Below are 68,288 nucleotides of genomic sequence, written 5' to 3' on the forward strand. Positions count from 1 at the left end.
GAGAGGCAGCTTGCCGAGCCCGGATATCGAACCCACAACCCTGTCATCAATAGCCTGAAGCTCTGACCGCTGAGCCCCCACTGCCCAAAAAGCTCTGCTGTGACCTGGATTAGAAGAACACACCCTATTAAGGGGGGCAGACTGCATTTGGGGTAAAATGCTGTAGAAATTATATTAGAACGAACAGTAATTTTCTTCAAATCTGATGGAGAAGACATTTTTGTAATGCACACACACTCACACACACCTCTGTGAGATATCTCTTTACATAAGGGAGGAGGGGGGGTCGTAATATCTAGTGTTTCACAGCCGCAGCCGTGGCTGTAGCGCCTTTCAGTGTCTAGTTTCCGTGACAAATTCGCTCATGTAATGGAACCATTAGTGCCTGAGAGGGAGGTTCCCTACAAACACACACACACACACACATATATATATATTTTTTTTTTTCTTCATTTATTTATTTATTTTTTGAGCATATATGTGTGTGTGTGTGTGTGTGTGTGTAAAGAGTCGGTTTCAGATCATGACCAGGGCTTAAAGGCATTAAGGAGCCCATGTCCTACATTTCCTTGTGGTTTCCCCCCTGAGGTCCACTTATAACAACCATTCGTGTGGTTTTATGAACCAAAACCAGTCATAGTCCATTTCTACATGACCATTTCCCAAACCGGGTCTTTAACACTGACGTCCAGCGGCTTTCCATAGTGAGCATTCCTGTTCTTAGTGCGACTCAGGTTAAGTGAGTAGAAGATGAACTGAATCTTCAAGAGCTACAAAGTTAGGCTGTTTCTCAACATTATTATTATTATTATTATTATTATTATTTTATTTAATAAATTAAAAAGTGAAAAAAGAAGCACCATGCAGATGTTTGGGCACCCCCAGAGATTTGAGCTCTAAAATGATCTTAGACCTTAAGTAGCTAATTAGAATGAGGAGAACACAGTGTGAATGAGGAGAACATTGTAGAACACTGTGTGAATGAGGAGAACTTTGTAGAACACTGTGTGAATGAGGAGAACACAGTGTAAATGAGGAGAACATTGTAGAACACTGTGTGAATGAGGAGAACTTTGTAGAACACTGTGTGAATGAGGAGAACACAGTGTGAATGAGGAGAACTTTGTAGAACACTGTGTGAATGAGGAGAACACAGTGTGAATGAGGAGAACTTTGTAGAACACTGTGTGAATGAGGAGAACACAGTGTGAATGAGGAGAACATTGTAGAACACAGTGTGAATAGGGAGAACTTTGTAGAACACTGTGTAAATGAGGAGAACGTTTTTCAACACTGTGTGAATGGGGAGAACATTGTAGAACACTGTGAATGAGGAGAAAATTGTAGAACACTATAAATGAGGAGAACGTTGTAGAACAGTGTGAATGGGGAGAACGTTGTAGAACAGTGTGAATGAGGAGAACGTTGTAGAACACAGTGTGAATGAGGAGAACATTGTAGAACACTATAAATGAGGAGAACATTGTAGAACACTGTGAATGGGGAGAACGTTGTAGAACAGTGTGAATGAGGAGAACGTTGTAGAACACATTGTGAATAGGGAGAATGTTGTAGAACACAGTGTGAATGAGGAGAACATTGTAGAACATTGTGAATAGGGAGAACGTTGTAGAACACTGTGAATGAGAACATTGTAGAACACATTGTGAATAGGGAGAACGTTGTAGAACACTGTGAATGAGGAGAACATTGTAGAACACAGTGTGAACGGTCTGTAGAGCCCATCTCACAGCCAGCCCACAGCGTTCCCACGGGAGCAGCAGAGCAGCGCTGAAGACCTTCATAACCTCTGTCACATGCCTGTCTAGCTGTCTAGACACACACACTAACAGTATTACGTCTTTTGGCCGGGGGAACCGGTCAGATAAGGCCTGTAGAACCGAGTTAGGGAGAGGTACGGTTCTTGTTAACGCACTAATATTAACCGGGGATGATTTCTGGAGGATGGGCTGCTGAGGCTGTGTCCCAAATGCCCACCTCAGATATCAAGCACGTCTTTGGCTGATCGGCTGCACCTGGGATGGATCACTGGGACTGTTCACTGAACTGTTCGGTGAAGAAAATCACAGTCTGAAGTCACAGGTTTTATTTCTTACAAAGTATTTAATAAATATTACTTTCCAACAGCACAAAGAAACAATACACAAAATAAACAGACATGACTCGTTGCCAGGAGCGACATCTCCAAAAAAAAAAAAAAAAAAAAAAGTAGAGGCCTAAAAAAAATGGCGCAAGTACATGTGGTCAGCATCATATAATGGAAAATTCAGGTCCAGAATTGGACCTGAATTTTCCAGCTCTCCTCAGAATGAAGAGTTAAATGTTCCAGACCTGAAGAACAGCTTTCTAGAAAAACATGATCAGCTGAATCTGGTACGTTTTTAAAATTTGGTTTCATTTTCCAGAAAAGAGGAAGTCGTCTCACCGTTCCAGCTGTTCTTCTCATTTTTACGTAAACGCCAAACATGGAGGCTACGTGCTCTATCTGCACCCCACTACGGAATACTGCTACGGGAAGTGATTACTGTAATTGTAACAATAATAATAATAATAATAATAATAATATGGTGACAGGACGTTCTAGGTTGACTCGAGATTCTTAAAAAATAAAGATATCAAAGAACCAAACCATGTTTGCAATAGACATTTCCACCCCCCATTATTTTTAGGTTAGCCAGTTATTAGCCAATTAGCCCCCCGCTGCCCCCAATCGCATGTAAAGCTCCACCATGCCAGCATCACACTGAAGAGATGTGGGGAGAGAGAGCGAGAGCCATCCATCCCCCCGCACAGAGAGAGAGAGAGCAAGGCCGATTGTGCTCCCTCAGGCTCCGGCTGCTGATGGCAGGCAGCGCGACCTGGGATTCGAACCAGCGATCCTCGGGTCATAGCACCCACACTGATCTCATCTCTACTACAAACATGAACTGGTTCTTTATGGAACCACGTTTAGCTACATAAGGAACCAAACCATGTCTGTGATCGAGATGATGAGGGTGACGAACTTTACTGAAGTGGCTCTTAAAAAGCAGAGCATGGCCGAAGCGTTTACGAACGCTGATGAGCCAATGAGAGCTGATCCTGGATCAGGATCTTTGCCCTGCAATAAAGCCCTCATGTTTGTGAGAGTGTGAAGAACCTTCTCTTGACGTTAAGGTTCTTCACTCTCACTCACACACATTTCTCTGTTACAAAACATGGCTTGGTTCTTCATGCCAAAACCAAAGCTGGTTGTTCTGTGGCATCCCTCAAGGAACCATTTCAAGCCCCCTTCATATTTAAGAGTGTAGAACAAGACACCGTTTCCAGAAAAGTTCAGCTCTCTTCTGTTTGTCTTTGTAGGAAAGTCAAACTGGTTGTTCAGAGAAAGCGAAAGTGTTTTCTCCTCCATCCGTTTTTTTCAGTTCAATACAAAAATAATCCTGGCGAACGTTCAGGCGTGAAAACGACACCCATCATACAGTTCAAAAATAAAACTACTCTCTCAAGAACACTTTTGGCTTTTTTAGTTTTTTATGAAAACGTGAAACAATATTTTCTCCACAAAAATAAAGAAGTAGAAAGCTTACAAAGCCGTCAAACCTTCCAATCTATACAAAGCACATAAATAAAAAAGAAAAAAGAAAAAGGAATGATAGGCTCTTGATGATTAATTTAATAAATCAAATATACACAATGATTAATTAAAAAATATGTACATACAGAATCTACACAACACCGTCATTCTACGTCCACAATTGAATTCTTCATATTGCGAGAGAGAAAGCTGAAATATGTTCGACCTGCCCAACTGCAAACAAAATGAAACCCAAAACAAAAACAAACATTAAAAACGGATAAAAAAATTAAAATAAGCACAAAAAAACTCATCAAAACAAGAAACCTTAAAATAAAAAATAAAAAATTAAACCATAAAAATAAAATGTAAAAAAAAACAAAAAAAACAAACAAAACTAAAACTCAAAAAACAAAAAAACTAAAACAAAAGCATAATCAAAACAAAAAGAATCTAAAAAACGAAGAAAAAAAATGCTAATAAATAAATAATGGTAATAAAGTTTAGGTGGTTGATGTGGTTTTCTCTAATTGGGGACTCCTTTACCAACAGACTGTTTACAGTCACAGCTCTATACCCAGACTGTAATATTAGCCATTAAAATAGAACCAGCAGAACTGGTCTCAGATCAGCTTTAAAAAAAGCCAATTTTATGACAAACAGCTCCATGTAGAAACGTAATGACGCTGAAGCCGGGAATAATTCATAATTATTCATTACATGAAGACCACCAGAGCGACGTCACCCCCCCCTCACAAACAAACAACTAAACAAAAAGCAGAATAAAAATGCTAATAAATAATAGTAATAAAGTTTAGGTGGTTGATGTGGTTTTCTCTAATTGGGGACTCGTTTACCTTTCACACGGCTCTAACAGCAGCCCAGCTCACCCAGACCGTAATATTAACCTTTACAATACAACCAGCAGAACTGGTCTCAGATCAGCTTTAAAAAAAAACTTTTTAAAGACTTTATGACGAACAGTTCATGTATAAACACGGTTAGCTCACACTCTTCAAAATAGAGGTTCTACAAAGGGTTCTTTGAGCAATGTCACAAAAGAACCACTTTTGGTACCACAAAAAGATGTGTGTGTTCAAACAAGTGTACATAAAGGTTCTCTACCTATTTAACGGTTCTCCACAGGGTTCTCAGAGTGATGCTATAGAAGAACCCCTTTTAGTTCCGTTCTTCAACTATTTATTACCACTTTGAAGGTTCTTCATGTTCTCTTTTACAACAAAAGTGGATCTTCTATGGCATCACCCTTGGTGTGGCACCTTTTTTTAAAGAGTGCAGTCGACTCAGGTCTAAAATGCTTTGTGAACTGATCCCAGGAAAACACTGACAGATGCTGCGAGTGCAAAGCCACCCAACTCCAAATGATCCACTCAGTGACGCAGAAGCCAGGAATAACTCATAATTGGTCTACACTACATGAAGACCACCAGAGCGGTGTCGTCGTTTTTAATAGGGCTGTTCTCCTTTGCCCCCCACCCCCCCACCCACCTACAAAAACGTCCACCTAGCACACCTGGAAAACCAGCCGCCCACAGCAACCTGACCGAATCAGCCGGCGCGTCTTCACTGTGGATTTGGCTGTGGGCACTTTTTTATTTTCTCCGGATATTTTTTCCTTTGCTTTTTAGCTCCGCCTTTTTTTCCGTACGGAGTATCAAGCTTCTCAGCGGCGACCCAAAATAAAATACCTCGAAGTGAGCTCAACCTTCCTCTAGTTTTAACTGTTTTCCCTCTCTCACCTTCGTCCGTCACCTTTCCGCTTTATGGTTTCTTGCGCGGCTGTTTTCTTGGTCGTCGCAGCGACTGCGACGTCTTCCCACCGGCGTTGCGCTCGTAGCGGTCGCTATACGATGTACTCCATTCTGTGTAAACTGTTCTGGGACTGTTCTAGGTCTCTGTTGTCGCGCTTGTTACTCCAGTGCGCCTGCTTTCCTGCCGTCCCGTTCAAACACGGCCGCTCGTCCCGGTCCACCAGGGTGTAAGCCGGTTGCCGTGGGAACCGAGCCTTGTGGAGCCGCTTGTCCGTGTCCACGTCCTCCTCCGGCGGGCCGGCGGTTGGCTCCGAGGAGAAGTGCGTCCTGATTTTGGCGCTGACCGAGTTCTTGTCGTCGCCATGGAGCTTGTCGTTGCCGTTGGTCGCCTGGTTCTTCTCGATGTGGTTCTTGATCTGGTTCAGGTGCTCGCGGGCGTTGTTCGCCGCGTTGTTGTCCTCGGTGATTGCCGTGGTCGACTGGGAGGCGTGGGCAGTTGCCGTGGCGCTGGCATTTTGCTTGCGACGTCGTCGCACACACCATAGCAATGCTGACGCCAGTGCCATCACCCAGATCACGGTCACCACGGAAACCAGAACCGGCACCAGGTAATCTGCTGGGCGAGAGAGCGTTATTAATTAACGAGTTAAAAGAGTAGGACCGTTTCTATATGATGATTAATTATCTCAGGGTTCTTCTCTGAGCACATTGTAGAAATCCCTAAAGAACCAACTACATGCTTCAGTACAAAGAGAGCAGGATTAGTCCTGTAAGAGGTATAAAGAGGTGCATATAAAGGTTCTGTACCAATTAAAATGTTCTACAAAGGTGAAACAAAAAAAAAAACAACAAAAAAAACACGTGGTCACATTTTGGGGCGTTTCTATTGGTCCATTTATCAGGAAATTTGGACACGGTGTAAACAGCTTGCGTTCGTACCATTTTGGCTGTTGTTCTGCCTGTGCTGCACGCGCACCTCTGCGATGGCAGTGAGGATGGTGCCGCTGGCATTGCGTTTGCTCACCAGGTCCACGATCTTGTCTGTAATTTCTTTAACTGCAGCATCGCTGCCCGCGCCGTCGTCAGACACCTGCAGGAAAACACAGATTGCTTAAAAACACTGCATCAACTGAAGAACAAGAAACCAGTCTCTTTATACTGTCCAATGAAATAAAGATGCTTTATTAAATGTTATTTATTAGTTTTATACCTATATTAAAATATCAGACACAATATGGAGAAAAGTGTATTGGGACGCCTGCTAATTCAAGATAAGATAAGATAGTCCTTTATTAGTCCCGCAGTGGGGAAATTCACAATTCATCATTTCTTCTGAAATTAAGAGTATTAAAAATTACAGAAACATTTTTTGGAGAAGCATTGCTGTGAGGATTTGCTTGTATTTAGTGACAAGAGTGTTAGTGAGATCTGGATGCTGGATGATCACCACTCCACCTCATCACCCCCAACTCCCCAGCTTATCCCAAAAGTATTGGATGGAGCAGCAACCATAATTTGTTAGTTCCACTGCTCCACAGCTTCTCAATGCTGGGGGGGCTTTATACCCCTCAAACTGTTTTTTTTTTTAATGCGGCATGACCCTTATACTGGGTATCGAACCAGTGATCCTGTGATTGTAGGGACAGCGGCCTTAATCCTCTGGACCACTTTATACCCTTCCTCTAGCCCACACCTAGGGGATCCTATTCTATTGGCAATACTTCCTTCTCTAGAGAGACTAGACAAACAGTGTGTGTGCATTTCCACATCTGTGTCAGTAATGAATTCAGTAGAAGGGGTGTCCACAAACATTTGTCCATATAGTGCATATAAACAAAGCAGCTCTCGGTTGGTTTTCCCAGCATAAATAACCACTGTTATGTGCACTACATACTTAATCAGCTGTTGCCAAAGCATGTAATTGAAGAATAAGACAGAGAGAACCAATTTTATCAACAGAGAACGTTAGAAGCGTGTAATTAATGTCACTATATTTCAGCTATAGCATGTAGTTATGTAATTAAAGGCTAAAGCTGCTAGCGGGAGCTCTGAGGGTGTTTGCAGTTGAGAATATGGGGCATGTTTGGTGTTCGTACAATGGTGACGTGGATCTCGTTGTTGGCGGTGGTGGAGGGCTCGCAGGTTATGGAGATGGAGAACTCAGAGGAAAGATTCTTCACCACAGACAGACTCCTCAACTCCCTGCACACCTGCTCCACCGTTACACCCTGCAGGAGAGAGAGAGGAAGAAAGGTGAGCAGGACCGAAAAAAAGTATATAATCACAATATATAGAATAATATAGTTGGTTATATTGTATAATATATAATATAGTACATTTTCATTTTATTTATTTACTCTTATTACTTTTTTCCAGATTTATATAAAAAAAGTGCTATTATTATATTATATTTGTTTCATTGTTAAACAATAAATAAGCATAATTACTATATTAATCAGCTACTATATAATTACATTTCTTCATGTCTTTACAGTTTACTACTAATTATTTGAAAACCTAAAACGTGGCCAAACTGGTGGTAGTGTAAAATCACACAGCCCTCCTTCCTCGTGGTTCTCTCACCTGTGGCATGCTGTCCTTGATGAAGGTAAACGTGACGTTAGCGCAGTTGCTCTCTGGATGACACTGGTTCCGGACTGGCAACCTTTGATCCGATCTGCACTCGCCCTGCATGGGGCACGGCCTGACGAAACAGCGCTCCTCGCGCACCGGTACACAGGACTGACCTGCAGGACAATCACCTCGGCCACCTCCGACCATACGGCACGCCCTCGGACCGCACCATAACTGCGGGGGACGACAACAAATACCTTTTCGTGAAAATGTGTTCATTTACTGAATTATAGTATTATAGTGTTAGAGACTAAATAATATTGTAGTAGAGACTGAATCATTTACAGTAAATACTGGACATTATAATGGAGACTGAACTCTTTATAGTGGAGACTGAATCATTTACAATACAGACTGAACACTATAGTGGAGACTGAACTCTTTATAGTGGAGACTGAATCATTTATAGTATAGACTGAACACTATAGTGGAGACTGAATCATTTACAGTATAGACTGAACAACTGATAATAAAGACTGAACACTTTATAGTGGAGACTGAATCATTTACAGTATAGACTGAACACTATAGTGGAGACTGAACCATTTACAGTATAGACTGAACAACTGATAGTAAAGACTGAACACTTTATAGTGGAGACTGAATCATTTACAGTATAGACTCAATCATTGATAGTATACACTAAACAATTGTTAGTATATACTGAATCATTTACAGTATAGACTGAACACTTTATAGTGGAGACTGAACACTACAGTTTAGACTGAACAACTGATAGAAGACACTGCATACTTTACAGTATACATTAAACTATTGATAGTAAAGACTGAACAATTCATAGTATAGAAGGAATCCTTTACAGTATAGACAGAACACTATAGTATAGACTGAACACTTTATAGTGGAGACTGGATCATTTACAGTATAGATTTAACAATTGATAGTAAAGACTGAACAATTGTTAGTATAGACTGAATCATTTACAGTATAGACTGTACAATTTATAGTGGAGACTAAACACTATAGTATAGATTGAACACTTTATATTATAGACTGAATCAATTTACAATAACAACACTAAATGGTTAATCAGCAAGCAGTAAATCCCTAAAACCTAGTTGTAAGTGGTTTAATTGTTAGATTTGAATATGTTTGAAGTCTTAATTGTGTAATTTAATTAATCTACAAACAGACAAAAAGTCTATAAAAGCCTTCATATCAGTCTGCGTCCTGTCTTTTGGCTGATGTACTACACTAATCTTTTTCAACAAATTATTTAGCAAGCAAAATGAGAACTCCTGGTCCAGCAGGTTTCGTGCATTAGCACTGAACCTTTGCTGATGCTGCCCTTCGCTCCCTTAGTCCAGTAACTTGAGCAACGTCTGATACCGCTTATGTGTGTTATCCATTTGCTTCAGTCTTGTCAAAAGGTAAACAAAACGGCAGCAGATTGTAACAAGATCGAACACAGATCGACAAAACACCAGATTATCTACAACTTAATCAGGAAGACTCGCTAACTGATAAGACCAGCTTTCGTTTATGAAAACGGCAACAAGCGGTTAAACTAAAAGTACAGCTCTCCAGTCTTATCAGTACTGTCTGGTTAAACTGTCACTTTAAGGCAGCGTTTTGTACCTTCGTGCAGGTCACGCGACCATTCTGACAGTGGCAGGTGTTGCAGTCTTCATCCCACCTTGCTCCGTCAGCGCTGATTCGGCTGCCCACCATACAGGGACGTCCCGTCACTGTGAAATCAACAGCACCCATTTTAGAATAAATTAAAAATGTTGCTTAAAAAGTGACAGAGTATTTCTGAGAATATATATATATATATATATATTTACACACACATATACATATATACACATATACATATGTATACATACACACACACTATATATATATGTTTATAGTTTATCATCACTGTGTTCATTAAAACATCTCCAAAGCTTTCCTCATGGAGTGTAGTATTATTTAGAGTTCTCCTCCAACCCGTTTCCTTTCTTTTTTTTTCACTGCATCTGTTCTAATGGGATCTGGAGTTTCTACAGTAAACACTCTCTTGCTGCCGAGAGACGTGCTTTCAATCAGAATGTGAACATCAAAGCTTTGCTGTGATGCCTATTGGGTAATGCGGTTGTTTTAACAGCGTACCTTCCTGGCACCTGGCCCCAGTTCTCCCTGGCGGACACAAGCAGCGGTAGCCGTTAATCTCGTCAACGCAGGTGGCGCCGAACGCACACGGAGACGACTGACACTCGTTAATGTCTGTGGGAGCGAGAACAGATGTTATTAAAACATCCAAACAGTTGTCATTAGCGTATTATTGCCATTAATTACATTTCATTAGCTATTTGTAACGCTGAATTACAAAAAGTGGTGAGCCATTTACAAAAAGTTGCACCCATTGCTGACACAGATGTGGAAATACACAGACACAGCTTGTTTAGTCGCTGTAGAGAAGAAGTACTATCAATAGAATAGAGCAGATAGTATGCATGGCTCTATTGGCACCATGCGGCCTAATGCCAGGTGTGGGCTAAAGGGGTATAAAGGCCCCCCATCAGCATTAAGCTGAGGAGCAGTGGAACTGTGTTATGAATGAAATAAGATATTCTCAAATTCTCAAGCAGGTGTCCCAATACTTTTGTCCATGTAGTCTACTTCAAAAAGTCTTCCAGCACAAAACATTTGTTGAAGATTATTCAATGCTAATGAGCACAAGTCTAGCCCACGGCTTTTACTAGCTGTGCGTCAGTCATTAGCGGAACGCTAATTCTAAGGCAGGTTATTTACTCACTGATGCGGCAGTCAGGTCCGGCAAAGCCCGCGGCGCACTCACACCGGTACCAGTTATCTCCGTCCACACAAGTCCCACTGTTGTAGCTGAAAAGGAAGGGCAGGGTCAGGGGTCAGAGGTTGACGCTAACGCAGATAAGGATCTGCTGTTCGCACAATGTAATGAATGGTGAGAAGGAGCTTGATGTAATCACATCCTGAAGGTCCTCAGGGTTTGTGCAGAACCATGTGATCCCCATGTGAAAAAAGAAGCGAAAGAAAGTGGAGGAATGTATGTGTGTGTGTGTGTGAGTGTGTGTGTGTAAGAATATATGGTAGTTTTATGTGCATATACAGGTTAACTGTGTGTAAAAATGGCTTACCATGGATGTGGGTTGCAGTCATTCGAATCTGGAAGAAAAACAAAACAAGTTTATTATGTGATATCCAACCCCTTGCTACACTATATGTCCAAATGTTTGTGGACACCCCTTCAGAAAAAAACATCATAAACCTATTGGCACCATGCCTAATGCCAGGCATAGGCTAGACGGATATAAAGTCCCCAGCATTGAGCTGAGTGATGGTGCTATTGTGTGGCTGAATGCAATCAAATCTGTACAGCAATGCCCCATTCTTCTCTTCTTAGAAGAGTAGAGGCTGTTGCTGCAGCAAAGTGGGAACAAACTCGCTATTAATACCCTAGATTAGATGAGCAGGTGTCCACAAACTTTTGACCAGTTGGTGTAAATGGAAACCAATCACGATGACTTTTCAGTGTATCGTGATTAGTGTGTTTCCGTGGTGACCATATCAGTCGGAATCGAGAGAGAAAGGGAATAAGGGGTGCTTTCTTACTCTGGCTGCAGGTCAGCCCCTCCCAGCCCTCCTTGCACACACAGGTGAAGCTGTCGCCGCTGACTACGCAGGTGGCTCCGTTCTCACACGGATTGGGAAGGCAGCTGCTGTTCTTGGCTATAGATGCACACACACACAAACACACACACATTCATAGGGGTTTAATTTCATAATCACCACAATACAAAGAGAGATAAAACCTAGAGAGCATTTTAGCCTTCAGTGTAGTATCTACTGTAAATGATTCAGTATCTACTGTAAATGATTCAGTATCTACTGTAAATAATTCAGTATCTACTATAATGGTGAAGCATCTACTATAAATGATTCAGCATCTACTATAAATGATTTGGTATCTACTATAAGTGATTCAGTATCTACTATACATTATTCAGTATCTACTGTAATAATTCAGCTTGTACTATAAATGATTCAGTATGTACTATAAGTGATTCACCATCTACTATAGATAATTCAGTATCTACTATAAAAGATTCAGCATCTACTATAAATGATTCAGTATCTACTACAAAGTATTCTGCATCAACTTTGAATGATTCAGTATCTACTATAAATGATTCAGTATCTACTATAAATGATTCTATACATTATTCCGTATCTGCTACAAATGATTCAGCATCAAATATAGATTACTCAGTATCTACTACAGATGATTCAGTATCTACTATAAAATATTTGGTATTTACTATAAGCTATTCAGTAAATGCTATAAACCAGTAACTACTGTATTTCTTTTTAGTATCTATTATTATCTATTTTAGCCTTAAGCCACTGACTGTGATTGTGAGTCAATACTGATTGTCACTATTTATAATAATAATAATAATCATCATCATCATATTTTTATATTAAACATTTTTGCCTAGAATTTAAAATAAAAAACATTGTCTTTGGTTTATCAACAAGCAGCTGCTAACAATGATGTATTTAGGTCGTAGACTCGCTTACCTATGTTACAGGTGGTCCCCTCCCACCCGGGTGCACACATGCACTTGAAGGAATTCCCTTCATCGTAGCACGTCCCTCCGTTGTTACAGGTGGCCTCATCACACTGACTCTCACCTGCAGAATCAGCAAGCAGTATGAGTCTACTGTCAGTTCACTATCTCTACCAATCAGAGACCAGAGAGAGAGACAGAGGGGGTGGGGCTTACGTGAGTGACAGGTCTTGCCCTTCCAGCCGTTTTTGCACTCGCAGTAAAAGTCGTTCACCAGGTCGCGGCACACACCACGATCCCGGCACGGGTTTGTGCTGCAGTCATCGATATCTTAAAAAAATGAAAGGAACAAAACATTATTCATAAATAGACATTACAAAGCTGTGGCGGTTAATTTGATGGGTTTGAGTTCTGCAAAGTAAAAGAGACTGTAATGAACATGGATCTGCTTACTGGTTTCACAGTTCGGTCCCTCCCAGCCATCAGCACAGATACACTGGTACACATTCACTTTATCAATACACGTCCCTCCGTTACGGCACGGGCTGCTCTCACAGTCATTAATGTCTAAAGGAGACAGAGAGAGGACTGTTAACACTGTGAAAATGTAAACCTGATCCTGAATAACTGAATCATTTAGAGTATAAACTTAATATTGGACAGTACATACCAAGACATTTCCAATAGTTACTGAATCATATATATAGTATTGTAGACACTACTTTTCAGTACGTACTGAAAAAATTATAGTATATACTAAATAATAAATACAGATACATTTATTATCATGAATCATTTATAGTAGATACTGAACCATTTATAGTTCATACTGAACCATTTATAGTTCATACTGAACCATTCATAGTAGTGACTGAATCATTTATAGCAGATACTGAACCATTCATTGTAGTGACTGAATCATTTATAGCAGATACTGAACCATTCATAGTAATGACTGAATCATTTATAGCAGATACTGATCCATTTATAGTAGATACTGAATCATTTCTAGTAGATACTGAATCATTAATAGTAGATACTGAATCATTAATAGCAGATACTGAATAAGTCACATAAGATTCAAAGCTGAATAATGAACAGGCAGTTTATGGGGTTATATGAAATAATCTAAAACGATGCTATAAACAGAAAGTGTGCTGACTACGGTCGCCATAGTAACATCATATCATACTCACTCTCGTGACAGTAAGTCCCAGTAAAGCCCTCATCACACTCGCAGCTGAAGTGTCCGCCAGCGTGGCTCCGGCAGCGTCCGTGCGGCCCACAAACGTTGGAGGAAATAAAGCGCACATTTCCTGAAGTGCTGTTTGAAACCACGGCAACCGTGCAGCTGTCAATCACTGTAAAGGGATATACAGGGACGGGGTTTAACACCATTTATAGTAGACACTTAAGACGCCTTGTTTAGACTAACTGAAACAGTATATACATATATACACATATAGAAGTTTGTGGACACCCCTACTAATTTAGCAATGTACTCATTGCTGACACAGATGTGCAAATGCACACACAGCATGCCTAATCCCTGTCGAGAAGAAGTACTACCAATAGAATAGGACTCTCTGGAGCAGATGAATATTAATCTATTGGCACCATGCTGCCTAATGCTAGGCGTGGTCTAGAGGAGGGGTATAAAGCCCCCCAGTATTGAGCTGTGAAGCAGTGGAAGAACTGTGTTCTCTGGAATGATGGATGATGGTGTTCCATCCAATACTTTTGAGCAGGTGTCTCAATACTTTTGTCCATATGTAGTGTATTTTATGTACCTGCCAGCACCAACTAAAGCATTTTTTTTAAATATAATATGATATATGAGACTTCCAAGACTTCAAAGGGTTAAAACACTCATCATCTTTCCCTGCTTCTTTGACCTCTCCCTCAAACCATCAGAGAACATATCACACTCCCAAGCTGTTGACAGTTCTGCTAGCAGGTCAGATAGCAACGTGCTAAGGCTTAGCAAAGTCGTCGTGTAGTCTGCACCAGCGGGGCTTCACCCCCCGCGTGTGTAATGCAGCTACGCTCGACATGTAACAAAATCTTAACTGTTCCCAAGGCAACACGGCCCTGGGGGACCAATGGAGGAGGAGCGCTAGCAGCGGCTAATGCTACGCCCTGGTACAATGGCATGACATCAAACCAGCCGGTGGGGCAAAGGGAAGGGGGGTGGGTTTGGGGGGGCTGGGGACTGAAGATAGCCTCAGTAATGCGATGGCTAAAAAAACCTCCTCCGACTATTTGGGCGTCTCCATTAAAACCTCAGAATATCCCTGTATGATGGGATAGCGTTTCAGATGTGTGTGTGTGTGTGCGCGAGTGTATCGGCGACGTCTAGACATCTAGAGACACGGAGGCTACGAGCTGTGATATGACACGATATGAGGGCTAAGCTTAAGCTTCTGGGCCTTTGTAGGACCGTTTTAAGCAGATCGAGATGAGGCGTCGCTTCAGAGCCTGTGGTCATGTCAGCGCTACAATTACCGTCACTGAGACAAGTGGAAAAAGACTATGGAGAATGTGGCACCATGTAAACTATTTTGTCACTTGAACAGCTGGAAAGCACACACACACACATACACATACATACACACACACAGATTTGCTTATATAAAAGTCAGGCCATAGGACCATACGCCATACGCCCCCTTATACAGTATCTGAAATAGCAACTTTACAGGAGGAGGAAAAAACCTTCGAAACTTTTAATGGAAGTCAATGTAAAAAGATGCAAGTCCAGGTCATTTTGGAGCATTTCTATTGGTCCGTTCGTTATGAAATTCTGATACGATGTGGAGAGCAACTGCCAGATTCGGATTAAGTCAAAAAGTGAAAACTGATAGATTTATGCATTTTATACACCTATACTGTGTAACAGTTTAGAGTGAGAAGCTGCTGATCTGGTCAGTAAGTGTTGATCTCCTCAGTAAAACACTGATATTAGAATAAATACTACAGAAGGTGGAGGTGGTTCTCCATCACTGTGTTCATCATTAGAACATCTCCAGAGTTCTCCTCTCTCATGGAGTCTAGTATTATTTAGAGTTCTCCTCAGATCAACACCTGGTTTGGTGGTAAATCAGGGCTTAATGATGGTAAATCAGGTGAGCTGCTGTTTCTGCTGCTGCTGCTGCTGCTGCTGATGGAGGTGAACACATCCTCCACGCTGTGCTGGTTGGACTGGGGGGCGTCCAGGAGAAACCTGGAGGAACCGAGCTCTGTTCCTCAGACTAGCTCACCGACAAGATCTCACTACTTTCTTTCTTCAGAATGAGAAGCTCTTGTTTCTCCTTTTTACTGGATTTATGTTCACCTGCTTTATCTGATCTGATTAGATCTGGAGCTTCTACAGTAAAAGCTCTCTTACTGCTGAGAGACGTGATCTAGAATAACGGAATTAGGGGTCTAGAACCTATAGAGTGCTGTAAATCTGCAAGTATCTGCATATAACAACTAATAAAAAAAATGAATACATGAATACGCACCTTGGCAGGGTGTGGTCCGGCAGTGGTCTTTGAGGTGGGAGCAGTTTTTGCCCTCGTAATCTTCAGGACATTTGCAGTAATAGTCCGTCGCCAGATTAAAACACTGCGCTCCGTTTTGACAGGGATTTCCTTCACAGTAGTCAATATCCAACTGCAAAACAGAGGAGAAAAAACACACAGAAGACTGTGAAACGAGAAACGGACAAAAGTATTGGGACACCTGCTCATATGTCTTAAATCATCCATCCCAAAAAATCAAGGGTATTAAAAAGAGCTGATCCTGCTTTTGTTGGAGTAACTGGAGTAACTACTGTCCAGGGATGAAGGGCTTTCTAAGAGATTTTGGAGGAAGCATTGCTGTGAGGATTTGATTGCATTCAGCGACAAGAGTGACAAGAGTGAGGTCAGGACGTTGGATGATGATGATCACCACCCCACCTCATCATCCCCTCATCCAAAAGTATTGGATGGAGCTCCACCACCATCCATCATTCCAGAGAACACAGTTCCTCCACAGCTCAATGCTGGGGGGCTTTATACCCCTCTAGCCCACTAATGTAACCCCTAAGTTAGTATACAGCACTTTGAACACTTGGTGTAACTGTTTTTCTCCTCTATACAAGACTAACAGCAAACAAACACACGCTACGTTAGACACTGCTAGCATGAGCATGCTAATTCCGTGGAAGTCAGTTGAGCCTTTTCACAAGAAAGCCCTAATGTGACTCAGCTAATGTGTACGAGCCAACAGGGATAGCCTGGTATGTTATTGTAGCATGAAGGAACATGAACGCTACACAGAATGATCTAGAGCAATACAGCTACGCTAATCAGTTAACACAGAATAGGCTTCAGAGGCTTGGCTAGGCTAATGTTCAATTCTACAAGAAGCTACAGACGCATAGCTGAGTCAATGGGTTAAGCTAAAGAGAGCTAGGCTAATGTTTTTTCATAGAATATGCTACATAAGCATCACTAGGCTAATGTTTTATCATAGAATATGCTACATAAGCATCACTAGGCTAATGTTATATCATAGAATATGCTACATAAGCATCGCTAGGCTAATGTTTTATCATAGAATATGCTACATAAGCATCGCTAGGCTAATGTTTTTATTATAGAATATGCTACATAAGCATCGCTAGGCTAATGTTTTTATTGTAGAATATGCTACATAAGCATCGCTAGGCTAATGTTCAATTCTACAAGAAGCTACAGACGCATAGCTGAGTCAATGGGTTAAGCTAAAGAGAGCTAGGCTAATGTTTTTTCATAGAATATGCTACATAAGCATCACTAGGCTAATGTTTTATCATAGAATATGCTACATAAGCATCACTAGGCTAATGTTATATCATAGAATATGCTACATAAGCATCACTAGGCTAATGTTTTATCATAGAATATGCTACATAAGCATCACTAGGCTAATGTTATATCATAGAATATGCTACATAAGCATCACTAGGCTAATGTTTTATCATAGAATATGCTACATAAGCATCACTAGGCTAATGTTTTATCATAGAATATGCTACATAAGCATCGCTAGGCTAATGTTTTATCATAGAATATGCTACATAAGCTCAGCCAGGCTAAAGTGTTGCCACACACGCTACTGTATTTAGGCAGAACGAGCTAAAGAGCTACTGTGTTAATGTGTTATTACAGGGAAAAGGCGGCCTAGCGTTCTTCCAGAGAGAAGGAACAAGTCGTAGTTTGTCTGAGACAGTGGCATGAACGGACTTGACTGGGTTTGGGTGGAGAGGGACTCAGCTAGGGCAGGGTGGGACGCTAACAACTCCAGATGAAGGGAAACAATGTTTGTGGTTTTGTGCTGGAGGGAGCTATATAAACTAATCAAATAGTGATAAAAGGCTTGAATCAGGATGCGGTGAGAAAGCGAGCTTGATGAATATGGAGGAATTCTGAATTGTATGGCCTGGGTTTTAAACATGTATTTGAGCAATGCATGTTGGAATGGAATGCTTCAAGTGTTTTGGGGTGTGGCAGGGTGTGTATATGTGTGTGTATGTGCATTTATCACTCACCTGGCACAGGTTTCCTGAAAAACCAGGCAGGCAAAGACACTGAAAACCATTGACATCATCTTGGCAACGCCCCCTGTTGAGGCAGGGGTGACTTGCACACTCATCGATATCTCTCTCACAATGCTCGCCTGCAAAGCCTGGAGCACAAACGCATTTATAGCCGTTCACCAGGTCCTGAAATAAAGGGAGGTAAAGGGGACATGAATTCAGTGGTCAGCGAGAATGTCTACCTGTAACGAACTCTATATAACAGTAGAATAAACCTAAATAAACATAAAGTCAGTGGTCAGTGAGAATGTCTACCTGTAACGAACTCTATATAATAGTAGAATAAACCTAAATAAACATAAAGTCAGTGGTCAGTGAGAGTGTCTACCTGTAATAAACTCTATATAACATTAGAATAAACCCAAATAAACATAAAGTCAGTGGTCAGTGAGAGTGTCTACCTGTAATTAACTCTATATAACATTAGAATAAACCCAAATAAACATAAAGTCAGTGGTCAGTGAGAGTGTCTACCTGTAATTAACTCTATATAACATTACAATAAACCCAAATAAACATAAAGTCAGTGGTTAGTGAGAGTGTCTAAAATCCTAAAATAATCTAATCACGATATAATTCTATAACTAATATAATTATAGCAGAGATGGTAAAGATTATGAGAGTAATGATGATGAATGGTGGTGATAATAGTGAACTTCAACATAGTTGGGAGTAGGCAGCAGATTCGAACAACTCCAGCACAGGAAACCAAACTCAATCGGACTGTAAATGAGTTTCATTCAGTAAATAAACAGCAAATCTGCTTTATTTTCACGTTAAAAATCAAAAATGTGATTTTATCTAAAGCGTTTGCACGCAAGCGTTTACAGAAAGAGTCATTTCAGCCCATTTAAAACCTAAATGTGCCGTTTACAGCCATTCCACGCCACCCAGCACCACATAATCCCATTAATCCCAATCAACCTGTTTACAACCAGTCCGTCGCTCTGAAGCCTGTTCACTTCAGCGCAATCTGCACCGGACCGAACATTCACAAGGAGAAGAAGTTCACTGAGGTAAAAGACTGGGGAAGGGAAAAAAAACGAAGGAGAGAGAGGGAGGGAGAGGGAGGTGTGGGCACACGGGGAGGAGGAAAGAAAGAGAGAGAGCAAGAGAGGGGGATGAATAAAGGCTCTCTCTCTTTCTCTCTCCCTTTCTTTCTCTCTCTCTCTGGCAGGAGACAGGAATGTTTATGGAAATCTGATCTACTGTGTTCATCCAGTCTTCCTCCCACCCGCACTTTCTTTCTCTCTCTCTCTCTCTCTCTCTCTCTCTCCTTCTGTTCCCAGATGCCTTCCTTGCTCTCTTTTTTCTTTCTGTCTGTCTGTTCTCCAAAGCATGACTCAGCAGTCGCTATTTTTAAAGGGAGGAATGAAGAAAGAGACAGAGAAGAGAGAGAGAGAGAGAGAAGAGAATGAGATGAGAGGTGATACTGGGAGAGACAGAGCGAGCGAGAGGGAAAAGGAGGGAGGAAAAGGGAGGAAAACCGCAAAACCGGGCCAAAAACAATGGAAACGTTTGAGGAAAAGCTCCTCAAAACATCAGCTAGATGTTCCTGTGGGAGAATTATACCACACACACAGTCAAACACACCTACCTTACAAGATCCACCGTTCAGACACTGTCCCTGACACTCGTTAACATCTGCAAAACACAGAAATCCAGCGATAATTGATCAGCTTGGCCGGTTCCCTCGCAGAAATGACCCAAAGCAAACTGAGCGCTAGGCTAATCTCAGCTGGTAACAAAGCCAGCCTTGATAAGCGCCGTTGTCAGATTTCCTGAGCTTTTTCCTCCGATAAGCCTCGGAGGGGAAGCCAGGCGAGGTTCAGCCCAGGCCCGGAGCCTGAGATGTTGGTTGGGCCATGTTTGAGTTGGACGCTTTCGCTAGAAGCTAGCTAATGGGCACTGATAAGGTGGTGCACTTTAGCGAGAGCGAGTCATTTATCATGTGAGTAATGTCACAGCAAACACTAAATCTGCGTAATAATGGGATAGAAGCCGTCCAGTCGTAATATTTTAATTGGCTCCAAATTTACATGAGAATAAACTTTACATCTAGAGCAGTTCAGCGCAAACTCCACTTCAACCAAACACACTCAAACTGGTTAAGATGGTTAAGCTGGTTGACCACTTTAGCTCTTGACCAGCATAGGGTATGTTTTTATGGGAGTTGGATCAGCCTAGCTGGTCAAGCTGGTCAACCAGCATGATAAGCCTCAACAAGCTGGTCTTTTCTGCATGACCAGCCAGACTGCGCTGGTCGACCAGCATGACCAGCAGGATCATTCTTATCAAACTGGTGACCAGCATGACCAGCCTTATCAAACTGGTGATTAGCATGACCAGCCTAACCAAGCTGGTGATCAGCATGATCAGTCTCACCAAGCTGGTCTTTCCTGTATGACCAGAAGGACCATTCTTATCAAACTGGTGACCAGCATGACAAGCTGGTCGACCAGCAGGAATAGTCTTATCAAACTGGTGACCAGCATGATCAGCCTTACCAAGCTGGTCTTTCCTGTATAACCGGCCAGACTGCGCTGGTCGACCAGCATGACCAGCAGGAATAGTCTTATCAAACTGGTGACCAGCATGACAAGCTGGTCGACCAGCAGGAATAGTCTTATCAAACTGGTGACCAGTATGACAAGCCTGATCAAACTGGTGACTAGCATGACCAGCCTTACCAAGCTGGTGATCATCATGACCAGTCTTATCAAACTGGAGACCAGCACCGCCCATCTTATCAAACTGGTGTTTTCAGAAGTTTTGGACACTGGCTACGTACTGATGTCACAGTTCTGTCCAGTCCAACCAGGGAGGCACTCGCAGAAATATCCACCAATAAGGTTGCGGCACGAGTGGGCATTCACGCATGGGTTCTCCTCGCACTCATTAGCATCTGCAGAGAGAGAGAGAGCGAGAGAGAGAGAGAGAGGGAAGGAGGGAGGGAGGGAGGGGGATGGGGGGGGTAGAGTGGGGGGTCTATCAGTGCTGAACATGCCTTGTGTGTGGAATGCAGTCTAGCACAAAACAGAGGTGGGGGTCTTTCAGTGGTCCGCAGCTTACATTCTTAAATGGCTGAGTCGGTTACCACGACGAAGGACTTCACAAACAAACAGAGAGAGAGAGAGACACAGAGAAAGACAGAGAGAGACAGAGAGAGAGAGAGAGAGAGAGAGAGAGAGAGAGAGAAAGAGAGAGACTGACCGATCAGGCATGTCTTGCCGCTCCACTGCGCTGGACAGATGCACCTGAAGCCATTGATGAGGTCCACGCAGGTCCCGGCATGGTTACAGGGGTTCGGACTGCAGTCGTCTTCATCTGAGGAAGAGGAGAACGAGGGGTTACAGCCCAGAAATTCTTCTACATCTATATCATTTAACAGAAGAGGGTCTTATCTTGTGTGGACAATCTCTCTCTATCTCTCTCTCTCTCTCACACACACACACTGACCACATTTCTGTCTTCTATCTCTGGTTAGCCGGTGGCCACACAGCCTGTAATGGGTTTGGACCTGTCACTGTTTAGTATCTCTCTGATGGTTGGTCATGGTTCTGGTTTGTATCCCGGGTTTGATAAAGAAGTGGTTCAGCGAATCCAGAAACTGGATTTTTTTAAGTGTTACAGAATAGAATATGAGCAGCAACCAAACTAAACAGAGAGAAATGGAAAAGAACTGAATAGAAAATAAAGAATGGTAATAGAATTTAATAGAATAGAGAAGAATAGAATTAAATTAAGGTAAAACAGGTACAAATGTCAAATACAAAGATCCGGAATAGAATAGAATAGAAAGGAGATTAGAATAGCAAATGAAAAGAACAAAACAGAAGGAACTGGACCAGAATAGAATACAGTAGAATAGAATACAGAAGATCAAAAGAATACAAAGAATAGAATCAAATAGAACAGAAATTAAATGAAACAAAACAGACCGGAAATGAATAGAACTGCAATTGAAAGGAATAGAATACAGTAGAACAGAATAAAGGACTGGAAATGGATAAAGCATCAGAATAGAATACAAACCAATAGAATATAGAAGAACTAAAGAAAATGACTGGAAAAGAGAACTGAACTGGACATGAATAGAATAGAATTCTCTTGACTAGAATAGAGTTGAAGAATAGAATAGAATAGAATTAAACAAATCAGAAAGGGCTAGGAAGGAACTGACTAGAATAGAGTAGAACTGGACATTTACAACATAACATAGAAATAAGTGGAATTAAACAGAATGCAAAGGACTGAAGCGAGATAGGACAGGACAGGACAGAATAGGTAATGAAAAGAATAGAATTAGATCAAACAGAAACAGAATAGAATATAAAGGACTGGAACAAGATATGATAGGACAGGACAGGACAGAATAGAAATGAAAAGAATAGAATTGGATAAAACAGAAAGGACTGGAAAACAATAGAATAGAATACAAAGGACTGGAAAGAGATGTAATGTATAGAGTAAAGTAGAGTAGAGTAGAATTAAACTAAACAGAAAGGGCAGGAAATAAACAGTCCAGATTAGAATAGAACTGGAAATGAGTGAGCACTCACTGATGGTGCAGGACGGTCCGGTCCAGCCTGGAGCACACTGGCACTCGAAGCCCTGACTGCTCTCCACACAGCTCCCCCCATTAAAGCACGGCTCAGAGAGACAGGCGTTATCCGCTGCAGAGAGACAGAAAGAGAGAGAGACAGAGAGACTTAATACGTCCCCTTTTAATATACACTGTGTCCAAATGTTTGTGGACGCCCCTTCTGATGAATGCATTCAGATACTTTAAGTTGCACCCATTGCTGACACAGATGTGCAAATGCAGACACACACAGCTTGTCTAGTCCCTGTAGAGAAGAAGTATTGCCAAAAGAATAGGACTCTCTGGAGCAGATAAACAATATGAGCCTATTGGCACCATGCTGCCTAATACTAGGCGTGGGATAGAGGGGTATAAAGCCCCCCAGCATTAAGAAGCTGTGGAGCAGTGGAAGAACAGTGTTCTCTGGAATCAAGAATGGTGGTGCTCCATCCAGTACTTTTGGGATAAATAAGTTGGGGCAATCAAATCCTCACAGCAATGCTCCTCCAAAATCTAGTAAAAAGCAGGATAAACTCTTTATAATTCCCTTGATTTTGTAAGAAACAGTGAATGAGCAGGCGTCCCAATACTTTTGTCCATACAATGTATTTCTGACTGCATGTAAAACCAGGCTGGGAAAGAGCAGCAGTGTCTGTTTTCACCTCTGATGCAGATTTCTGTCTCATTAATAAACATTAAAGCTGAGCTGAATTGAGGGAACTCGCTGTTTTCGATCGGTGGAGTCCGAAACGAACAGGAATCTCTGCTGCTGTTCTCCGGCTCGGCTCGGATACTGCAGCCGGAGCGCTGCGGACTCTGGGTTTTCCCCTTTCAATCACTCTCCCTCGCTCCCTCTTTCTCCCTCCCTCTCTTCTACCCTTCCTCCCTCCTTCTCTCTCTATCAGATGCTGTCAGTAGGCTGGAAAGCCCCTTTGTCCTTTCTCACACCGGCCGAGAGACCACACCAATGTAAAGAGAGAGAGAGAGAGAACAAGAGAGAGAGGATGAAAGAAAGAAGGGCAGAGGAAAAGACGGCAGTCGGAGGAAGAGACACATGGGAGAGAGAGAGAAAGAGAGAGATGAAAGAGTGAAAGAAAGAAAAAAGAGAGAAACAAATAGGCCTACGCCTTTCGTCACTGCCCTAATGTCTGAGTCAGGAAACACACACACACACACACACAGACCGAGGGAAGGGGAGAACCGAACCCCACACGTTGAGACACATTCCTCTGTCCAAATCAATTAAGGCACCACTCCATTCCCTGACCCGGTTCAGAAACACACTGCAGGATTGATACCGCTAGCATTATTGTGTGTGTGTGTGTGTTTGTTTATTTAAGCTAGGCTGGGATCCTCCTGTTCTCCTAAACTCCTTACTTTCTCCATTTCTCCAACTCCATTCATTCACTGGAGACAGAGAGAGAGAGAGAGAATGCGCGAGAGAATGTGAGAAAGAGAAGGAGAGAGCTGCATTGAGAGAGCGAGGGAATGTGAAAGCGCGAGAGAGAGAGAAAGAGAGAGAGAGTGTGGGGGGGGGGGGTGAATCTTGAGAGAGGTAAATTGAGAGAGACAGAGAAAGAAAGAAAGAGAAAGAGAGAGAGAGTAAGAGAGCACGGTGAGGGAATACGAGAAAGCGAAGGCGCAAGAGAAAATGGAATTCTGCTGTTTCTTCTCCCTCTTTCCTGCACCCCTCCGTTCCAGCTGACCCCAAACAACCCTCCGTTGCTCCAGCCCATTAATCACCATTAACCAGACCATTCGACCTCACCTGAACTACATTACCCATAACGCCCCACTGCCCCAGGGCCTGTTTAAACGATGGTACTCAAAGCTGAACCCAATCTAACGCCACAAACAGGACCCAACAGCACTTAATCAAGATTAGAAGAGTGATATAGAGTGTGTGTGTGTGTGTGAGTGTGTATGTGAGTGTGTGTGTGTGAGTGTGTCTCTGTCTCACCTCTCTCACAGTTCTGTCCAGAGTAGCCCTCGGGACAGGCGCAGTGGTACTTGTCTGGTCCTGTGTTACTGCAGGTTCCTCCATTCAGACACGGCTGCCGCGTACCACAGGTGTTCAGATCTAAATCCACACACACACACACACACACACACACACACACACACACACAAACACGAAAAAGGGTGTGTCTGATTATAGTTCCATCCAGATGTGACGCACAGCAAAGAAACACAGACAAAGTATGAAAAGGCAGTGCTGAGAGTATCTGAGAGAACACAACAGAATAGAATAGAATAGAATAGAATAGAGCAGAATAGGCTGGAATGGAAGACAATAGAAGCTACAAGCAAGAAAGGAACTGAATATCAAAACAAGATTCAATAGAATTGTGTTCAAACTGGGGTTATATATAATATACCTATAATAGAACTGAATAGAACTGAATGTAATAGACTTTAAAAAGAGGAATAAAATACAACAGCACTGAACAGAATACAAAAGAGCATAGAAGAATATAATAGAATAGAATGGAATAGAATATAAAAAAAAATTTGGACAGGAATGAAATAAAACAGAATAGCAGAATAGAATTGGAAAAGAATAAAACACAGTAGAATACAATAAAATATATACTGTAACAGAATGAATCAGAAAGCAATAGAACAGGACAATAGGAACAAATAGTTCAGACTGAACAGAATAGAATTGAATAGAATAGTAGAAAGAAAATAACAGAATAGAATCAAACAGAATGCACTTAAATGCAATATCATAGGATACAATGGACAGAGCTAGAACAGAATTAAACAGAATTAAAATAAAATAAAATAACAAGACACACCAGAATGCAGTAGAACTGATGAATAAATATACTGAAATAGAATTGTGTAGAATTTAACAGAACAACACAGAACTGGTCCGAACATAACAGAACAGATAGAACAGAATGTAAATAGAGTTGAATGGAATGTACAAAATGATGTACAATACCAGAAAGGATCAGGACACAAGACTGAAAAAAAGAATAGACTGTAGAATAGAACTGTATAGAACTGAACAGAATACTTGAACAAAGTAAATACTAAAACAGAAAGGACACAGGGTGCAATGGAACAGAAGAGAATGAAACAGAACAGAATAGAATTAACTTTTACAGAAGAGATCACCACGCAGGTCGGACTGCAGAACAAGAGAAGAGAATCCAATAGAATGAAACAGAGTTAGTATAGAATTAGCATAGAATTGAACAGAACAGACCGAAATGGAACGGAAAACGAAAAGCTAAATTAAATTCAGTAACTCAGACACTGAACAGAATGAATCAGGACAGAAAATAAAACAGAACGAAATAGAAGTCAATAGAATTCAACAAGACAGATCAAACGGAATAGAATAGAATAAAATAGAATACCTTTATCACAGAGCTGCCCTCCCCAGTTGGTGTCACACAGACACTGCCAGGGCTCCACGCAGGTCCCGTGCACACAGCCAGGGTGAGGAATACACTGATCACAGTATTCACCCTGCCAGCCGTACAAACATCTACACACACACACACACACACACACACCAAATGAAGCCAACTCTTTATTTCTAGAGAAATGAGTCTGAACTGAAGACAGAGATGGAAGTGTGTTTACTTGCAGTCTCCAGGCACCTTACAGGACCCATGTTCAGCACTGCAGCCTTGCCTACAGATCGCTGAGAGAGTGGGAGAGAGAGATCAACAGAGAGACAGAATTAGTGTGAGAGAGAGAGAGAGAGAGAGAGAGAGAGAGGTTAGGAATGTATGGGAGTGATCACCATTGTATCTGTTATCAGATTGATCTGTTATCATAGACAGTCTACCCATTATCTGTTCAGCCAGTGAAGTCATCGCTCCCTCTCTCTCTCTCTCTCTCCCTGTCTCTCTTTATGTCACTCGCTCTTGTATTCAGGGCAGACAGAGCTTGGGCGGGCATGAGGTCATTTCCCCTGTCCCCCCCTCCCCAATGCCCCCCTTCGCCTTTCACTATCTCCCAGGAACGAGGGATGAATGAAGGAAGATTGAAATCTCCCACCGCAGCGCTAATCCCAGATGATCCCGCCGCGGATCTGTGTCCAGACGCTACCGTGGCAACCTTACGCCACCGCAAATCCACCTTCAATGCCACTAAACTAACTACGGAGGGGGCCAAGGGTGTGTGTGTGTGTGTGTGTGTGTGCTAAAATGCCTATGAGGTCACTGTTTAACTGAGAGCGATAGCTACAGCCTGACTGAATGCAAAGCGCTTGACCATAGCCAAAGAGATACAGTTATATACACTATACGGACAAAAGTATTGGGACACCTGCTCATTCACCGTTTCTTCCGCAATCAAGGGCATTAAAAAGAGTTAATCCTGCTTTTGTTGGAGTACTGTCCAATCTCTACTGTCCAGGGAGGATGGCTTTCTAATAGATATTGGAGCTGGAGTATTGCTGTGAGAATTTGATTGCATTCAGCGACAAGAGCAGCGTTAGTGAGGTCAGGATGTTGGATGATCAACACCACACCACTCGACCTCATCATCCCCAACTCCTCAACTCATCCTAAAAGGATGGAGCACCATCCATCATTCCAGGGAACACCGTTAGTTCCACTGCTCCACAGCTCAATGCTGGGGGGCTTTATACCCCTTTATACCCCAGAGAGTCCTATACTATTGGCAGTACTTCTCTACATGGACTAGACAAGCTCTGTGTGTGTGTGCATTTGCACATCTGTGTCAGAAATGGGTGCAACTTAAAGAAGCTGAATGCATTCATTAGAGGGGTGTCCACAAACATTTGGACATATGGACTATAAACGTCTGTTACTTGTTAGCTACATTAGCCTCGTAGCTCCAGTGTAAAACTAACTAAGCATCAGGGCTTCTGTGGTCTTCAGTCTCTCACCGGTGTTGCACTCTGGACTGGCCCAGCCCTCCATGCAGGTTTTGTTTCCGTTGTGGTCGCAGGTGTAGTGGCCGAAGAAGTCGTCTCTGGGTCGGCAGAACTTGTTGCAGCCGAACCCGTAGTAATGTTCATCACAGGTCACGCGAATCTGGTAGGTGAACTGGGCCACGGGTCCATTGTGCCTCAGAATCTGCCAGTGGCGGCTCGGGTTAATCATGCCGGACTGGACCGCCTTCTCAATCACCTGACCACTCGTACCTGGGATGGACAGACAGAGACAGATATGAATGAGAAAAGACTACACAACTGTTACACCACTGACCTAAACACTGCTGACCTGTAATACCCTCACACTGTTACACCACTGACCTAAACACTGCTGACCTGTAATACCCTCACACTGTTACACCACTGACCTGTAATACCCTCACACTGTTACACCACTGACCTAAACACTGCTGACATGTAATATCCTCACACTGTTGCACCACTGACCTGTAATACCCTCACACTGTTACACCACTGACCTAAACACTGCTGACCTGTAATACCCTCACACTGTTACACTACTGCCCTGTAACACACTGTTACACCACTGACCTATAACACACTCCTCACACTGTTACATCACTGACCTGTAACATACCCCTCACACTGTTACACCACTGACCTGTAACACATTCCTCACACTGTTACACCACTGACCTGCAACACACCCCTCACACTGTTACACCACTGACCTGTAACACACCCCTCACACTGTTACACCACTGACCTGTAACACACCCCTCACACTGTTACACCACTGACCTGTAACACACTCCTCACACTGTTACACCACTGACCTGTAACACACCCCTCACACTGTTACACCACTGACCTGTAACACCACTGACCTGTAACACACTCCTCACACTGTTACACCACTGACCTGTAACACCACTGACCTGTAACACACTCCTCACACTGTTACACCACTGACCTGTAACACCACTGACCTGTAACACACTCCTCAAACTGTTACACCACTGACCTGTAACACACTCCTCACACTGTTAGTCAGGACAACAGAGCTTTCTCAGACTGAACTGAAAGAAGGTAGAGGACTGAAACTGCAGCGCAGAGGAGAACGAGGAAAAACAGTGTGTGTATCTGTGTGTATGTGTGTGTGTGTGTACGTCACATTAGTTTCACTAAAGCACATGGCTTCTTTCCCAACTGGTCACACTCACTGAGCCAGGATGGGAAAGCAGGCAACAGTGTGTGTGTACATGTTTAAGAGAGAGAGAGAGAGAGAGAGAGAGAGAGTAAGAATGACTGTGTTTGACTTAGAGTTGTGAGAGTGTGTGTGTGTGTGTGTAGTGTGTGTTTTGGACAGTGTGTAATAACAGCTGCAGTTTAATTACGTTTCTTTGCACCGTGACGGCAAAAATATTCACCACGATACCCAATCCTCACCACAAACACACACATACACTCACACACACACACACACACACACACACACACACACACTACCTGTACCAAAAAAGTTTATACTGCAGACTAGTAAACAGAGTGCCAGTGTGAATAGAACAGCATGTGACCTCTGTGTGTGTGTGTGAGTACATGTGTGTGTATGTTGTGTGTGTGTGTGTGTGAAGGCTCATTGGTCATTTTTTCGCAGCCGTTTGGAATCCCACACCAGTACGAGGTATTTGCACAGTGGGCCGAGACGTGTGTGTGTTGTGTGTATGTGAAGTACGTTTTGGATCGTAGGTTGAGCTGAGACCTCACGCCACACACACACACACACACCTGCACACAGCTCAGAAGAGAGGAATCACCTGTGTGTTAACCTCTCCCTCACACACAGTGCACTATTTCCAAAAGTGAGGTAAACATTCAAAAACCCACACTGTGTCCAAAAGTTTGTGGACACCCCTTTTAATGACTGCATGCAGCTACTTTAGGCAGTACCCACTGCTGACACAGATGTGCAAATGCACACACAACTTATCTAGTCCCTGTAGAGACGTGCTGCCAATAGAATAGGTATAAAGCCCCCCAGCATTGAGAAGCTGTGGAACTACTGAGCTCTCTGGAATCATGGATGGTGGAGCTCCATCCAGTACTTTTGGGATAAACCCCCCTGGACCTCACTAACCCCCCTGTAACTAAATGCAATCAAATCCTCACAGCAATGCTCCTCCAAAATCTAGTAGAAAGCATTCCTCCTTGGGCAGTAGAGACAGTTACTCCAACAAAAGCGGGAGAAACTCTTTTTAATATTCTTGATTTTTAAGAAACAACAAATAAGCAGGTGTCCCAATACTTTTGTCCATATAATGTATATAGCAACTGTCGCTATGACAGAATACATCTGTGGGCGGAGCCTGAACAGGTCATGGACTGACTGTTAAACTGTTCAAATGCATCGTTCTGACAGGGTAGCCCTTTGCAGTGACCAGTGTGTGTGTGTGTGTGTGTGTGTGTTAATGAGGCCAGCTCTAGAGTAGGAAAGTGCTAAAGGCCACTTGACATGCTGACGTGAAGAGAGAGTCAATATTTGCACTGCTGCCCCACACACACACACACACACACACACACAGCTCTTGGCAGGTCTGAGTAGCTTCAAGATGTTTGGGTGGGCTTCAAACACTCGCTCAAATTTCACTACAAAGACCAACCGCCCCAGAAGGTCCTCACTGTTCGCGACTGCATGCCAGCGCTGAAAAGAATTATGGGGTTTGTAGTGCTCTGCCATTTACACGAAACAACACAAACGAGCTGAAGTGACCAGTGTGTGTGTGTGTGTGTATTTTAATAAAGCCAACTGAAGAAATTAAGCAGGGGGAAAGAAATTGACCACACTAATATTTGGTGAAGGCCAGATCAAGAGAAAGAGAACTGTAAACAGAGAGAGAAACACACACACACACACACACACACACACACACACTGATAAGAGGGGTAAAGGAGGGGACAGTTAGCATGGTGCTAATAGTTCTCAGGCTCTTGGTAAATGTAGGACTTCCCAATACCTCCTGACTGTCCCAGCAATTATAAACACACACATACATATTATTCCTATGTAAACTATATGGACAAAAGTATTGGGACACCTGCTCATTCATTGTTTCTTCCGAAATCAAGGGTATTAAAAAGAGCTTAGCCCGCTTTTGTTGGAGTAACTGTCTCTACGGCCCAGAAAACGGCTTTCTAATAGACTGTGGAGGAGCACTGCTGTGAGGATTTGATTGCATTCAGCAACAAGAGCAGCGTCAGTGAGGTCAGGATGTTGCATGATCACCTCCTCACCCCATCATCCCCAACTCCTCCCAAAAAAGGTGCACCATCCATCATTCCAGAGAACACAGTTCTTCCACTGCTCCATAGCTCAATGCTAGGGGGGGGCTTTATACCCCTCTAAACCACGCCTGGCATTTGGCATGGTGCCAACTGGTTCCTGTATATCTGCTCCAGGGAGTCCTATTCTATAGTCAATACATCTCTACAGCGGGTGCCACTTAAAGTAGCTGAATGCATTCCTCAGAAGGGGTGTCCACAAACATTTGGACAGATAGTGTAAGTATGTGTTTAGTTATATTACCTCCACCTCAGTACTGTTCAAACAAAAATCTAATTATGTAGTAATAATAATAAAATGCTCCAGTGTGTGTGTGTGTGAATGTGTGTAAAGCTGTCACACTACATCCTGTTATTAATTCACTGCCTGCACCTGCTTTTAGTCATCAGCCATTCAGTTTTAAAAGTGTTCCACACACACACACACACACACACACACACATTAGTTTATCACTGGTATCTTTTCCACTTTTCCTGTTCATGCCTGTGTCACCATCCTGATCAAGCTTTCTCATTCTCAGCCTGTTTACTCACTGATTGTGAGTGATTGTGTGTGTGTGTGAGTGACTGTGTGTGTGTGTGTGAGCGAGTGAGCAAGGGAAAGGGAAAAAAGAGAGAGTGAGAGAGGGGCTGACAACAGCAAAGAGAAAAGCAAACATCTACTCACTGCCAGTGCTGGAGTCATTGTTGAAGTCCACAGCCTCTAGGATCAATGTGTACGACCTCTGAGAGAGAGAGAGAGAGAGAGAGAGAGAGAGAGAGAGACATAGAGGTGGAGAGAGAGATTCATTTATTAGTTTTATCTCATTTATTCTCAAAAACTTTGTCCATCAGTCAATCTGTGTGTTTTTGTCCTTTAACCATAACCTATTACACAGATATTATATATTCATATAGGAAATAAATACTGATATTTAGAGAATGTATAGTATGCATAAACATGTAAGGGATAATTATACACACGTAATACACATCAGTATAGACATAATATATGATAATAATATGATAATAATGATAAGTATCCTGTAATAAATATCGTAAAAAATTCTTTAAATATCACAATATAACATTTTGCACAGGATGGATGGAGCACCTGTTCATTCACAGTACTGGATGGAGCACCAACCATCATTCCAGAGAACACTCAATGCTGGGGGGCTTTATACCCCTCTGGGTTTAGGCGGCATGGTGCCAATACGTCCATGTTTATCTGCTCCAGAGAGTCCTATTCTATTGCCAGTACTTCTTCTCTACGGGGACTAGACAAGCTGTGTGTGTACACTTGCACATCTGTGTCAGCAATGGGGGCAACTTAAAGTAGCTAAAGGGGTGTCCACAAACATTTGACCATATAGTGTATGTAAGTGACCTGTAATAAGAGACAGGTGCGAGACAATGTACAGGTAGTGCATATTAGTATAGAGATCATGCAGACTGATATACAGGTAATGCACGTTATATATAGACAATGCTTATTAATATATTGTAATACTTTATATTAATCTTATACAGGTACGCTATATAATCGTAAGCATAGCATATTAATATATATGGTGTGTATAATAATACACAGGTGATTAACAGGCACTGAGAGAGAGGAGGGGGGTCAAACCCCGCTCTCCCCACAACACAATCTCCGTTCCCACAAGGATTGTCATTAGCCCCCCTCTCTCTCTCTCTTACACACACACACCTAATCATTTTTAATCTCTTAATGATCCTCTAAAGCATGTTAACAAGCTCTCTGGCTCAAAGAGCAACAAACCCACCAGTAGCCTGACTTATTAACACACACACACACAATGCCAAGCTAATTGTCTAATGCCAGGCGTGGGCTAGAGGGGTATAAACCCCCCCAGCATTGGGCTGTGGAAGAACTGTGTTCTCTGGAATGCAATCCAATACTTTTGGATGAGGGGATGATGAGGTGAGGTGGTGATCATCATCCAACATCCTGACCTCACTAACACTTCTCTTGTCTCTGAATGCAATCAAATCCTCACAGCAATGCTCCTCCACAGCCTTCTTCCCTGGTCAGTAGATACAGTTACTCCAGCAAAAGCAGCTCTCACACTATTAATAACCTTGGTTTCGTAAGAAACACTGAATGAGCAGGTGTCCCAATACTTTTGTCCACACTTTGTGAAGGACTGAATGGGTAAGATGTGAAGAGTGGTTTGAGGAGTGAAGGAGTGAGCGAGGGCATCAAAGTGTGTGTGTGTGTGTGTGTGTGTGTAGGGGGGTTTTCAGTGGCTCTCCTTTGAAGGCTTTTGTCACCCTTAAAGCCACTGTCTCTCTCTCTCTCACCAATATCAGATAACACACAGCCGAGTGTGTGTGTGTGTGAGTGTGAGTGTGTGTAAGTGTGTGTGTGTGCGACTTCACAAAGAATGCGAGTGTATTGTGCAGGAGGGCCAGAGGGCCAGTGTGTGTGTGTGTGTGTGTGTGTGGCTTGGGTGGGCAAAACGTGAAATTGTGTGTGTGTGTGTGTGTGTGTGTGTGTGTGTGTGTGTGTGTCCCTCCTCTCATCTCTTCACACACTCTCTCCACCTCTCACACTTTCGGGCTCAGCGTAGCACGGCTCAATGAAATACTTCAGATGAGATGTGTCTCTCTCTCCCTCGCTCTCGCTCTCCTTCTCGCCAGCGAGAGCCCTCTACACTCTCTCTCTCTCTCTCACACACACACACACACACACACACACACACACACACACACACACTCCTTATCTCACACAGATGCAGAAAGTTACCCCAGTGCTAAAAGCTAGCATGGCACACCGCGGCCGAGGGCCTAGAGTCCAGGCAGCACCTGCTGGCCTTGTTAGTTTAGTGAATTCATGCAGGGAATAAAGTTTTACTAGTAACTCGTCCAATTCCAGCTTATTTACGCAGGGATGAGTTTTACAGGGTTCCTCAAGAGTTCCCGAGTAAAGATAATGGTTCTCCACAGAATTAGATTAGCCTAATTTACTAGATTAGCCTAATTTACTAGATTAGCCTACTAACATACTAGACTAACCTACTAACCTACTAGATTAGCCTAAATTACTAGATTAGCCTACTAACTTACTAGATTAGCCTAAATTACTAGATTAGCCTAAATTACTAGATTAGCCTACTAACTTACTAGATTAGCCTAAATTACTAGATTAGCCTAAATTACTAGATTAGCCTAATTTACTAGATTAGCCTAATTTACTAGATTAGCCTAATTTACTAGATTAGCCTACTAACATACTAGACTAGCCTACTAACATACTAGATTAGCCTAAATTACTAGATTAGCCTAATTTACTAGATTAGCCTAAATTACTAGATTAGCCTAATTTACTAGATTAGCCTAAATTACTAGATTAGCCTAATTTACTAGATTAGCCTAAATTACTAGATTAGCTTAAATTACTAGATTAGCCTAAATTACTAGGTTAGCCTAATTTACTAGATTAGCCTAAATTACTAGATTAGCCTAATTTACTAGATTAGCCTAATTTACTAGATTAGCCTACTAACGTACTAGACTAACCTACTAACATACTAGATTAGCCTACTAATTTACTAGATTAGCCTACAAATTTACTAGATTCGCCTACTAACATACTAGATTAGCCTAAATTACTAGATTAGCCTAAATTACTAGATTAGCCTACTAACATACTAGATTAGCCTAAATTACTAGATTAGCCTTCTAATTTACTCGATTAGCCTAATTTACTAGATTAGCCTACTTACATACTAGATTAGCCAACTAATTTACTAGATTAGCCTACTAACATACTAGATTAGCCTAAATTACTAGATTAGCCTACTAACACACTAGATTAGCCTAAATTACTAGATTAGCCTACTAATTTACTAGATTTGCCTACTAACTTACTAGATTAGCCTAAATTACTAGATTAGCCTAAATTACTAGATTAGCCTACTAACACACTAGATTAGCCTAAATTACTAGATTAGCCTAATTTACTAGATTAGCCTAAATTACTAGATTAGCCTAAATTACTAGATTAGCCTACTAACACACTAATTAATAATTAATAATAAACTGTTATAAATGACATTGAGTGAATACTAGCCTGGAGCTTTAGTTTAGTACACTTTATTAAACGATGTTCTAATATTCACTCTCTCGAATTGTCGACTACACACACGCACACACTCTCTCACACACACACACACACGCACACTCTCACACACACACTCTCTCACACACACACACGCACACTCTCACACACACACACACACACACACACACACACACACACACACACACACACACAGAACAGAGCAGTGGATTTAGTGTAGCTGGAGGGCATTGGCCTAAACTGTCTCCTCAACTCACACACAACGTTCCATGAACTCTTTGAGTGACTGTCTCGCCTGGAGCTTTAGCCAACATCACACACACACACACACACACACACACACACACACACACACACACACGCACACACACACACATTACAGCCTCTTCAGCACAATGTCATTCCCCATAGTGGAGCTTCCTGCTGTCGTGTGTGTGACCCGTGAGTCTTTATTCACCCTAATCCAGCCGGCCGCACGCCCGGACCTACTGTTTACTTCTAACACACACACACACACACACACACACACACACACACACACACACACAGGGTCAGTCATTCAGGTCTAATCTACAGGACGATAGTAGAGAGAGAGAAAGATGGCACTGCAGACACCAGAGGAGCATCAACTGACAATGTTTACAGACTGAAATCTGCAACCCAACAAAACAGACAGTGATGAGGATGATGATGAAGATGATGATGATGAGACTAACATCCCCCTTAAAATCACAGCCTGATTACATCCTAAATACCTTAAAATTCAGTAACTGCAACAACTACAGAGCTAACTACATTATATGTCCAAATGTTTGTGGACACCCCTTTTAATGAATGCATTCAAGTCGCACCTATTGTTGACAAAGATGTGCAAATGCACACACACAGCTTGTCTAGTCCCTGTAGAGAAGAAGTACCGTCAATAGAATAGGACTCTCTGGAGCAGATAAACATTGATGAAGCAGTTGCCACCATGCTGCCTAATGCCAGGCGTGGGCTAGAGGGGTATAAAGCCCCCCAGCATTGAGCTGTGGAGCAGTGGAGGAACTGTGTTCTCTGGAATGATGGATGGTGCTCCATTCAATACTTCTGGGATGAGCTGGGAAGTCCATCCTAACCTCATTAACGCTGTTCTTGACGCTGAACGCAATCAAATACGCACAGCAATGCTCCTCAGAAATCTAGTAGAAAGCCTTCTTCTCTGGACAGTAGAGACAGTTACTCCAACAAAAGCAGGATCAGCTCTTTTTAAGACCCTTGATTTCAGAAAACACAATGAATGAGCAGATGTCCCAATACTTTTGTCCATATTGTGTACCACACACATCCTAACCCATCGACTGCATCTGGGGTTTCTTGTTTATTTATGTTCCGAACAAATAAACTGCGTTTCAGGCCAGTAAACTCTGACTCTGGTTCCTCAAGCAGGATCCAGAACAACAAATAGGGGGAAACAACGCTGGAGACTGGTTGCCCAGCAACCGCCTTAAGCATCCGGACGGACTTGGGGCGCCTCGGGCGCTGCTGATGATGCAAAAAAAAAAAGAAAAAGAAAGAAAAAGAATACACCGATCCAAACACACACCCATTCAAGAGCCCCCCGTGTTGCTCTCTGAACTCCCCTCCTCCTTTGTGGCGGCGCTCATTGTACTGCGCTGGTCCAGCGCTGCCCGGTGGACGTATTGCTAGGTAGAGATTTAAGGGAAAAGAAAGCATGCAAGACCACAATGTCTAATTATTCCCCATTCAGAATGGGTTCTGGAGCCGGTCTAGACTGTTGGATGGGTGGAATGTGTGTGTGTGTGTGAGAGATGTCTAAGCGATGGCTGCCCCGGTAACTAAGGCTAATTGGACTACCGGCTTGACTCTGCGTGACCTGTTATTGACAGCTAAACCCTCGGGGTGGCGAGAGTAAACACACACGGCGAACAATCGCGCCATTCAGGGGTGGGGCGACCAAACGTAACCAAAACACTCGTCTGACTTTTCTCTCACACTCAAGAAACCTGGAATCTCCCAAACAGCAGCTTTACAGGAGGAGGAAAAAAGCGTCTTCACTACCAATGGAAGTCAATGTAGAAATGATTCATTCAGTGTCATTTCGGAGCGTTTCTATTGGTCCGTTCATCATACAATTCTGATATAACGTAAAGAACAAGTGCCAGATTAGGATAAAGTCAAAAAGTGAAAAACAGCAAAAATGGAGATTATATAATAAGGCTGGCATAAACTAAACTAAATGTCCAAATATTTGTGGCCACCCCTTTTAATGAATGCTCTCAGCTACTTTAGGCTGCACCCATTGCTGACACAGGTGACACAGCTTGTCTAGTCCCTGTCGAGAAGTACTGCCAATAGAATAGGACCATCTGGAGCAGATAAACATCATGAACCTATTGGCACCATGCTGCCTAAAGATGCCAGGCATGTGCTAGTAGAGGGGTATAAAGCCCCCCAGCATTCAGAAGCTGTGGAGCAGTGGAAGAGCTGTGCTCTCTGGAATGATGGATGGTGGAGCTCCATCTGATACTTTTGGGAGTTGGGGATGATGAGGTGGGGTGGTGATGATCATCCAACACCCTGATCTTTCTAAGGCTATTCTCACAGTGCAGTGGCAGCAGCGCTCCGGCCCGGAGTGGGAATGTCGGAGACGCCGTTCTCCCTGCTTCGGTCAGTGGAGCATCAGCATGATCCTGAAGCTGCTGGTTTAGGAGGAAATGCTACATAATGCTGCTTTAAAGCAAGTAAAGGTGTGTTTAAGCTGCTGGGGTTTCCCCGTCTTTCTCATGTCAGCATTGATGCGTACAAGCTTTAGATTGAATAAACAAACACACACACACACACACACACACACAGAGCTGTAGTTATCAGCAGTGGGAGTGTTTGGGGCTAATTATGTCTCAGTGGAATCAGTGAAGCTGCTTCCTGCGGCCTTTGTGTGCAACACTGAGATGCTGATAAACTGAGGAGATTTTACAGGCCTCATTGTTTCACTCCTTTGATCTTAGACAGAGCAATGATGCTCAGCCCAACTCAGTTACAGTCTCTACACACACACACACACACACACACACATCCACACACTATCAAACACAGAGCTCAAACCTAACACTTATGATTCATCATTTTCTGGCCACAATTTCAGCCATAACGTCTTCAAGACGGCAGCTTTACAGGAGAAGGAAAAAACCTTCTTAACTTTCAATGGAAGTCAATGCAGAAATATTTTAATTCTAGTAATTTTGGAGCGTTTCTATTGGTGCGTTCATTATGAGATTTTGGCACAATGTAAAGAACAACCGCCAGATTTACAAAAAGTCAAAAAGTGAAAAACAGTAAAAAAAAAAATATTTAAATATAGTTTTTTAATATTTTCATTTATAGAAGTTTTTAAACTGTACTTTAGGGACTGATATTATTAATGGTGCAACTTCCTAAACTCTAATAAACTGCAGAAACTCTAATAAGCGGCTTTAGCTAATAGAAATATCGTGGCACTGGAGGCGGGGCTACTTAAAATTCTCTTAAAACGACTTTTCCGTTATCTGATGTTCTCCTAGTGCTAGAAGGTGAGGTCTGGCTGCATTGAGCATGTTCGTGTTATTTTGGCCAAGATGATGTTTTGTATTCAGTCTGTATTCCTGAACTCATACTGGCTTCTCCAGGAGCCAGTATGTATGAAGTAACCAGGTGTAAACAGGGTCAAAGTCAATATTCTGGAAGAGTGTAGGGGGCTCAGGGGGGGGGGGGGTCACACAGCTGTTAAGCATGGTGGTGGTAGTATCATCCTCTGAACGTGGTACATTTTACAAAGCTACAAAAACAACTCAACATGCCCATACTCATCAGTACTGTGACAAATTACATCACATTACCCTTGATACTCATCAAGTACCAAGTATTTAACCCCACCCCTCCCCACCCCCCACGCCCCCCTACACTGTAGATTGTATCCGTACTCAAACCCAATATCCAGAGTCAACATTCTGAACTGGTGTCTAACACACAGTTATATGAATACAGCAGTGGAGGTGTTTGGGACTCATATACACACACATACACACCAACAGACCCCTGGCAGCGCGCGCTACTTTGCTACCCCCGTTGGCAGCCCCAACCGGACGGTCACGTCAGCGCGCAAAAATGCAACGGAACTGAACCGGAGCACCGATTCACCCCGACTCTTGTACACACACACACACACACACACACACACACACGCTGCACTCACCGGCCAGGCGAAGCTGAAGGGCAGCACGACGCGCGCGCGGCTCTCACCGGCCAGAGCCTCGCGCGCCACGGTGTTCCCCCCGAGTACGGGCGTGGAGCCGCTGCCGAAGCTGCACGGGCCGCCGGCGGACACGCGCGACTGGTACTCCTTCAGGCACGCGCGGAAGAACGTGTCGCACTCGTCCCGCGTGCACAACTCGGTGGCCGGGTCGCGCGCGCCGTCACAGCACGCGCCGCTCTGCAGCTCGCCGCGCGCGTTGTGCGCGGACAGCAGCTGCAGCTCGAACTGGCCAGACGTTTCAGAGCTCTGTAGAAACGAGGAGGAAAAAAAAGCACAGAGTGAAAAAACACCGTCTTGTTTAGGTGCAGATGTTCGTGCACGAGCACGGCAGGTAGTTTCCGCTAGCGCAAAGCTAGTTTTGGCTCGTGCTGGAGAGTTTGGGAGACGCTTTCGTAGCGTTGGTTTGAACCGCAAAACAGCATGAAAAGGCCCCGTGCAAGAAAAGTTGGTTTAGAGTCTCGTGCAAAAGCGTGAAACGTGCATGCACCGAAAAACGCAATGCACTGACTTGCTTGTAATGTGGGCATAACTCCCAGATCAGCTAAACATACAGCATTAACACGGTTGTTGCAAGCAGAACAAAATACACACATATATTCATTTAATAAAGCACATTTTTAAAATTAAATGTAGGCTGAAACTTTGCAAAACCGGTGCACAACTGGACAGCTAGCTAGTCAGCTAGCAAAGCAAGGCATTTCAGCCCATGCACAAGACCCTACATCCATGCAATCCAAAAAACGTCTGCAAAACATAGTGATATAGCTATCAATGTTACTGCAACAGAACAAGCGCGTGCAAAAAAACAACAACCAAAAAACAGTAACGTTACAACATCAGAATAAGCGCGTGGAGAACTCGAACTTCGAGCATGCTGGGAAAAAAAAACAAAAGCTAAGAAAACCAATCGTACCTGTATCCACAGGCAGTGCAGGAGCAGATGCAGATGCATGCACGCCGCCGCGAGCCTCCGTGTCCCCGCCATGCCTCCTCTCCTGCGTCCGCGCGGCCAAGACTACAAGTTTAGCCAGAGCGCAGCTCCTCATATACACTCCCTCCTCCACGCGCACTATCACACACCTCTTCAGCTCCCAGACCGATCTGCACATGCACGACCGCAGAAACGAGTCCAAGTGCGTAAAAAAATGTGAGAAAAAAAAAAGCTCGTGCAGATGTGAAAACCCCCTTTTTTCTTTCCTCCGCGAGCCTTTTCTTCTTTTTGGGCTGTTGTTGTGGTTTGTGTGTTCCTCCGTCCTCCTGGTAGGTGTGTGTTGTTCCGCTGTGTGTCTGTGTGTCTGGCTGTTTGTTGTTGTTGTTGTTTTTGTTTACGCGTCTGCTCGTTCCGAAGGAGCTCGCGAGCTGCGCGAGAAAAAGCTTCGATTGTGAGAGCACGCGAGCGTTCTGTCTATAACGGCCAGTTCACAGCGGAGGGGGCGGGGCGCGCCTGCGAGCGTGAATATTCATGAGAGGGCGTGGCCATCGAACGAAATCACGCCCGCTCACAGTAAGGAGGAGCGGGGAGATTTATAAGGGCGCTAAAAATGGCTTTAAAGAGCCTGTATTCCACATTCTCCTGATTTTATTCGCCACATGCGACTTTTGTGTGTTTTTGGTGCCAAAACCAGTCATTATTAAGTATTTCATGACCATTTTCTAACACCGCTTTATCCTTTTCTACTTAAGCGTGATTGAACTTTCAATAATGTGTTTGTTTCCCATAATTTTCACATATATACTTAAATACACATATATACTAAAATTTGTCTAACAATAAATATCTGATGCCAATAAATCAGACTATAGCTGTCCCAAACCTGGCTACTGCGCTCCCTAGTGGTTAAAATTCAGTTCTGCTGAGTCTGTAACTCCAATGATGACGAAATAGTGAAAATGTTCCACTGTTTTCTTAACAAAAATTTTATAAAATTAAATAGCTAACAACGAAAACTAAAAATTGACTTTTTTAAATTCTCAATTTCCTGTAATACTACCAGACCTTTTCTGTCTCTACAACAACTTCTTGTGTTTTTGATGAGGTCCCCATGTATAAGTGGGTGGGGCAACATAATATTACCCAGTAATTAGCTCATAAATAACAATTATGGCTTGTAATTGCAGTAAATCACATTATGGAAAGGATAATGTGTTACGATGTCCGATTCATGCTGACTATGGAAATATTTGGTTATGTAAATGAGCTCTATTCTAAATGGCTGCTGTTGTATTTGGTCTCATTCAAAAAGCAGCACAGGCTGAAACACTTCTTATAACTTCAGAGTCAAGAGGCGGGGCTAAACTAGTGTAAGCAGAATAGACGCATGATGCATGCATTTTTTAGGTTTTTGTGACGTCACAAAAACAATTCATATTTGGCAGCTTAGCTTTCATGCATGGACTGTACAGATTAGCGGAGTGAACTGTAACATTAGCAATGTTTACATACAACTCGATACTGACGACAAGTTTGACGTCAGAAAGATGCTGAATTTTAACGTCAGACAGACGTTACATGTTATTTGAAAATAAAAATAGTGTTGACATCAAGCTCCAACATTGGACAGATGTTTATTTTGGTTAGAAATCAAAGCCAAATGTCTATCAAAAACCAACACTGCATTGATAGCAAGCTCCAACATTGGACAGACATTGAATTTTGGTTGGAAATCAAAGTCACATATTTGCCAAAAAAAAACAACATCGGGTTAACATCAAGCTTCAACGTTAGAGAGATGTTAAATTTTGGTTGGAAATCTAAGTCACATATCCGTCAAAAAAACAACAACATTGGGTGGACATCAGGCTCCAACGTTAGACAGATGTTGAATTTTGGTTGGAAATCAAATTTAAATATCTAATAAAAACCAACATTGCATTGATATCAAGCTCCAACGTTAGACAGATGTTGAATTTTGGTTGGAAATCAAATTCAAATATCTATCAGAAACCAACACTGCATTATTATCAAGCTCAACGTTAGACAGATGTTGAATTTTGGTTGAAAATTAAAGTCACATGTCTATCAAAAACCATTTATATCCAACTGCATTGATATCAAGCTCCAACATTAGAAAGACGTTGAACTTTGGTTACTTAACACCATAACTTTACAACCAACACCATATCAACATCGTCAACAACGCCCGGCCTTCACGTTGTGTGGACATTGACATTACGAAATTTAGCAGATGTTGGGTTTTGGCCACCACACCTCACAACTAAACGCTGGTGTTTTCCGTCAGTATTATGTTGGAATGAGACGTTTGGAAGACGTTGGATTTTGCTTAACCAACATCTCAACTTAAATTCAACAAAATATCAATCTTCAGTTTCCTGCATCCAACCGACGCTGGTGTTAGACGTTGGCCTGACACTGAATGTTGGTCACAGACAAAATCAATCAGAGAATAACGTCTAGAGATGTTGGTGATCGGCCTATTTGAGAGCATTTAGCTCCCATCAAGCCGTGGCCGGTCAGCAGAAGACTAACGAGATACGAAGGCTTTCAGGTGATCGTATAATCATTGATCTACACAGACGAGACGTTCAAAGAAGCCACATGTGAAGAATCTGACTGATCGCTTAAGATTCATCTGCTCAAGTAAGCTTTGTTCCTGTCCTAAACGTCCTCACACAGTCCCGGCCTAATTCCCCAGACTCTCTGCCTAACCTGCCACTTTTAAAGCCCAGTTAATCAGCGCTGGTCATGTATTATGCATCAGCTGGGAGCGCGGTGTAATCCCAGAGCTGGTTGTACTGGAACGGAGGAAAGCGCATCTGTAATGACAGCTGGTTCAGCGCTAACTGAGCGGCCTACGTGAGCCTTTTCACTGGGTCTGCCAGGGGGGTAAAAATGCATGAATCTAAAAGTGGTGATTCAACTGCCTTGCTTTAGGAATGTCAGAACTGATTATAATAACAGTCATAAATCAATTTTTTCCCCATAAATCCTTCAAAAAGGCTTGTTGGGCCGATTCGGCATTCGTCTGCATTGCACTCCTGAGTCTCCAGTGTGTCTCCAAAACAGCCAGATCAAACCGAACTGTGTCAAATGTAAGATTTGATTCAGTGAATCGCTTCCTAACGAATCAAATCAGATCGAATGAATGAAAGGTCAGAGATTTACTGCAGACTGGGTGGGTGGATGGGGGGGCAGAGTGTCAGAAGAAAGAGATGAGGAGCGGAGGGGGAGGAAGGCGGGAGCAGAGTGGGATGGGGTCGTCTCGTGAAACGGAGAAGTGCAGGGGGGCGGTGGTCTTTATTCTGAAATTGGAACAGCTGTGTCTCGCTGCCTTTAAAGAGGGGCCATGAATAGATGATGGCTTTGGAAAGCACCCCCCCCCCCAAAAAAAAAAAAAAACAGCCGACCCGCCTCCCCTCCTCCCCAGGGCAGAGTGGGATGGTGTGGAGCGAGAGAAAGAGAGAGAGATAATAATACAGACTGGAGACAAGAGGAGGGTGATGGACTAATGAGGTAAAGTGAGCCTTAGACTGAATACAGAGAGAGAGACAGAGAGAGAGAGAGAGAGAGAGAGAGAATGGGGAGAGGGCAAGACAAGAGATAGAGTAAGAAAACGAGAGTGAGAGAGTGATAGAAAGCGAGAGAGGGGGACAGAGAGAGAGAGAGAAAGAAAAAAAAAGGGATAGAGAGAGAGAGAGAGAGAGAGAGAGAGAGGGATGGAGAGAGAGAGTGTATGATGGGGGTGGGTGCTTGTCTAGCACCATACATACCAAATTCCTACAGTGCTGGTGTGTGTGTGTGTGTGTGTGTGTGTGTGCATTTTGACTGGCCTTCTATTGCCCTCCTCATCTCTGCTGCCCCCTAGTGTTGAAGGCAATAGATTTAGTGACAGAGAGTCGTCTCCAATCAGAGGGATTCCAACCCTGAAGGCCCCACAGTAGGACCTACAGTACTGAGTTACAGTCTCACACACCTAAAGATCAAAGACCTAAAGGCCACAACAACAATTTATCCACCCAAATTCTTCAGAACCCGCTGTTGCCCAACTGAACATTGCTGATGTGACATCATCCAGAATTGCTCAAGTTGATGACATCACTGCACCATTCATCGCTTCTGATCAGCAGTGGCTACTTTAAGACTGTCCCTCACTTCCCTCAGCTCCGCCTACTCTGAGCTGTTCGGTCATGATCACAGTAAAGGGTGTGGACCAGCGTGAGAAAACTCCACACACGCCAAGGAGCTTCTTCTGACTCAGCTCTGAGATAAACGCTGCTGAATTCAGTTTGAACCCGACTATGACCCGAAACAGATCAGAGCTCAAAACACGACTAACCTCTGAACCCAAAGAATTCTGAACCCGTCCGTAAACCTGACAGAGTTCTGAACCCGTCCATAACCTGACAGAATTCTCAACCCGTCCATAACCTGACAGAGTTCTGAACCCGTCCATAACCTGACAGAATTCTCAACCCGTCCATAACCTGACAGAGTTCTGAACCCGTCCATAACCTGACAGAATTCTGAACCCGTCCATAACCTGACAGAATTCTCAACCCGTCCATAACCTGACAGAGTTCTGAACCCGTCCATAACCTGACAGAATTCTCAACCCGTCCATAACCTGACAGAGTTCTGAACCCGTCCATAACCTGACAGAATTCTCAACCCGTCCATAACCTGACAGAATTCTCAACCCGTCCATAACCTGACAGAGTTCTGAACCCGTCCATAACCTGACAGAATTCTCAACCCGTCCATAACCTGACAGAGTTCTGAACCCGTCCATAACCTGACAGAATTCTGAACCCGTCTGTAACCCAACAGAATTCTGAACCCGTCTGTAACCCAACAAATATGAAAGACATCTGAAATGTGTTAAACTATCGAAGCGGTTTGTCTCCTCCTGTAAAGTCATTTTAAAAACAGCCACAGTTTGAGAAATGACAACAGAACCAGACCAGACCCGGGACGCAATCAGGTGGGTCCAGTTGTGGTTTGGACAAGTTGGTTAAGCTCTGAGCATCTTTCGGGATCTTTATTTTAGTGACAGGACCCGACTGTCTGTCTGTCTCTTTCTCTACTCGGACCACCTGTCTGTCTCTCTGGTGTGAGGGGTGTTACAGTAGGGTCATGCTGACTGTCGGTGTGTATAAAAGTTCCCACAGTCACTCCTTCTCTTTCTAGCTCTGACCTGCGTGTCACTCTCCCAGCTGCTGCTGTTGCGAAACACACCAGATTTGGTGAGAAAGCGAGAGAGAGAGAGAGAGAGAGAGAGAGAGAGAGAGAGAGAGAGAGAGTATGTCTAAACAGTGAGGCCTGTAATTACATGTGTAACTGCATCAGCAGGTGCAAAACCTGAACGCTTGTTACTGTATTTAGACAAAAGTATTGGGACATCTGCTCATTCATAGTTTCCTCTGAAATAAAGGTTTAAAAAAGAGTTTCTCCTGGTTTTGTTGGAGTAACTGTCTCTACTGTCCAGGGAAGAAGACTTTCTACTAGATTGTGGAGCTGGAGCATTGCTGTGAGGATTTGATTGCATTTAGTGACAGGAGCTCAATGGCAGTGGCAGCCATGAGAAACACCACCAACACCAGCGATGCTAGAAATGCCAGATCATCTGGCAGAACCGGTGTAATTCAGCCCAGTGTTGCCAACGTAGCGACTTCTCAGACCAATCTAGCTACTTTTTCTGGTGCTATTGGAGACTTCTGGAGACTTCAGTGACTGTCCTCAGCAGCGGGGGCTGCCGTGAGCCCCGTCCCACAACACCTACAGTGCTCAGTCTCACAGTCAGAGCAGACCCTCACCGCTCCACGTCCACACAAATGCAAATAAACTGCACATGCCCGCAGCCACCGCTGACCCCGCCCCTGTTTTCAGTGTGATGTAAATATAAACACCTCAAAACTAAAAAACTATTTAACTAAGTAACTCTGCTAAAGTGTCCCTTTTAAGGTCACTCTGCCGGTCCCAAGCCCGGATAAAGGAGGAGGGTTGAGCGTAGAGGAGCAGTTCCTCCCCACATAACAGTCCTTTGATTAAATTTGATATGCTAACATTTAACAACACAAGACAACATTCATTTATGTGATTGATGTAAAAATGATTTATGTAATGTGGGTCTAGACGAAGCATTAAAGTCATGAAGGTAATTTGGGAAGTGATGGCCTATTTCAAAAAGTTCCTTTCATTTCAGAGATGACATCATTTAGCGACTTCTAGCGACTTACAGGGCAGCCAATAGCCACTTTTCTTCCTGAGGAGTCGGCAACACCTACTCAGCCCTACATGTTCAAGGAATCTGACCTCTGGAGGACAAATCCCACCTGGTTCGAATCCAGCAGAAGAAAGATGACAAAAATCCCCCGACAGAAAAGAGCGACGGCGTCGTTTCTCTACCGGTTCACAGTACATTCATGAACCGTAGACCACAGCTAAAAGGCAACTATGACAATGAGCAGACAGGGCCTGCAAGACATTTCTCAAGCTGCATGTTTTTGTCTTCTGAGAGTTGCGTGTGTTTGTCTTGAGATCTTTCTGAAGTTCTTCGGAAAGATTTTGTCTGGTCTGGTCTGTTGGAACCACAGCGCTGATGTTGTTTGATGGTTTTCAGCATTTTTTCCCGATGCAGTCTCACAGTGCAGACTGTAAAAACAGAGAATTATTGGAAAGCAGCAGATGAACTGATGACCCTTCAAAATAAAGGTGCTTCAAATGGTTCTTGAGCCTGAGTGATGCCATAGAGCAGGGATGGGCAGCTCTGGTCCTGGAGGGCCGGATTTCTGCACAGTTCCTTCACTTTTCCTGCTCAGGTCACATGCCCCCCCCCCCCCCCCCCCTTTTATAGAAGAACCACTTTCATGCTTCCATGAAGAACATTCCCAGCCAACGTGCTCATGAAAAATAGGGGCTAGGTGGGTTCCAGGTGGGCATGGGCTCTGAAAGGGTTTGTACATACATAGTGTTGTCCTCTGGTTTCATGATGGCCCCACATTTGGACGCCCATCGGGGTCAAGATGGGACCAGGGTATGTCCCAGACGGGGCCCATGTTTATAACCCCTTCTGGTCCCAACACTGCCCCCGATGGGCATCCATATGTGGGGCCTATATGGAACCGTTCTGGTGGGCTACCCATACAGACCCCACATGGACATGTTAGCTGGGTTGGGCCTCATTTACCAGTATCTTCCCAAGAAAGTTCTCAGTCCATGAGGTCACAGTTCTGCTCCTGTCAGAATCTTCGCAATGCCAAAAACTCCTATAGAAGGCCTCGCGTGTCCAATAGAGCTCTGTAAGTGTGAGGAACCTTTCAGGGGGCTAAGATGTAATGGTTCTCTACTAATTTAAAGGTTCTTCGTTCTTCTCACTCATACAGGATCACTGATGCAGTTCAGTGTAGCTAGCTGTGTGTACTGTTGGCTTTGGCAATTCCACACACTGATGAGGTCTCCTCCTCAAACAGGAATAAGCTCAACATGTGTATAGGTGTACACACTGAAACACACACACACACACACACACACACACACACTGTGACGCACTGGATCGACCCAATCGAGTGAGGGCATCCTTTCCACATCAATAGCCCACAATGCATTACATCAATGCAGTTACTGCCAGAAGGGACTACACTGAAAGACAGGACTGTGTTGATGCCATGCAGTGTCATTATGTATGTGGAAATGATCCACAACGCTTAGATCAAGTCAATTCATCAGCTGCCCACCAGCTTTTAACACCTCAAACCTTCTACAAGTTCTAAAAGTTCTAAAAGTTCCTGCTCTACTGACACGACTCGAGCCCTTGAGCCGCAGTGTGAGGCTCTAGGGGCCTGGTGTGTGTGTGTGTGTGTGTGTGTTGTGTATTTGCTGTGTCTGGCTCCTCTCAAACGATTTCATCTCCCAAAGCAAAGAAACACAAAGAGCCGCAATTAATACTGTGTTCTCTTCAAACAGCCCCCGGAGCCTGACCCAGCGCCGGTTAGTCAACAGGACCCCTCAGCCCAGGTGAGTACAGTGAGGATCTGTACCACTGAACAAGCCTGGGATTAAATCTGAGTGTTCAGATTACAAATGATCTGATCTGATTTGTTTCTTGTGATCAGATTACAAATGATCTGATAAGATTTGTTTCTTAGAGTGTTCAGATTACAAATGATCTGATCTGATTTGTTTCTTAGAGTGTTCAGATTACAAATGATCTGATCTGATTTGTTTCTTAGAGTGTTCAGATTACAAATGATCTGATCTGATTTGTTTCTTGTAATCAGATTACAAATAATTTGATATGATTTGTTTCTTAGAGTGTTCAGATTACAAATGATCTGATCTGATTTGTTTCTTGTGATCAGATTACAAATAATTTGATATGATTTGTTTCTTAGAGTGTTCAGATTACAAATGATCTGATCTGATTTGTTTCTTAGAGTGTTCAGATTACAAATGATCTGATCTGATTGTTTCTTAGAGTGTTCAGATTACAAATGATCTGATCTGATTTGTTTCTTAGAGTGTTCAGATTACAAATGATCTGATCTGATTTGTTTCTTAGAGTGTTCAGATTACAAATGATCTGATCTGATTTGTTTCTTGTAATCAGATTACAAATAATTTGATATGATTTGTTTCTTAGAGTGTTCAGATTACAAATGATCTGATCTGATTTGTTTCTTGTGATCAGATTACAAATAATTTGATATGATTTGTTTCTTAGAGTGTTCAGATTACAAATGATCTGATCTGATTTGTTTCTTAGAGTGTTCAGATTACAAATGATCTGATCTGATTGTTTCTTAGAGTGTTCGGATTACAAATGATCTGATCTGATTTGTTTCTTAGAGTGTTCAGATTACAAATGATCTGATCTGATTTGTTTCTTAGAGTGTTCAGATTACAAATGATCTGATCTGATTTGTTTCTTGTGATCAGATTACAAATAATTTGATATGATTTGTTTCTTAGAGTGTTCAGATTACAAATGATCTGATCTGATTTGTTTCTTGTGATCAGATTACAAATAATTTGATATGATTTGTTTCTTAGAGTGTTCAGATTACAAATAATTTGATCTGATTTGTTTCTTGTGATCAGATTACAAATAATTTGATCTGATTTGTTTCTTAGAGTGTTCAGATTACAAATGATCTGATCTGATTTGTTTCTTAGAGTGTTCAGATTACAAATGATCTGATCTGATTTGTTTCTTGGAGTGTTAAGATTACAAATGATTACAAATTATCTGATCTAATTTGTTTCTTGGAGTGTTCAGATTACAAATTATCTGATTTGTTTCTTAGAGTGTTCAGATTACAAATGATCTGATCTGATTTGTTTCTTGGAGTGTTAAGATTACAAATGATCTGATTTGTTTCTTAGAGTGTTCAGATTACAAATTATCTGATTTGTTTCTTGGAGTGTTCAGATTACAAATGATCTGATCTGATTTGTTTTTTTAGAGTGTTCAGATTACAAATGATCTGATCTGATTTCTTTCTTAGAGTGTTCAGATTACAAATGATCTGATCTGATTGTTTCTTAGAGTGTTCGGATTACAAATGATCTGATCTGATTTGTTTCTTAGAGTGTTCAGATTACAAATGATCTGATCTGATTTGTTTCTTAGAGTGTTCAGATTACAAATGATCTGATCTGATTTGTTTCTTGTGATCAGATTACAAATAATTTGATATGATTTGTTTCTTAGAGTGTTCAGATTACAAATGATCTGATTTGTTTCTTGTGATCAGATTACAAATAATTTGATATGATTTGTTTCTTAGAGTGTTCAGATTACAAATGATCTGATATGATTTGTTTCTTGTGATCAGATTACAAATAATTTGATATGATTTGTTTCTTAGAGTGTTCAGATTACAAATGATCTGATCTGATTTGTTTCTTAGAGTGTTCAGATTACAAATGATCTGATCCGATTTGTTTCTTAGAGTGTTCAGATTACAAATTATCTGATATGATTTGTTTCTTGTGATCAGATTACAAATTATCTGATATGATTTGTTTCTTGTGATCAGATTACAAATGATCTGATCTGATTTGTTTCTTAGAGTGTTCAGATTACAAATGATCTGATCCGATTTGTTTCTTAGAGTGTTCAGATTACAAATTATCTGATCTGATTTGTTTCTTAGAGTGTTCAGATTACAAATGATCTGATCTGATTTGTTTCTTGGAGTGTTAAGATTACAAATGATTACAAATTATCTGATCTAATTTGTTTCTTGGAGTGTTCAGATTACAAATTATCTGATTTGTTTCTTAGAGTGTTCAGATTACAAATGATCTGATCTGATTTGTTTCTTGGAGTGTTAAGATTACAAATGATCTGATTTGTTTCTTAGAGTGTTCAGATTACAAATTATCTGATTTGTTTCTTGGAGTGTTCAGATTACAAATGATCTGATCTGATTTGTTTCTTAGAGTGTTCAGATTACAAATGATCTGATCTGATTTCTTTCTTAGAGTGTTCAGATTACAAATGATAAATACAAATGATGTACAAATGATCTGATCCGATTTGTTTCTTGGAGTGTTCAGATTACAAATGATCTGATCTGATTTCTTTCTTAGAGTGTTCAGATTACAAATGATAAATACAAATGATGTACAAATGATCTGATCTGATTTGTTTCTTAGAGTGTTCAGATTACAAATGATCTGATCTGATTTCTTTCTTAGAGTGTTCAGATTACAAATGATAAATACAAATGATGTACAAATGATCTGATCCGATTTGTTTCTTGGAGTGTTCAGATTACAAATGATCTGATCTGATTTGTTTCTTGGAGTGTTCAGATTACAAATGATCTGATCTGATTTCTTTCTTAGAGTGTTCAGATTACAAATGATCTGATCTGATTTGTTTCTTAGAGTGTTCAGATTACAAATGATAATTACAAATGATGTACAAATGATCTGATCTGATTTGTTTCTTAAATCTGAGAGTTCAGATTTAATATTCTTTACAATATCCTTTAATTTTGCTTCTTACATATTTCTTAAAAATTGTATTCATGTGCTCACAAATATTTTAAGACCCTGCCCTCAATAAGGCAGCACTGTCTGATCTTCCACTGTGAAATAAAGACTTTTATTTATATCTGAACTTTCAGATTTAAGCAACAAATCAGATCTGATCATTTGTAATCTGGGTGCTCAGACTAAAAGAACAAATCTGATTTTCTTGTCGTCACTTTTGACTGTGGATGAAGGTTAATGCTGTTACATGCTGTTTACTGGCTGCTGAACTGCTACTAAGACAAGCTTGGGCTATTATCACATATGAGCTTGAGTTCTAGTGAGCTTGGTTGGCTCCTACTGTAAGAATAGAGGCTTAAACACTGTGCTGCAGTTTTGCGTGGCACAGGGCCGTTACCACAGAGTTTTATAAATCAGTAATCTTGTAGGAGATTTCTGCTCTAGATACCTGAAGGAAGTAAAAAACGACCTCTAAGTGGGAAAATTCGACTGCATACCATTATTTCAAACGAGTAATAAAGAAATAAATGAATGAATAAGCTCAGTTACTCCGAGGATGAACGCTGCCAGCATTACTTGTGTTGTGCTTGTTGTTGAAACCTGTATTTATGCAGAACCAGGAGCAGACAGACTTACAACAGATTAAATCCAAAGCATACAGAGACTCCAATTTCCTACATAATTCAGACTTCATTTACAGTAAAGAAAAACCGAAGCGTACAGATGTGCTGAAAGACAGACAGATGTTCTGCGGTTTGATATTTTCACAGTATAACCAAAGCTTGAGCGGCAAGCCCGCGTTCAGACGACGTCTCGTTGGTTTATAATGGTTTAGGGAGATGTGCGATGGGATAAACTCTGCGGGCTCGTGTGACGAGCTCACGCTCCTGACAGTGTAAACACTTATCTCTCCAAATCTAAGAAGAGCAGCTCAGCCAAGAGTCTGATTTCCCCTCTTACCACAAATGTAGTCGGTCAGCTGAGTCATGTTTGGTGTCTGAAGTTGCTGAAGTGCTTCTGTAGTTTCACACTGGAGCTACGAGGCTAATGTGTACGTCCATGTATGTCTGGCCTGGTGCTCAATTAGGGGGGCCGTATTTCAGCTTTCATAAAAGAGGACACTGCGAGGACACGGAGGAGGATATTGTGGTTGGGATGTTGTGGCTGGGGAGGCTTTAAGTACGCCTAAGTTGTAGGACTGTGACAGTGTGTGTGTGTGTGTGTGTTTGCAGCTATATTAATGAACATTCATACATAAGCATTTACTCATTTACCAAAACTAAAAAATAACTAAAAAAAACTGTGTTTATTTACATTTGCATTTAGGCATTTTAGTCCATTTCTAATCAGCTGTGGTGGGAAGCAGTTTGACCAATGGAGGATGTAGATGAAGGTACATGTAGACCAATAGTGGTGATGAGAGGGAGGGGCTTAAGTAGTTTGACTAATGCTGAATGTTGATAAAGGGACATGTAGAGCAATAGTGGCAATGAGAGGGAGGGGCTTATGCAGTTTGACCAATGAAGGATGTAGATGAAGGTGCATGTAGACCAATAGTGGCGATGAGAGGGAGGGGCTTAAGCAGTTTGACCAATGGTGAAAGTTGATGAAGGTGCATGTAGACCATTGGGGCGATGAGAGGGAGGGGCTTAAACAGTTTGACCAACAGTGGGTGTTGATGAAGGTACATGTAGACCAATAGTGGAGATGAGAGGGTGGGTCTTAAGCAAGTTGACCAATATTTTATGTAAATGAAGGTACATGTAGACCAATAGTGGCGATGAGAGGGAGGGGCTTAAGTAGTTTGACTAATAGTAGATGTAGATTTACATAGGAGTAGGCGGTGAGAAGGTGGGGCCTACGCAGATTAATTAGCCTAATTAGCTGAATAGTGGCATTGAGGGGCGGGGCAGGTGTTCAGGTGTTTAAACCAGGTGTTTAAATCTGTAAAAACAAAAATCCAGCTGATGTGATTTTACACAGTTTAGAAATGTAGATCTTTTTTATTCACATCTTAAAAAGAGGGAACAAGACGACGTACAGTCTGTCCAATCACGGCGGACTGAACCCCCTTTTTTGTTCAGTGTTACTAATAATAATCACTTCCACAAAAAAGAGCCTCATGCATCTTCACATGTGAATCGGTCAAAAACCACATGTGTGTTTTCCTGTAAGGGTTGGTGGACTGACTGCAGTTATAACAGCGAGGAGAAACCGTGTGATCTGTCCCCACACTATTCCTTTAAGAAGCCACAAGAATGCAGGAGGGTGTCAGTGCACTGAACATCATGCTGAATCAGATTAGAAACATGTACGGCGTGAGGGGATGAAGACGTTCACAGACAAGGGACTTCTTTGAGACAGTTCATTCTGTGTGTGTGTGTGTGTGTGTGTGTGTGGGTGTGTGTGATTATCTATTTCTCTTTCCTTATATCAATCTTAACCAAATATCCCATGTACTCCCATTGGGGGTAACCTAAGTGTAGTCAGTCACTAGTTTTGCACTGGAGCTACAAGGCTCACGCTAGCTACACTACATGTCCAAAAGTTTGTGGACACCCCTTCTAATGAATGCATTCGGCTACATTAGGTTGCACCCATTGCTGACAAAGATCACACACACACACACACACACACACACACACACAGCCTGTCTAGTCCCTGTAAGACATGAACCTGATACTATTGGCACCAAAGAGGGGTATAAAGCCCCCCAGCATTGAGCTGTGGAGCAGTGGAGCTAACTGGTGCTTCATCCAGTACTTTAGGATGGTGAGGTGGGGTGGTGATCTTCCAGCATCCTGGCTTCACTAACTTCAGCTCTTGTTGCTGAATGCAATCAGATCCTCACAGCAATGCTCCAGCTCCAAAATCTAGTAGAAAGCCTTCTTCCCTGGACAGTAGAGACGGTTACCCCAACAAAAGAAGGATGGGCTTTTTTAATACCCTTGATTTCAGAAGAAACAATGAGTGATCAGGTGTCCCAATACTTTTGTCCATATACTGTATTCATTAATGGGCATCTGTGAACAGCAAGTAGTGTGAATTGTGTGAATCCTCACACACTCGCCTCAAACCTCATGCATGTGTTCAGTCATTCATTTGGCTTTCACTGGAGCTAGCATGAAGCTAATGTGGATAAGAAGTAATGGAAGTCTGTGTGCAGCAGTTAGCATTGTGCTAACTGCTCAAATCCTCACTTATTTGCCCCGAACTGTGCTGAATTCACACGTTCTTGTTATGTATGATGAAAATATAAGCTGATCTGTATGCTGTGTACAGATCTCTTGATGATTGGGCCAACAGAAATGAGCCGAAATGAGCTGAATTGAAATGTGGCCAAGGCTGCATCCGAGGAAGGCTGACTCGTCCGCCCGTTATTTTACTGAAGGCCGCTCCATCCTGAAGGATCCTTGACATGCAGCCGAAAAATGCGTCCTTCGTTTGTGAGGAACTGAAGGACTAGACTGGAGGATTCTTCAAGATCTTTAGAGACCGTTTGCACCTCGTTCCAGAAGAGACTGGAAATGTGCTGAGTAATAAAAACCTCTATTACAACACGTCTTCTCAGGTTTCCGCTCTGTCATCAGCTCTGAACACACCTGGTTCAGTGAATCAGCTCACTGTTATGCTCTGTGGGCTGAACTGGGTGTGTTAGAGCCAGAGATTTGCAGCACGTAACTGCGGCAAGTGAACTCATCGTAGATCCAGAACTATTAATGTAATATTTTTCAGATTTTTTGCAAGAATATTTATTTTATTTCGATTAGTTTGCATTACTATTAGGCATTTTACCAGTTTTAGGTCATTTGATCTAATTAAAATGAATCAGTTTTTGAAATAAGTGAAGTAGCCAGTATTATTTGTTAAAATAATAATATTTCTTGAAATTAGTGAAATTTTTGGCATTATTTCTTAAAAATAGAAAAATTATCTGCATTACTTTTTGAAATAAGTGAAATTATCTGCATTATTTTCTTAAATAGGAGACATTGGCATTATTTCTTAAAATAAGTGAAATTTTCTACATTATTTCCTACAATAGGTCAAATTATCTGCATTATTATAATATATTGTAATGTATTGTAAATAAAATCTGTATTATTTCTTGAAATTAGTGAAATGATATGCATTATTCCTTGAAATAAGAGAAATTATTTTTATTATATCTTGAAATTATCAAAATGATATGCATTATATCTTGAAATTATCAAAATGATATGCATTATTTCTTAAAATAAGTGAAATTATCAGCATTATTTCTTAAAAATCTGCATTACTTTTTGAAATAAGAGAAATGATCTGCATTATTTCCTGAAATTAGTTAAATTTTCTGCATTATCCCTTGAAATAATAGAAATTATCTGTATTATTTCGTGACATTAGTAGAATTATATGCATTATTTCTTAAAATAAGTGAAATTATCTACATTATTGTTTATAATATGTGAAATTATCTGCATTATTTCTTAAAATAAGTGAAATTATCTGCATTATTTCTTAAAATAAGTGAAATTATCTGCATTATTTCTTAAAATAAGTGAAATTATCTACATTATTGTTTATAAGTGAAATTATCTGCATTATTGTTTATAATAAGTGAAATTATCACATTATTGTTTATAAGTGAAATTATCTGCATTATTTCTTAAAATAAGTGAAATTATCTGCATTATTGTTTATAATAAGTGAAATTATCTACATTACTTCTTGAACTAGGTGAAATAAAGGCACCATTTCCTAAAATAAGTAAAACCATGATACATTCTGGAGGTGTGATAAACTACACTGTAATGGTGTTAAAACAGAGTCAGAATGAGAAGTATTACATGTCTGGTCTGGATTTAGGAGGGCCGCCGTGGTGGTTTAGGTGCAGAGTGTGTTGTGTGATCTGCTGTGATGTCATGGTGTGTGGCAGTTTGAAGGCTGCACTGAGAGCTGAGAGTTGTCAGGTTTTGGGATGTTTTGTGTTTCTTCTGATCAGTTCCCATCAGCTTCACTCTGCACGCCTCCCCTCACACACACCGTCCAGCTCCTCTCACTGTGGGCTCTGCAGCTGTGGGCTGTGGGACGCCTGCGCTTCCTCCCCCTCACACACACTCACACACACAACTGAGGCCACCAAACAAAGCAAGTTACACCCGAGTACACAGAGCACACCAGGACAGAACACACTGCAACACACACCGGCGGCAGTGTGCTCTGATGTGTGTTTGGGAGAGCACACAGGGCCCTGGGTGTTAAGTCTGTAGTGAGTGTATGTGTCCAGTTCATTCTCTCTCTCTCTCTCTCTCTCTCTCTCTCTCTCTCTCTCTCTCTCTCTCTCCTTGTTAGCTCTTCCTGCAGAAACCAACAAACATTAGGAAACATGATCCGGAGCAACAATGAGTTCAAAACGCGCATCTGGACCACAGCGGGAAAAACGAGAGAACCACTGGCGGCAAACCAAAACAGCTCACAAGGACACACACACACACACACACAACCAGTTAAATGTAGAGCACTGGGAATATATCACCCGTTCATTTTTACTAATTATTCAGTGTCTACTATAAAGTATTCAGTATCTGCTATAAATGATTCAGTATTTACTATAAAGCATTCAGTATCTACTTTTTTCAGTATCTACTATAAGGTATTCATTATCTGCTATAAATTATTCAGTATCTACTATAAATTACTCAGTATCTGCTAAAAATTATTCAGTATCTACTATAGTATTTAGTATCTCCTATAAAGTATTTAGTATCTGTTATAAAGTATTAAGTATCTGTTATAAAGTATTAAGTATCTGCTAAAAAGTACTCACTATCCGCTAAAAAATATTCAGTATCTACTATAAAGTATTCAGTATCTACTATAAATTATTCAGTATCTCCTATAAAGTACTCACTATCTGCTAAAAAATATTCAGTGTCTACTATAAATTATTCAGTATCTGCTAAAAATTATTCAGTATCTGCTATAAAGTATTCAGTATCTACTTTTTTCAGTATCTACTATAAGGTATTCATTATCTGCTATAAATTATTCAGTATCTACTATAAATTATTTAGTATCCACTATAAAGTATTTAGTATCCACTATAAAGTATTCAGTATCCACTATAAAGTATTTGGTAAGTGCTATAAAATATTCAGTATCTACTTTAAATTATTCAGTATCTACTATATTTTTTAGTATCTACTATAAATTGTTAAATATCCTCTATAAAGTATTTAGTAACTGCTATAAAGTATTCAGTATCTACTTTAAATGCTTCAGTATCTGCTATAAATGATTCAATGTTTGTGCTATGTTATTCCATAACTACTACAAATTATTCAGTAACAAATCAGCACTTTGTCATGCCACCCAAAGCCTTCACACAAAAGCTTAGCACTGGGGTCAGGGGTCATGTGAGGTCACTCAGTGTGTGACCTTGTGTCACCCCCGAGGCTAAACTGGGATGATGGTGGAGGCCAAAGTGTTGGATTCAGACCCAACAGTGTATCTTAATATGGTTCCACCAGCGTGGGAACCGCACACGGTTTAACAGCAAAGATATACAATAACAACATTAAGGTAATATTAGCATTACGATTATGACCTCTGCTTTTATTCTAATGCTATATAGAGTTAATTACAGGTAGACACTTTCACTAACCACTGACTTTATGTTTATTTGGGTTTATTCTAATGCTATATAGAGTTAATTACAGGTAGACACTTTCACTAACCACTGACTTTATGTTTATTTGGGTTTATTGTTATGTTATATAAAGTTAATTACAGGTAGACACTCTCACTGACCACTGACTTTATGTTTATTTGGGTTTATTGTAATGTTATATAGAGTTAATTACAGGTAGACACTCTTACTGACTTTATGTGTATTTGGGTTTATTCTAATGTTATATAGAGTTAATTACAGGTAGACGCTCTCACTGACCACTGATCTTTATTTATTTAGGTTTATTCTAATGTTATATAGAGTTCATTAGAGGTAGACACACTCACTAACCACTGACTATGTTTATTTGAGTTTATTCTAATGTTATATAGAGTTAATTACAGGTAGACACTCTCACTAACCACTGACTTTATGTTTATTTGAGCTTATTCTAATGTTATATAGAGTTAATTACAGGTAGACACTCTCACTGACCACTGACTTTATGCTTATTTGGGTTTATTCTAATGTTATATAGAGTTTATTACAGGTAGACACTCTCACTGACCACTGACTTTACGTTTATTTGGGTTTATTGTTATGTTATATAAAGTTAATTACAGGTAGACACTCTCACTGACCACTGACTTTTATTTATTTAGGTTAATTCTAATGTTATATAGAGTTAATTACAGGTAGACACTCTCACTGACCACTGACTTTATGTTTATTAGGGTTTATTCTAATGTTATACAGAGTTAATTACAAGTAGACACTGGTTTTATGTTTATTTGGGTTTATCCTAATGTTATATAGAGTTAATTACAGGTAGATGCTCTCACTGACCACTGACTTTATGTTTACTAGGGTTTATTCTAATAGTATAAAGAGTTAATGACATGTAGACACTCTCACTGACCACTGATTTTATGTTTATTAGGGTTTATTCTAATGTTATACAGAGTTAATTACAAGTAGACACTGGTTTTATGTTTATTTGGGTTCATCCTAATGTTATATAGAGTTAATTACAGGTAGACGCTCTCACTGACCACTGACTTTATGTTTATTTGGATTTATTCTAATGTTATATAGAGTTAATTACAGGTAGACACTCTCACTGACCACTGACTTTATGTTTATTAGGGTTTATTCTAATGTTATACAGAGTTAATTACAAGTAGACACTGGTTTTATGTTTATTTGGGTTTATCCTAATGTTATATAGAGTTAATTACAGGTAGACGCTCTCACTGACCACTGACTTTATGTTTATTTGGATTTATTCTAATGTTATATAGAGTTAATTACAGGTAGACACTCTCACTGACCACTGACTTTATGTTTATTAGGGTTTATTCTAATGTTATACAGAGTTAATTACAAGTAGACACTGGTTTTATGTTTATTTGGGTTTATCCTAATGTTATATAGAGTTAATTACAGGTAGACGCTCTCACTGACCACTGACTTTATGTTTATTTGGATTTATTCTAATGTTATATAGAGTTAATTACAGGTAGACGCTCTCACTGACCACTGACTTTATGTTTATTTGGGTTTACTCTAATGTTATATAGAGTAAATTAAAGGTAGACACTCTTACTGACCAATGACTATCTGTTTATTCAGATTTATTCTAATGTTATATAAATTTAACTACAGGTAGACACTCACTGACCACTGACTTTATGTTAATTTAGGTTTCTGTTATATATACTGTTATATAGAGCTTTACAGGTAGACACTCTCACTGACCACTGACTTGTTTAAGACGTTTGCACAGTGCTGTTGGTGTGCCTGTGAGTCCACTTATCAGACTGACTGTGGAGAGCTCCTGCCCTGTGGATGACGGATGTTCTGACCTAAGGAAACACAAAGGTCACTTCAGGCTTTCTGCTGGATCACACACACACACACATGATCACATGGCGGCCACTTTCGTAGAACACACACCCGATACAGGAATTGTATCATAACATGAATCAAATATGAATCTGTTCCTGTAAACTCACACCCACAGCAGCCGATACACGAGATAAACCTTCTCAAGCCTTCTTAAACATTCTGTCTCACACTAGAGAGATATGAGAGCCCATGAGGGACGGGAAGGGGAAGGTAATTCCTCATAATCCATTGTAAAATGTCATTTTTAATTTCCCCTCAATTACGTGGTTTCCAAGTTCCACCCGCTAGCTAGCACTCCTCTATTGCACAATCCTACTACAAACAAAGGTGCTACAAAATCCAGGACTGGAAACTGGATTCAAGGTGCAGATCTGAAGACCTGGGTTCTATAGGATTGCTCAAAGAACCATTTCTAGCACCTTTATTTTGAAGAGTGCAGTGCTGGAAGGGTCAAGGCTACAAAGTACTTATAGGTAAGTCTAAGTTTAATGAGGGGGGACTTTCCCCAGTAGCACAACAATTTTGGCGACCCTCCACCGTTCCAAGTGTTACAAGACCACCCATTCATATTTCAACCACTGACCAGCCTCCTCATTTATAACGTCTCTGAATATCACCTTCCTCCAGGTCACATGAGGAAGTGCTTGGAGGAGAAGCTTAAGTGTCAGTTCTGATACAATCAGCTACATCTCAGTATATGGTGGAAGAGATGGACAGTCATCCCACCCACCCAGAGAGAGAGAGAGGCCAGAGAACTGCACTGTCTTGGACTCCCAGTTACGGATGGCTGTGGCATCACTGGGGATCGAACCAGCAATCTCCTAATGATAGGGCAACCACTTAGACACCAGGAGCTTTACTGCCCGGTGGTTGTTTATGACTTTTAGGAGTGAAGGAGCAAAATATTAACCCATAAAAACAGTCTGCCTAATATTCCAAATTCGGGTCAAGGCCTGCCTGTGACTTAGGGGCCCTAAGCAACTGCTTGTACTGCTTATAGCAGGAGGCAGCCCTACCTAAATGATTTTAGAGCTAGTGGCATGTGTGTGTGTTCAAGCTGAATCATGTGTGTAATCTGCTAATTTAATGTACTCTCTGAAGATCCTCCAGTCTAAGAAACCATTCAAATACCATTAGCAGCTTTCTGTTTACACACCAGAGGACATGCTTAAAAAATAAGCTTCTGGGCCGGGAGACAGGTTTGCATATAAGTCTAGAGTGAGTTTGTCTACATGTGGGTGTCTGTCTGTCAATGTGAGACACTGCACTGGTGAAGCAAAATAGTGCCAGAACTTTCTTGAAGATATTGCCGCTGCTCTGAGATGCTAACAGGCCACTTAGGCTCCAGGTCTGGCTGCGAGTCTAAGTCATGCCTTGAGTACTCAGAGGGCGACTCTTCAGTCTCTGGGGTGCAAGACCGAGTCACGTCTCAAGTCTGTGTCGGGGTGTCTGGAGTCGAAGTAGAGTTTTGAGTTGTTGGGGTGCACGTTGAGTCCAGTCTCGAGTTTCTGAGGTGTGAGTATGAGTCAAGTCATGAGTCTTTGGTGTGCAATTCCAAGTCTTAAGTGCCTGGGTTGCAAGTCTTCACTGAGTGCAAGTCCAAGTCATGTCTTGAGTCACTGGTGTGCGAATCGAAGTAGAGTTTTGAGTCTGGGAGTCAGGTCTCAAATTTCTAGTGCAAGGCCAAGTTTTAAGTCTTTGGGATTTGAGTTTGAGTCAAGTCTCAAGTCTTTGGAGCGCAATTCCAAGCCTTAAGTGCCTGAGGTGCAAGTCCTAGTCGAGTCTCCAGTTTCTAGGTGCGAGTCAATGTTGAGTCTTGAGTCTCTGGAGTCTTGAGTCTCTCTGAGGCACAAGTTGAAGTTAAGTTTCAAGTCATCAGTGCATAATTTCAAAGTGTTGAGTGCCTGGGGTGTAAGTCGTAGTTGAGTCCTGATTTTCTGGGTGCGAGTCCGAGTCATGTCTTCACTGGTGTGCGAGTCTAAGTAGAGTTTTAAGTCTGGGAGTCGGGTCTCAAATTTCTGGTGCAAGTTAGAGTCAAGTCTCAAGTCTTTGGAGCGCAGTTCCAAGCCTTGAGTGCCTGAGGTGCAAGTCCTAGTCGAGTCTCTAGTTTCTAGGTGCGAGTCTATGTTGAGTCTTGAGTCTCTGGGGTGCGAGTCCAAGTGGAGTCATGAATCTTTAAGTTGCGAGTCTGAGTCGAGTCTCCTGTCTCTGAGGCATAAGTTGAAGTTAAATTCTTGAAGATAAGTCTTTAGTGTGCAATTCCAAGTGTTGAGTGCCTGGGTTGCAAGTCTTAGTTGAGTCCAGATTTTCTGAGTGCGAGTCTTGAGTGAGAGTCATGTCTTGAGTCAGCGGTGTGCGAGTCTAAGTAGAGTTTTGAGTCTGGGAGTCAGGTCTCAAATTTGTGGTATGCGCTTTAAGCATTAAGTCTTTGGGGTATGAGTTTGAGTCAAGTCAAGTCTTTGTAGTGCAGTTCCAAGCCTTGAGTGCCTGAGGTGCTAGTCCTAGTCAAGTCTCTAGTTTCTAGATGCGAGTCCATGTTGAGTCTTAAGTCTTTGGGGTCCAAGTCCAAGTCATGTATTGAGTCACTGGTGTGCGAGTCTGAGTAGAGTTTTGAGTCTGGAAGTCAGGTCTCAAACTTCTGGTGCGAGGCCAAGTTTTAAGTATTTGGAGTGTAAGTTTGAGTCAAGTCTCAAGTCTTTGGTGTGCAATTCCAAGTGTTGATGCCTGGGGTGCAAGTCCTAGTCGAGTCTCCAGTTTCTAGGTGCGAATCCATGTTGAGTCTTAAGTCTCCAGGGTGCGAGTCTAAGTACAGTCTTGAATCTCTGAGTTGCAAGTCTGAGTTAAGGCTTATGTCTCTGAGGTGCTAAGTCGAAGCTGAGTCTCAAGTATTTGGTGTGCAATTCCAAGTGTTTAGTCTCTGGGGTGCAAATACAAGTCTAGTCTCAAGGCTCTGGGGTATGAGTGGAGTCAAAGTGAGATGGAGTGATTTGAGTGGAGTCATTGGGCTGCAAGTTGGAGTAGAGTCTCGAGTCGCTGGCTGCAAGTCCATGTCTAGTCTTGAGTCTGTGAGGTGCAAGTCTGAGATCAAATTTTGAGGGTCCGAGGTGCAAATTAGGGTTGAGTTTCGAGTTGTGGTTCTGAGTTTCTCTGAGGTTAACTGCACAACTCGCTGGAACATGCTGGAGCTTCTCTAGTCTAGAAATCATCCAAAAGCCATGAACTACTCTGTGTTATGCCCCAGAGGACCTCCTTTAAAAATGAGCTCCCGGGCTGGAAGACAGATTTGCATATAGGTCTAGGGAGTGTGTGGTGAGTGTTTTCCTGCATGTGAAATCAGCTCCATAACACACACAGACACACCTTCAAACTGTAGAGGTAAAGGAATACCTCAAATTTAGTTTCGAATTTCAGTTTGAAACGGTGGAGGAACCTCTTAAAGTGCTTTGAGGAACCTTCAAGGAACCTTTTCTTCTAAAAACCTTTTCTCGAAGGTTCCTCAAAGCACTATAAGAGGTCCCTTCACAGTCTCATTTCCTTAAGAATCTTATACTTTATCTTATACAGCGAACTGTGGTAATGCTGCTGCCCGGGGATGTTTATAGGTTCAAATCTTAGTCGAGTCTCAAGTATCTGGTGTGTGAGTATAAGTCGAGTCTTGGACAGTTTTTCTCTCTGGCTGGAATTTTGCAAGGCCTGAGTCGAGGCGCGAGTCAGTTAACATGCAATTTGGGTGTGGCTTAAGTCCAAGTTTCTTGAGTCCCCAGGTTAGAATCTTTAAGCAGTGTTCACATTAACCACCAGATCAGGGACAAAGTATGATCTCAGTGATCCCGATTTTGAGTGTGGCCTGACTTTTGGTGCCAGACAGGCTGGTCTGAGTATTTCCAGAACTGCTGTTCTCCAGGGATTTTCAGCACAGTGGAATAACAATGATAAAAACACATCCAGTGAGCGCTTCTGCAGTTCTACAGACGAAAACACCTTGTTGATAAAAGAGGTACAGGCTACAGAATCTCAGATAAGCCCTCAATTGTACAATTGTGGAGATCAGAAAAGCACGTCCCACCCTGAGGAGGATGGGCTACACCAGCAGAAGACCGTGCCAGGTTCCACTTCTGTCAGCCAAGACCAGAAAGCTGAGGCTGCAGTGACACGCTCAGAACAGGCAGGACAGTTGAAGACTTGGGAAACGTAGCCTGGTCTGGTGAATCTGTTGAGGCTTTCTACAGATGGTAGGGTCAGAATTTGAACAGCATGAATCCATAGACTCCACCCTGCCTAGTGTCAATAGACATGGTAGAATGGTGTGGGGAACGTTTTCTTGGCTCACCATGGGCTCTTGAAAGCCACAGACTTCTTGATTATTGTTGCCGATCACTTGTCCCCAGTTTATCTTATCTTCTAACCTGACAACGAGTTCAGTGTTCCTCTGTGCTGGTTCCTCCCAGTCCCCAGATCTGAATTCAGTAGAACACCTTAAGAGTCAGAGCAGGAAGGTGTGCCTAAAAGATCTGCAGGGATTGTGTAAAGCAATCATGTCGGCATAAGGAGTTAAGGTTGTGCTTTCCGTGTCTGTGTTACCTTCTGGCTCTTTCCTTTTAATTAGGTTATAATAAGATCTGCCGGAGTCGTCAGACACACTCTGATACTGCTCAACATTCTCTGCTCTCTATAAATCCATTCATACCTTCTCCGAGTAAATGGTCACCCAGGCCGACCTGCTGGAAGACTGCCTGCTGAGGTCCCCTGTACCTGCATCAAACCACCCGGCTCCCCCACCACCCATGCCAGACCAGCGGCACACCCTCCTACCACTGCTACCTGCCTAATGACCATGTTCAAACCTAAATGGTCTCTTAACTATATGCCACTATTAATATCACCACTATTACCCATCATTACTCTCATTACTCTGACCATCACTGCCATGACTATATTAAATTATACTACACCATGATTATTATATTATGATTATGAATATGTTGCACACCTGAGCAGTACAACACTTGAGTGACCTTTATCAATCATTTATAAATAGTTCTGATTAGAGGGAGTCTCCAGCTCCCTCTAATCACAGTTGTGGTCTTTGGCTGCTCACTGGGGGTCTTACGTTTTCATGTCTTCTTATGTTGTAGATTTCTTGTCTTTTTAATAATTACTGATTGCTCTATACAAATGAATTAGATTTGATGATTTAACATGTCCAACATCTTGTGGAATCCATGTCGCAAAGGATTGAGGCTGTTTTGAGAGCAAAATGAGGCCCCACCCAGTGTTAGTATTAGTTTGTCCCCTAAACTGTATTGTTTGGGGTCCCCTGAGTCCAGCAGGCCCCTGTGCTTTGCCATGTGGGGACAGAACAGCGGAGTGTGAACAAATGCAGTATAACAGAAGAGTACTGTTTATAGCTCATTGGCTCAACACATCAGCGTATGCTATTATTTTATAAACAATATTACTATACTCTGGGGGACTGTCTGCATTCTTGGACATGGGTTCACAGAGACAAGCAGGCCATGGATTCCTGAGTACAGGGAGCAGCTCAGAGCAGCAGCAGAGCCTGAGCAGATGCTGTTTCGGCCTTATTTTTGATTTCCCAGTCTAGGATTTGACCTGGCTTACGTTAAAATAAGAGGCAAAACCCTGATGTGGAGCAGAGATTGAGATTTAAAGGAGCTGTAATGTGTGCGTAGCTTCCCGCGACTCTGCTGGAAGCAACGCATTTGCATGTGGAGCTGAAATTGAGCCGGCTGCTATCTTGGTGGGTTTGTTGTTGTGCTGCTGAAAATCAGGTTCTGGCGTTTGGTCAGCAGGGCTGCTGAGGGACTCGCCTGGCTTGGGAGCAGCGGCTCTACTAAAAACACACTTTATGGGGAACTGGGTGTACTTTTTAGCATGTTGGCTAATGCTACAGGGAAATGGGAGGTGCTTTTAGAAAGCTTGCTGAACAAATCCAGCCAGGAAAAAAGACTGGTAGCTGGTTTTAGATGGTCTAAGCTGGTCATTGGTGGTCAAGATGAATGCATAGAGCATATTGCATTTGATTCTGGGCATACTGGTTGACCAGCTTGGTCATACAGGTCATGCTGGTCAACTAGCCTGGTTATGCTGGTTGGCCAACCTGGTGATGTTAGATTTTTGGGGTCATGCTGGTCGACCCTCATGGTCATGCTGGTCATCCAGCACACCCCGCATGGTCATGCTGGTCGACCATCTTGGTAATGCAAGTCATGAAGGTCAACCAGCTTCGTCACGGCTGTCAACTAGCTGGGTTATGCTGGTTGGCCAACCTGGCGGGTTTTTCTGGTCATGCTGGGCGACCAGTGTGGTCATGCTGGACAACCCTCATGATCATGTTGGTCGACTCTCATGGTCATGCTGGTCATGCTGGACGACCCTCATGGTCATGCTGGTCATGCTGGACGACCCTCATGGTCATGCTGGTCATACTGCACGCCCTGCATGGTCATGCTGGTTGACCAGTTGGATCTTGGTCAGGTTGACCATGCTTGTAGACCAGCTAAACCTTCAAACTCGGACCTTCCAAACTTTACTCTGCAGGGAACTTAGCCTATGCTAACTGCAAACACACACACACACACACACTTATGAACACAGCCAAGTCATCAAGCTTTCTCACTGGGTTCTGTGCCACATATCTGCCTTATGGCCATACACACACAAACACACACACAGACCCCCCCACACACACACATTACAGTGTGTGTTTACATCTTTGACGTAACCCAAGATCAGAAAAAAGGTTTTTAGGCCTTTCATCTTAACCGCAGGTATACTTAGCCTCAGCTAATCTCATGCTGCCGTCAAGTCGTGTCGGAAATATGGCGTTTACGAGATAAGCGCACATGAACGCCACCACAAAGCCGTGTTTACTAGTGGGAAACTGGGATTTTTCGATGAGCCCAGACTTTCAGAGTTAGGGGCAGGTCAGTAAAACAACAACGCTAATTGTGTTTTAAATGGGTTATATTTCAGTTCTTTATCAACAACACATGAGGTTTACTCTCTTCCACACACTGAGAAAATGAATAAGAGTAGAAGCTACTGAGCTTCTTACTGGATAAAACACCTAACGCTCAAATTCTGCTCTTGATTTTTGCTGTATTGTCAAATATACTTATTTGCTCTTATTTGCCAGAAATAAACAGAAGAAAACCAAAAAAAAATAATTTGAGTTGCTTCTGACCAAAACCACTTAAACAGAAATTAGACCGTATTGACAAGCTACAAAACCGTAAGTATGAACTTCTGAGGAGGACTTGAAGGCAGAATTAGTCTCAATCCTTACTAATTATCTATAGATAATCGTTACATCAGATAATTTAATCCAGCTAATATTAATCTCAGCTAACCTTTCCCCAAAGCTACTCTGAACCTTAGACCATCTTAATCAGAAGCTATTGAGAATCTTATTTTAACCTCAGCTAATGTCAGCTATAGAATTTAAAATAATCTATTAGATCATCTTAATTTGTCTCAGATAATACTAACCTCAGATCAATTTAATCTCAGCTAATCTAAACTTTAGCTAACCTTATCCAGAAGATAATCCTAACCTCAGCTAATCTTGACCAGAAGCTGAGAAGCTAATTTTCTAATCCTAACTTCAGCTAATGCTAACCAGATGCTATGAGAAGCTAATTTTCTAATCCTAATCTCAGCTAATCTTAACCAGATGCTATGAGAAGCTAATTTTCTAATCCTAACCTCAGCTAATCTTAACCAGAAGCTGAGAAGCTAATTTTCTAATCCTAACCTCAGCTAATCTTAACTAGAAGCTATGAGAAGCTAATTTTCTAATCCTAACTTCAGCTAATCTTAACCAGAAGCTATGAAAAGCTAATTTTCTAATCCTAACCTCAGCTAATCTTAACCAGAAGCTATGAAAAGCTAATTTTTTAATCCTAACTTCAGCTAATCTTAATCAGAAGCTATGAGAAGCTAATTTTCTAATCCTAACTTCAGCTAATCTTAATCAGAAGCTATGAGAAGCTAATTTTCTAATCCTAACCTCAGCTAATCTTAACCAGAAGCTATGAAAAGCTAATTTTCTAATCCTAACCTCAGCTAATCTTAACCAGAAGCTATGAAAAGCTAATTTTCTAATCCTAACCTCAGCTAATCTTGACCAGAAGCTGAGAAGCTAATTTCCTAATCCTAACCTCAGCTAATCTTAACCAGAAGCTATGAGAAGCTAATTTTCTAATCCTAACCTCAGCTAATCTTAACCAGAAGCTATGAAAAGCTAATTTTTTAATCCTAACTTCAGCTAATCTTAACCAGAAGCTATGAGAAGCTAATTTTCTAATCCTAACTTCAGCTAATCTTAACCAGAAGCTATGAAAAGCTAATTTTTTAATCCTAACTTCAGCTAATCTTAACCAGAAGCTATGAGAAGCTAATTTTCTAAT

General features: G+C 41.9%; 1 protein-coding gene across 1 annotated transcript; it reads right to left on the minus strand.

Annotated features, from left to right (window-relative positions):
* Positions 1-5,100: 5,100 nt before the first annotated feature.
* jag1a (jagged canonical Notch ligand 1a) lies at positions 5,101-40,484 on the minus strand. The gene is made up of 26 exons (XM_072656676.1): positions 40,251-40,484; positions 39,278-39,583; positions 31,627-31,684; positions 27,612-27,869; positions 26,336-26,396; positions 26,107-26,237; positions 24,696-24,815; positions 22,713-22,826; positions 21,364-21,477; positions 20,942-21,055; positions 19,748-19,794; positions 18,103-18,276; positions 16,049-16,199; positions 13,739-13,903; positions 12,996-13,109; positions 12,759-12,872; positions 12,553-12,666; positions 11,584-11,700; positions 11,109-11,136; positions 10,748-10,833; positions 10,102-10,215; positions 9,583-9,692; positions 7,933-8,157; positions 7,446-7,577; positions 6,289-6,439; positions 5,101-5,962 (listed from the first exon to the last, which is right to left on the minus strand). The coding sequence occupies exons 1-26, from the start codon at positions 40,320-40,322 to the stop codon at positions 5,442-5,444; spliced, it is 3,711 nt and encodes a 1,236-aa protein (XP_072512777.1). The 5' UTR covers positions 40,323-40,484; the 3' UTR covers positions 5,101-5,441.
* Positions 40,485-68,288: the final 27,804 nt, after the last annotated feature.

Source organism: Salminus brasiliensis, chromosome 15 (assembly GCF_030463535.1).
Source record: "Salminus brasiliensis chromosome 15, fSalBra1.hap2, whole genome shotgun sequence".
Lineage (NCBI taxonomy): Eukaryota > Metazoa > Chordata > Actinopteri > Characiformes > Bryconidae > Salminus > Salminus brasiliensis.

Excerpts from the sequence above, each read along its gene's own strand:
- jag1a (XM_072656676.1), bottom strand. The coding sequence starts at position 40,322 with ATGGCGGGGACACGGAGGCTCGCGGCGGCGTGCATGCATCTGCATCTG. Across the intron at positions 13,904-16,048 it reads CCGGACCACACCCTGCCAAG|TGATTGACAGCTGCACGGTT; the intron begins GTGCGTATTCAT and ends ATCCCTTTACAG. Across the intron at positions 13,110-13,738 it reads TGGGACTTACTGTCACGAGA|ACATTAATGACTGTGAGAGC; the intron begins GTGAGTATGATA and ends TGTCTCCTTTAG.